The sequence below is a fragment of the Homarus americanus genome, unplaced genomic scaffold (genome assembly GCF_018991925.1).
Source record: "Homarus americanus isolate GMGI-L3 unplaced genomic scaffold, GMGI_Hamer_2.0 scaffold4060, whole genome shotgun sequence".
Classification (NCBI taxonomy): Eukaryota; Metazoa; Arthropoda; class Malacostraca; order Decapoda; family Nephropidae; genus Homarus; species Homarus americanus.
The window spans coordinates 9,476,793-9,548,881 of NW_024746161.1; the positions used below are offsets into that span (position 1 = coordinate 9,476,793).

A 72,089-nucleotide genomic window follows, 5' to 3' on the forward strand; every position below is an offset into this window, starting at 1 on the left:
CGAGGGGGCTAGTTTATTGGGCACCCCCTTACATCCTGTGCAAGGTGAAGCGCAGAAACGTTTACAGCGCCCATCTGGGAAGTATGCAAAGTTCATACTTGCCTTTATGACTCGTACATTAAGGGCGTAAAAGCCTGAAGGGTCATAGGTTTTGTCAAGTTACATAAAGTGAGAGAATGATGAGTGTGTGGGGGTAAAGTTCCCGGTACATTTCATCTGTTTATAGCAAAGTGTGGCAGGTCCCTAATAATGTCAAGTGCCAGGCCTGTGACTAGGAGGAGGGATAACTAACACAAGAAAACCCTTCGGACGTTCATCCCCTGTAACGTAACAGCCACCTCTCTAGACGGCGTAATTTACACTATGTACATATGCATTATACACAGGTTATTAATATAAAAGAAATCCTGCAACACGTTCACAATGCAGCCCCACCCACTTTTTCCCTTAGCCGACAGTTGGCGTGCGTGTCAATATAATTACAGCACAGTATATAGCTTTAAGGCGGGGGCAGGGGGGGGGGGTTGCGGCTTTGAATGTCTTGAGAGTATAGAGCCTAACTGTATCAGTGAGACTAGTCTGGATTTTCTAGCTAATGGCATTTAATAACAATAAACTTCAATGTCATTTATTTCTGGCAAAAATTCCCATTGACCGGTTGAATTTTTGGGTGGAAATAATTTTAATTGGTCAACGTGAAGAGAAGTATGGGGGGGCTTTTTGGATAATTTACTGAGGTGGATGAAAGTAAACCATCACAGAACTATGATTTTAGCAGGAACGGGAAAGATTTTGCAACTTGTGATGGTTTTTGATTCACTGAACTTGCCTGGACCATGAGGCAAGCTGACGATAGTGAAGTAAACATGTGCCTTCGGTGATGATTTTGTTGAACTGGACGAGAAGCACAACATTTCCTCTAAAAGGTTAACAGAAGAATAGTTAGTTTGAAAATATATGCATCCGTGCCTCTTGTAAGGCATTGCAAAAAATAATAGTGACCAAAACCCAATAACAGGGTTTTACTGAAATTTCTTTATTTTACAATGTCTAAAATATTAATTAATCACACTGGGAAAAGTTCTGTGATAACGGATGATTATGGTGCCCTACTAAACGTCATAATTATACTGATAGCTGTTTTTATGCTCACATTTATTTAATATAATGGAGAGAGAGCTACTCCACATGATCATAGAGAGAGTGTATGTATCTAACAGTACACAGGACTATTCCCAAGAAACATAACCCGATACTTGAACACACGAACTTTGAAACTGACTGACAGTCGTTCATAAAATGGTAACATCAATATTGCCCTCTCTGCATTTGCCTCACTAACCAACCCTGAAATTTATTAATTATATAAAACAATAAGTAATTAGTTTTCGTTACTTACCCCAGATGAAATGATTCGCATTCTGCACAGGTACTTGCTAGGCTAGTTTCTGTGGCTACCTGGGTTTTGTCAACTGTGTCATCGGTACTATTTCTTGTTTTCACCCGCATTATTGATAGCTGTCGACATCTGTATAAAATCCGAATTCTTCAGATCCTGCACTATTAAAGTAACCAAATATGGTATGTAAATTAATCATAACTGTTTAGCACGAACAGTTTTTAAGCATCAGCACATTAACAACGCTCACATGCAAGTCCAATGTTTACCTCGAAGATGTCTTGGTTGCGTTCGTCAGCTGTTTGCTAAAGACATCTTGCAACTCTCAACTGAATTACGAATTTTTTTTTTTATACATCCGTCTGTATGCGTGCGTGTGTGTAAACTAAATATGCTGAACAACGCATGAGTCAATTTACATGCATTTATTTTAATGAATATATCGAGACTGCTGTAGCGACCATCGTTTAGATAGATGAAACTACATAATCAAGTTATTTAAGCTATTATTCTGACTACCATCTTTGTCTCGAATATTTAATAAATTACCTAAACGAGTTTTTCGCTTCTAGATAACAGAAATTTTTATAGAACGAATCTTTTCAGACTTCATCTTAGTATCGAAGCTTAAACGACCAAGGGGTAGATGCATTGTCAACATCTCTTCGGAGGAAAAGTTACCATACGCTCTTTGGAGAACTGGGACTGAGTTCTCCAGCACAAAAGACAAAGACCAATTAGGTGTCTGATATGAGGAAACTTGGCGACCATAAAAAGGATTTCCCGTGGTAGAGATAGTGGCGCTGGGTGACTATCATAACAAGGTCTTGATAACGCGGTACTGTAACAGATAAGATGAAAATACAACGGACAGAATAGACAAGAATAATAAAGAGAAACATAAGTAAACACAAAAACAAGAACAAAGGTAGAGAGAGATAAAGACATAAACAATGAAGCAAACAGAAACAAGAATAAACAAAAACACAAGAGAATATATCAAAGAAACAGGAATACAGTAGTAATTATTGGACAACTAATTCGTTTCATAAGCAAGGAAAATGAGAATATAATCACGGATCACCTGAAGATTAGACACCCATACTTATTTCACCTATAACAAATTAACCACACTAATGCTAACTTAACTTGACCAAACCTAATGTTACGTTAATAAACATAACCAAACCTAACCTATACCTAACTTAACCAAACCTAATCTAATGTTAACCAAACTTTTCCTAACCTCACCAAACTTAACCCGACCTAGTCACAGATCCCCATCGAAATTATTTATGAACTCCCAAACTCCTGTGCGTTAGACGATTGAAAAGGTGTGTGTGTGAGTGTATCTGTATGTGTGTGTGTGTGTGTGTGTGTGTGTTGAAAAAACGCAAAGTTGACTCCTGGATCTCCTTGCCCCCCTCCCCTCTCACCTCTACGCCAAGGGGGGGGGGGAGGGGTGAATGGGCGGCTTGATTGTATCGTGGGCGTGCTCTTAAGGCTGATGATGAATGAAAAAAGTGGGAGGGTTATATTATCTAGTGGGAGTGGCAGGGTACAGGTGTAGTAGTGGGCGTGGCAGGGTGCAGGTGTAGTAGTGGGCGTGGCAGGGTACAGGTGTAGTAGTGGGCGTGGCAGGGTACAGGTGTAGTAGTGGGCGTGGCAGGGTACAGGTGTAGTAGTGGGCGTGGCAGGGTGCAGGTGTAGTAGTGGGCGTGGCAGGGTACAGGCGTAGTAGTGGGCGTGGTATGGTACAAGCGTAGTAGTGGGCGTGGTAACATAGAATGGGCGTGGCTGGAACAAAACAGACTTGTTGGCGTGGTCATACCTTATAAGCCTACACATGACTCTCTTTCCTATGTACACACACACACACACACACACATGACACTCATACCTCGGCTGCTCTGTCACACCCACAACACAACGCTGGCCATCCTCACCAACCTGTGACACACCCACTACCTCTCGCACCCTTCCACACACACACACACACCCACACCACTTCCCCCGCGTGCATCCCCATTCTTTCACCCTCCCTCACTTCACTCTCTCCCACATTCCCCCTCCTTCCCACCTTTCCTCTCTCATACGCCCTTACACCCACCATCCACACATCCTCTTTCACATGCCTAAACTTACACACACCCTCGCTCTCCCACACGCTCTTACACCCACCCTATCTCCCTCGTAATCACCTACCTCCTTGTTCTCCCACACTAACCTCCCACATTCTGTCGCCCTCCATCACCCTCCCACACTGCCTCGCCCTCCATTACCCTCCCACACTGCCTCGCCCTCCCACATACACCCACATCCATCCTTCCCAGAGTTAGTCTTCAGTGTACCTTGTTTAATCCCTCCGGGGTTTTTATTTTTAAACTGAAAAAAAATATGACCACCACCACCACCACCACTACTACCACTACTACCACCACTACCACCACCACCACTACCACCAGTACCACCACCACCACCACCACCACCACTACCACCACCACCACCACCACCACCACCACCACCACCACTACCACCAAAAATATTTCTTTTCCCGTCATAATCCGCTCCTGGACAAAATTCTACTAGACAATTTCCTACTGGACAAAATCATCACCACGTAAGTAATTAACTGGACAAAATACTACTAACAAGTGACAGAATCCCGTCATATAAGATCCCAGTCGACAAGCAGCAGATAAGATAAGAACAGTCACGAAAATCGTAAAAAAAAAAAATCATCATTGATATGTGAGCTACAGTGACCTCGACCTCTGACCTTTAACATACAGGTAATCTACAAAGCACATCTCCGCGTGGTAATAAGGACACCTCAATATATTTGGGCCAATCCATTCAAAACTGTAATTTAGACAGACAGACAGACAGACAGACAATACAGTACCGAAACTATACAAGGGAGGGTTAAGAGGAGCTACCTGTAGGGGGAGGGTTAAGAGGAGCTACCTGTAGGGGGAGGGTTAAGAGGAGCTACCTGGGAGGGTTAAGAGGAGCTACCTGTAGGGGGAGGGTTAAGAGGAGCTACCTGTAGGGGGAGGGTTAAGAGGAGCTACCTATTGGGATGGGTTAAGAGGAGCTACCTGTAGGGGGAGGGTTAAGAGGAGCTACCTATTGGGATGGGTTAAGAGTAGCCCTGGATCCACAAGCTCTCAGATACGACAGTCATAAAGACACAAGAGTTAAGTAAAGGTAGGTTAAGTTAGGCCAGGCTACGTTAGGTTAAGTTAAGGTAGGTTAAGTTAGGCCAGGCTACGTTAGGTTAAGTTAAGGTAGGTTAAATTAAGGTTAGGATGTAGGGTGGCTAATCTTCACGTGAGACAAGCTGGGAAGGGGGGGTTCTAATCATCAAGTGATCCGAGCTGTCTACTGGTCAAGGACAATCATTTATTTACAACAAACATTGAACCCAAATCCATATTCTGGCCTCAATTAAATCTGTCAGTACTAACAACACCAGACAGACAGACACGTAGCAGAGAAAAAAAATCACCTCATGAGGGTTTTATTCAGCTTCAGAAACACACCCTAATCAGAGCTCTTTATTTCCTAGCAGCAATTATATATACAATAGAGACACGTACACAAACAGAGCCATCTATTGGACAGAGTAGGCAGTTAGGAGGTAACTTGTGGTAGAGAAAGAAAACAACATCGCCTTCACTCCATACAACCATTGGTAGGACCTGGTGATGGTTATACTGTATATTAGTGTTGTCAAGTCACCCTTAGTCACCACTACTAAACGCACCGGCCAGCAGACGGGGGAGAGGTTACTGATAAGGCCGCTACTTACACCAAAAGTTATCGGTGAATAGGTCAAACACGGAGAATCACTACAGCGTTACCAGATTTGTCAGTAATTACAACATCAAGGTAGGTTGATGAAATATTATACCATAAATGAATTACGTGAAGATTAGGCACCCTAGTTTATTTCACCTGATGATTAAATATCTTAATGCTATTATCTAAGATGGTTATGTTATGTTATGTTATGTTAGGATAAGGGTGGTTAATCTTAAGGTGAAATAAGCTAGGGGTGGCTAATTTTCAGGTGATCCGAGGTTTATAGGTAATGATTTATGAGGTGTGTTTCGACTTGCGACCTTTTAGTGTTTGGCAGAGAGAGAATCATAACAGGAAAAACAAAGAGTAAGTGGAATATTCTGAGACTTAAGCAGGAAATTTGCCCTAAATTAGAATATGATGAACATTATGACTCGAGAATCAGGGTTGACACGCGCACTTGAGTCAAAAGTTCGGTATTGTGAGAATTGGAAGTTCAATCAAATTTTATTGTCATACGTATTAGGAATAAAAAAAAAATAGTGTTCATGTGAATTTCGAATCAAAACGAATCACGTGATTATTATAGGCTCCCAGCTGATTACATTTGATGCTGAAACACCTAACACTAACCTAACCCAGGTAGAGTAAGGAAGTTTAATCATCAGGTGAAATAAGCTGGGGTGTCTAATATTCACGTGGTTAGCCAAAATTTCGAGTTTAATATGCATACAAGTCAAGTCTTAAGGTTCAAAAGCATCACGAGTCGTAGGAACAGATGACTCGATTTTAAGGTTCAGGGAAACGAGTGTTGAGGGTGGGGTGGGGAGGAGGGGGCTGTGACTAATGAGGTGTTGTCGTAAAGTTTATACTGCCAGCAAGTCATTCAGCCTCACTAACTACTCATCCCATTAACTAAACACTGAAACCACTGTACTAATGAATAATTGGATAAATATGCATCATAACTCCTAAAATCAATGACAGAAAACACTGATTAATTTCTCTGGTCACCTGTAAGATGTTGTTGTGTTCTGTCCTTATGTTCGAATCCTCGCGTTCATACTCCCACCACGCACACACACACACACACACAGTACCAGTATATTTAGATCCTCTTAATCATAGCCAAACCGCATAAACTACCTTAAAGTCTTATTAGGTTAGGTTAGATGACAACGTTAAAGTACCTGATAATTCGAGATCACTCTTTGCGTTCACGTAAAGTCAAACACCCGATATAATCCCGTACAGTCACCCATAAAAACTATTTCTACTTGGGAAGGGTGGTGGTGGTGGTGGGGTGGGGTGGGGGGGGGTCGATGAATTTCAGAATGAGCCCTGCTGCGACTCCTGTTGTATCGGCATAGATTGCTAAAATCATTCGTCCGTTGGCATATTTTTTCAACATAATTTTGTGTATAGTTTATTAAATGACTGTGCATTTTAGTCCATCTCGTTAGACGAATCGGATTGGGATAATAATTATCCATATCTACCGAGCTCTTGGGTGTAGCCGAATCGCCGTGACAAGTTTAAAAAAAAATTCGTGTGACTCCGCAAGAGTTCTGGTATTAACAAGAACGTGGATACTGACTTGCTATTCTGTGATACTTCATTGAACACATTCAGGGAGATTATTAAGGATTGCATTATTTTTGTGGGATAACCTGAAGATTAGACACCCCAGATTATTTTGCCTTTTGATTAAATATTCTATTGCTAAACTAACCTTAGGTTTACCTAACCTACCGCTAACCAAATGCTAACCCTAACTCTAATCTAATCTAGAACTAATCTAACCTAACTCTAATCTAACCTAACTTATCGCTAATCTAACCTAACTTATCGCTAATCTAACCTAAGTCAAACCGAGGTGAGTAATTCTTTAGGTGAAATATGCTGGGGTGTCTATTCTTCAGGTGAACCCATTTGTGTTCGACATTTTCACCATCATCAGTTATTAAATTATAACATCACCAGTCATTAATAGTTATAATATCACTAGTCACTTCCGTATAACAACACCAGTCATTACCAAACATCACCAGTCACTATTAACAATCATAACACTACCAGTCACCAACATTATACACAGACTAATCTAGCAATTAGTGGATATGAAATATTTATTAGTGAAAAAGTACCTAATATCTGACGATCAATTAAAATTCTTGTAACTACAGTGAATAATATTGAAGGAAATTACTGTAAGTTCCTTTGTGCATTTGTCTAAAAGTTCACTGATTCAAAGGCTCATTGGTTTGAGGGTTCATTTGGTTTGTAGGTTCATTAGTTTGAAGGTTTATCAGTTTGAGGGTTCATTGTTTCGAGGATTAATTGATTGAAAAGATTAGTGTTTCGGGTTCGGGGGTTCATTGGTGTGATGGCTTATTGGTTCGAAGGTTCATTGATCCAAAGGTTCACTGGTGTCATGGTTCATTGATTTGAAGGTTCATTGGATCGAATGGTCTTTATTTCATTGTTCATTAGAGCGAAGGTTCATTGGTTCGATGGTTCATTAGATGGGAGGTTTATTGGAACGATGGTTCATTAGATCGAAAGAAATTTAGTTCGATGGTTTATTGATTCGAAGGTTCACTAATATAATGGTTTATTGGTTCATTGGTTCGAAGGTTCACTAATCTAATAGTTTATTGATTCAATGGTTCACTGATTCGAAGTTTCATTAATATAATGGTTCATTGGTTCGAAGGTTCATTAACCATCCGAGCTTAGAGCCATAACTAAAATTCATTGACTTAGCATTATAGCATATTAATATTTCTGGACTATTAACATCATTTGACTATTGTGGTGAATCACACATATTGAAATGACAGATAAAATTATGTTTATAAACTTACGGCTTTTCCCAGTGGTGAATCTGTAATATCAATTCAGAAACCGAGTACGTAGAGAGGTGCTTCTTAATGACACTTAGTGGATAGAGACAGATATAGTTCAATAATATTTTCATTTAAGTTCCACATTGATTCAACATACATAATAATAGACAATGTAAGTATACAATGTGCATAGTGTGTGTGTATACATTCGAGGTTCATAGATACTTAGACAATATGAATATACAGTGAGTCGATTCAAAGTAAAGGTTAACCACGCGCTTAGAAACAATTATTGATTTATAAAAACAAAAAGATTTCTTGAATATGAGGCACAAATCATATTTTTTTATCTTTCAATCTACGTTATTTCTTAGTCATGCATAATTCACGACTCCAGAGAGAGAGAGACGGAAAAATCTCATCCCGACACACACAGACAACCTTGGTGATCTCGGTATCGTATTTTCTACGGGTAACTCAAATTTTTGGAAATGGAGTAGTGGTACACAGATCGCTTAGTTGGGTTTTCTTTGATGACTGACCTTCTACCCCGGGAGGAGATGAGGGCGAGGCTGTCTTATTCCCAGTCATCGCTTGAGGCCGCCACCCCACCACCCGACGCTGGGGAGGCCGCGGCTTGGCTGACAAAACCCCTTCTAACTTAACCTAGCTTTAAAAGAGTATTGTGACTTAAGAAAACTTGAACTGGTGGGATTTTGCTGACTTTATTATTTTAAGGGTGGGATTTTATTTTACTGAGAAACTTGTCATGGGGGATTTTGTCCTTGTAGTGCGTGTACTACTTTAAGGTAGTACACAAACAAAACTATTACTGTTGTATCATATAAATTATAGTTTCCGCGTTAGTTAAATTTTAATTGTTTCCTGGCTCACTCGAAAAATTCTTACTAGGAAGTGGAATTCGATTAGATTGATTATCGCTTAAAGTGTTTTAACCCTTTCTGTGTCGTGAGGATAAACAAAAAACAATTAAACAAGAAATAGTTTAGGTTTAAGTTCCAGCGTTATTTTGGTGTTTTGCCGTTAGTTAATCAGTTCGAGGAACGTTTGTGAACCCTACCCCATAAGGTTGTGATGCGCTCACTGTCGAGTTAAGTCATCTACGGGAGCTTGGGAACAAAATCCGATCTTACAGTCTGATGTTATAATAAAAGTTTGAAGTTGTTACAAATAGCTTACAATCATTCTTCGTCGCAAATTCTCCAGTTAAGCCCTTTAAAGAGTCCGAATTCTCTTCATTTAATAACTTTGATAGACTTCTGTTTTCTCCTAACAATATACATATTGCATACACGGAGATATTGTTCCACTCTTCTTATCACTTGTAATCTGTGCCTTATCATCCTAAATATTTTATACACTTATCTTTTTAAGACAAAATTCAAAATGAGTAATGACACTTCATATTTAGAATCCCGGATACAGTGCAAGTGATGAAATGTTCATATTTCTTCATTCTTACCTCACTGTTTGCCTTCTAACTGAATTATCTCTTTCCCGGGACTCGACATCCGTTGCTGGTCTACAAATGTGAGTTTTCAGCTTGTGACAGCGAGTAAAGCACACATGTCAACGACTATGGCAACGTGAGCTACCACTGAGATAAGCAGCTGGGTAGATAATGTTGTCTGTTCTGCATATTTGAAAGAGAAACAGCATCAGATCTTTTACTAATATACCGTCAGAACTAATGCTGGGTGAGGCCGTACACACTTCATCACTTTGAATAACCTTTAAAACTTGTCACATATAACTTGTAAACAATGAATAACAGTTTTCAGTACAATTCACCGGATCTCGTCAAGAGCGTAAGTGTGTGTGGTGGTCATGATATCTTAACCTCGGTAGGAGGAGGGAGCACTGAGTAGAGACCATAATTACATTGTAATCATTATCATTCACGTAGTCACACCTCTTTTAATCAATCAGTTTTACTATTTTCTATAATTATTGTGAAAAATATGACCAATTTTTAAATTGAAGAACAACTATACTCATACGTTTTGTCTTTTCTTAATAGAGATCCACACCGTGTTAAGATATGTTATGGAAATCGTACACAATTTTCTCCACACTTACCTATATCACTACTTAGATTGTTGTCCAAGCTTGTTGTCAGCACTAAGATGTTCATTTCATTTGTTCACTCTGATTGTTGACAATGACAACTGCTGGTATTGTTTATATTAATTCTGAATGTCTTCAGTCTTACGGTATTTGAACAGCCACTAACGTGTCACCCATGGGACTTGATTTGTCCGCGGCCACTGATCACTGAACAGCGCTTTATTTATCATTTTTGGAAACTTCTTAGCGTACAGAAACCAAAATAAACGGCAACATGATAAAAATAATACGACCAAGTAATGCGGGCGTATAAAAGTTCACCAGGGACATTAACACTAATACTTTTAGCGTTATTTCTCGGCTTGTGCTGACGCTCACTTGCCCATGTGACGACATAGCACAGCTGATCGTATCCGCACCTCACAGCTGTTTACGTTTCATTATAAAATATCTTGTACTAACTGGCCCCGTTTTAAATGTCAGATTACAGGGCAAAATTATCGGTCATCACTTACTGTACATTTCCACGTTCTTATTGAATTGCGCAGTTGCATAATTGTTTTCCGTGCCAGATGAAATACGATGGCACAATATACCCAACCTTGGTGGGAGAGACATCCAGGATGTGTCAGGTAATTTCGATAAAGCTGATTGTTTAACATGCTATTTTCAGAAACCTTAATTTTAATTCAATTTAAATTAAGAAATACTGAGTAACAAATAAAGACTACGGGTATTTACAGTTTAAACAACCTATAGATAGCTAATGCATAATTATATCAGTGTTAGTGTTACCATGCTAGTGAGATAGAAAAAACTACGAATATCTTGTGTTAGGTCACCTCCAACACCTATACCAGTTTTGAAACCTGGCACAATCTTAACCCTGAGTCCTAACAAATGTGTTATGAAACGCTCAAGGACCTCGTCCACCTTCTCACGAATATAACTTAGAACAAAAGTTGGTCAGTTCTCAAGGTGAACAGGCCACAGGTGGCATAATATTCTATAGCAGTGTTTGTTTTACCAGCCCTTATCTTAAAGCGAAAAGGGAATTATGTATGCGTAATAATGTAAACGTCTAAAGTAACTTACACCACCAACAGGTTCGTCACAGTCAGAAACTATATTATAATTTATGTAAAAAGCTGTTCATTTGCTAGAGTTACCCCTTGAAATGGTAACAAAGGGCGCTCTATGTTTTCAAATACGCTGGTTCTCCTTTAATCAGTAAAGCTGTCCACCCATCGCTCCAGCAGTACTTTTCTAGTATATTACTCCATTGTTATTTTACAGAATATTGAATGATTTTTGCATGGGTGGGATGGAAAAAAATCCTAAGTATTCTTTTGACTCATTACGTATATCACTTCCCACGGTGAAGAAATTCACTCGAGATTATGTACTCTACAAATTAAGAAATTCATTTATTATAAAAAAGAAAACCAATGAAAGTATATAACAGTACACTGGGTCAAATATCTGCGCAAACAGTTTTAAACTGCGCAGACCTGCTAGCTCTTTTGTTGCGACCCGTTAAGACCCTCTGCTCTCGCCCTCTCTCTTTTCGTCCACTTCCCAGGCTTAGCTGGTAGGAGGGCCTGCATGACCTTGGCTCTCTAAATATCTTTGTGTATTAATGAATATTCAGATTTATAATATCTGATTTCCAGTAAAAAATTGTATGCGCTTTGAAATATTGCTTAAGTAAGCATAAATGATTTCTTTCATTATAGTCCAAATTTGTGAGCAAATTTTCAATTGACAAATCAAGTTCTTATCCGTTATGAAACATTTATAAATATAAAGCAATTCAGTCAACTTCATCTGTTAATTGTACCGGGCGATGACTCCCAGCTAGTTGTGTCCACGTGACAACAGTCTGAGCTTCGTCAAAGAATGCCCGTTTTCTCTCATGGCCATCCAACACTTCCTATTCTCTTTTGTATGCCAATTCTCCTTTTATCTGTGCAATTAATGTTTCTAAAATTGTCATAGTAAGTAACCTCCAATAAAAACGTTTCTGCGGAGCGAACCCCAAAGTTTGAACGAATATACTCGATCCCGTGACGGTGTTGCCAGTTCTCCCAATCTTGACAAACTTTTAAGTGAAGTGCGTACTACTGTGGCATTTTGAGTTTTAATTTATTAATATAATTGCACCGTAGGTATGACTATCAGCAACATATCTGGCCAAATGTTAAGTACAAATTTCACCAGTCACATGGCGACAGACTGGACCGCAGGGCCTCACTCAACCCACGTAATGCCAGACTTCCACCTCACCATGGTAGCATCTAGAAAGAGGATCTTTTTGCTAGTCTTTAAATTATATACTTTATGCCAGGAGAATGATATAGTTTGAATGACTATTTCCTTTTTATTTTTAAATAAATTATACCGTAGTAATGCCAGGTACTGCTTTCCATCCTTTGGTTGGTAAAGAAACTCATGTCAATAAAACTATTTTCAGTTTTATTATAAACGTGTGTGGTGACATTCACGAGGGTGGGTCTCGTCTGGTACGTGAGCACGATAGACACGCCTAGTCGCGCTTACTTGGCGGATGAGAACACAAAATGAGACAGCACATATACAGACAACTTAAGCTTTATTGACTTTCACACAAAATGAGACACTTGTCACTCCTATGAAATTAAAGAATGAAAATTATCTTGTACTGCCCAAAAAACACATCAGTTCAGAAGAGATGCATTGTAGAAAAATAAAATAGGGAGCCCTGCTTGCTTTTGGTATCAATGGAAAATAGACACTACACGAGGTGTATTGGCGACTCGTGCGCTGGTACCGCACCCTGGTAACTCCTGCTTCTCTGCTGCCTGGTCGCGCCGGGGTCCCACGACCCCACCACCCGCGCGGGCGTGCGAGCGGAGGTCTTGTGGGCGGCAGGTGGGCGCGGGCGTCGCCGTTGCTGGGTTGAGGACGCTTGAGCTCCATAGAGCCGGGGGGGCAGGGCGAGGGGCGCTTCTATCATTCACACTCACGCGCTACTTCTCTCACACTGACTGTACAGGTACGTGAAATATAATACAATACAATAATAAAAACTGGAGCAGAGCCCATCGCCCACAGCCCCCCGGCCGGGCATCCTCAGGTGGTCCCCGGCTTAGGGATGCATCGCCGGTCTTCATCAGCAGCTGTCGTCTTACGCATCCTCTGCATCCTCATCCTCTTCATCCTCCTCTCCTTCTCCCTCTTCGCCCTCGCCTTCCTCCTCTTCTGTCAAAAGGGCCATAATTAGTTAAATGAATATGAAATGCCAAAGCTCCTACTCTTGTCAACACATTCATAATTAGTTATATGAACATAAAAATGTTTATCTTCGTATCATGGAGAACAAGTTCCCAAGTCTTCAGAATGAATGAACAAATCATTATAGAAAGAACCTCACCTTCTGCTTCCTCATCAAGTTCCTCCTCAGCATCTGCCAGGTCCTCTTCCTCCTCTCCCTCCAAGTCCTCCTCCTCTTCTAGTTCCTCCTCACCATTCTCCTCCCCCTTCAGCTTCTTCGCATCCTCTGCCTCCTCCTGCAAACAATGAAAAACTTAATAAAGGATACTAAAATAAGACAATTATAGCTTGAAAGACCAACTTCCGGCAATGTTCAAATAACACAGGATACAAACTTAAAAACTGATCCAGTACAACCAGCAACCGCTATATTTATGGACATGCAGGGTTAACAAAAACGTTGGGCAAGACGTTTACTAATAATACCTGCCAAGCTCATTACTACGCATTTCATACGATACCGCTAATACCATTTTTTATCTCCCACCCGGTCCCCTTCTTTACCCTCCTGCGGCGTAAGCTCCTCAGCCACCCCTGTGGACAAGCTCCTTGCCCCCGCCGCCGTCAGCCGCTCGCGAAGTATTTTCGTCTCGGGGAGCGGCGGCGGCGGCAGCGTTACCCACGCCGCGTCCCTGGCATAAGGATGAAAATCCCCCGCGCCTGCACCGGCGCCTCAAGAGCGAGAATCCCTTGCCACACCACGGGGACACCGTAAGGGCGAAAATCTCCCGCCTACCTCACTTCCAAGGCCTTGTCGGGGTGTTGAAAGATCGTCCCTGAGGCGCCCCCTGTAAGGGCAATAGTACTTTGGCAACCCCCAACAAGCCGATATAAGGACTAAATTTGCTAGCAAAAGCACATGACTTACCAGACGTCTAAAAAAATCAATATATATGGAGCTTTTATATGCAAAGCTGAAAATATCAAAACTAACATTTAAATAAAAATCGAGTAACATCCTGTATCAGAAATCTAACAATATCCCATAAATATCATTCACTATGAGCCGACAACTTTGAACTTAAATTTGAAAAATAAAACAAATAGAAATAAAAATATATTAAAGTACTTTCCAATTTACTGACTGGAACTGAAAGGTTCTCGCTCACATCAGTAATCTAGTTGCGAATCAATCCACATTTTCGGTTTTAACCAGTATACGTTGATAAAAAAAACAATCTTCAACGTGTTTGTAACCAGTGTCCGACTTCACAAATGCCAACTATAAATGAAACCAGCAAATAGATGAAACACAGTAACATCTATTCCACTAATGGATTTGATAGTGTAGGTAACTTAATAAATCAAAAGGGCAAAGGTTTTCTCGGTGCGTGAGCGAGAAGTGTCAGCAGGTCTAGAGAACTGTCATGGGAAAGCCCCCACCACTACCCGCCTCCCACACAACTGCCCAAGATACCAAAGTAATTTTAATATATCCTTGGGTCAACAAAATTAACCCTTACCATCTAATCTGATCACATTTACTTACTGTGTTCGCATGCCTAATTCCGCGATAAGGTTATTTGTCATCTGTAACAAAACTCCATTTACTCTTGTATTCGTGTAAATTAAATGTTGACAAATCGTATCACTTGAAACACGTCTATCAAATGTTGACAAACCGTATCACTTGAAACAGCTAAGTTTTACTGTGAGAACCTACATTGCTGGAAGTTTCTTCAGTCGACACAGGATTACGTTACATCAACTAACATTATTTCTTTACATTTCACAAGAATATTCAAAACGAAATAAATAAATAAATAAATCGAGTATATCGTATGAATTAACGAGTTCAGCCTTACTATAACCCCGTAAGTGAACTGTCAAATTCAGGGTACTAACCAATGGTAAACATGAATTTTTTTTTACAAAAGGTACACTAACCTGGCACTTGTCAACACGTAAGACCTATACAGGAGTAAAGTTTATAAAGTGTACTAACTGGTCAAGCATGACAAAATTAACAATTATGTTGAAAAAGATTAGAAAGTAAGTATACTATAAGCAAGTTGGGTTGCGCGCCAAAAAGAGCGCGGGAGCAGCCTCTAGCTAGCCTCGCACAGGGCCACCACCGCAGCTCCCGCCAACTTTGAATTTCTAGCCTCGCACAGCCATCCACCCACTAACACCTTATAAAACAAACTTTCCTCTGATAATACCCAATAACACTCCTTCACTCTATCCTATTATGGCAAATGATAGAATACTTCAAGCTTTTACCATGTAGTTCGGGGTCAGTGCCAGTCACTACCACACTCAAACTCGCATCTAAGGACTTATGAATTTTTACCACGCGTGACATGAAAACTAGTTAACACTTAAACACTACTAAAACACACAAACGCTTCACTAGTTTCCACACAGTTCACTTAAATCTAGTGTTCACTATCTACTCTGCCATCCAGCACTTGTACTCACTCCACCAGGGACTCAGACTATCACAGTGGCACGAAACATAAGTCTTTGAGGCGGCCCGGTGTGCAACTTCCAAGACGACGACAAAAAATAAAACCCACTTTAATTAACACACACTACTGAGTTATTCTTGGCTGACACGTACCTCAGCTGCCCTTTTGGTTCCCTTTGTGACTTGTTCGTCAGCGTTTGCAACAGACTTCTCCGTGGTGGACATATTGGTTGTGTCGAGACGTACACACGAGACCGATTTCAAACGAACTGATGGCCGCGGTTCACGCCGCCACCTCCCCTCTGATTGGCTGGCCGCCCGGCTCTTACTCTGACGTCACTCCAGCCTATCATATCCCTTTATTCCTATTTAAACATATATTTATAATAAAATTAATATCAATTAAATCAGTAAAAAATATATAAGAGTAATTGAATCTATATTTTAATTATAAATATAAGTAATAGAGATATAGTTGACTCGGGTCGTTAGCCAGGTTTTGGTGACGAGACTCACCCTCATCCGGTCCTTCTAGGCTCCTTACCCTTGGATCGACCTGTCAGCCTCTGGTCCTCAGTTTTTAATCGCGATATATCCACCTCTGGCAATATGGTACGTGAGTGAAATTCAATCTGGAAAGTTAAATGGACATTGGAGGTGATATATGTGTATAAATATTTTCTGGAAATGGCTTACTAACAAGGTGATTGGTGAAAATACGTAGCCATGTCTAATCCCCATTAGGTCGAAAATCCTGTGTTCTGTGTTTGTTTACATGCAGTCAACGTGGGCACTGGAGACTGAAAAATTACAATTCTGAAGATTATTACAGGATACTAGTGGCTAGAAACTGATAATTCTTGGCAGAACAATGGTAGGATGTCTCTTGCATATTTCTGTTGCCTTGATATAAGATAATTTACACTGAGCCTAGTAGAAGGTGTCTATCAAATGTAGGCCACCATCAGCTGATTAACACCATGTCTCGTGTTAAATATCTTGTGCATGAATATATGGAATTTGACTTGATATTTTAGTGTTCTGAGTTTATTGAACTCCTTTATCACAATGTAATAACTCCAGGACAGCTCCAGCATTTATTAATATATAATTAAGTGTAATGGTCCCTAGGCCTAATGGTCCATAGGGTTATGTTATACCCAGTGATCCTAAAGATGAGGCGAGCACTGTCTTGATTTTTTTTAAAGTGCTCTAAAATATTTAGTATTGTTTAAAGTTCACTAATGATGGTAAAATATAGAAAACATGGGTGTCTCGACCCTTCAACGAGGCATGATTTTCCCGGTTTACTTAGGCTCTATTCACTGGTGATGACGGTTGCTTGTGCAAATACTTCATTATTGAGTTGAATGGGATTGCTATTTTATATATTTTTTTAGGTGAGGGGTTTGTAACTGCTGCAGTTGTTCATTGAGAAGTTTGACGAAGCATTTGCACTAAAAAAAAAATCAATGTCTCTTTGATACTCCTTCCTTCCTTAGGCTTTAGTAAGCCCCTTTATAATATTTATACAGTACTGTATATACTTGTGACACTTGCCAGATGCTTCTGGTGTTATTGTACAGGGGTACCTAGTGACCACTAGGATCCTGCTTCCTCTATCAAGGAATAAACAATTGAAATTGAATGTCTCGTTGGGGGGTCCGACTAATTACCCAAATGTAGCCGCAGTGAAGTCAAATAATGGTCTTACATGAATAAATCGGACTGCCAATCACTTCTCGACTGGTATTTGGTGTCACGAAGTCACAAAAACTGGGTAAACTTAATTTAATCTGAGTTAATAGATCGAGTGCTTGTACCTAACCTAACCTAACACAACTCAGATTAAATTAAGTTTATCAATTTCTTGTGACTTTGACACCAAATAATAATCGAGAAGTGATTGGCAGTCCGATTTATTCATGTAGGACCATTATGTGACTTAACTGTGGCTACATTTGGGTAATTAGTCGGACCGCTCGTTGGGTCGTGGAACCGATATTTTCTATATATTAGCTACTAATGACAATACCTTTTATTTGGAAGAAAATTAGTAAGTTACTTTCCATGAATTGGTATCTAGTCAGATGTACGGGGAAGACTGTCAACGTTCAACTTGTAGCGGATGGTCTTGGATCGGGAGTGAGAGTTTTGTGACTTCCAGAAGCTTCCGTTAAAGATGGAAAGTGGCCTAACACATTTATATTCCACACTGCAGTCTAGAATATTAATTTAAATCTCCCAGTTAACAGGGCTGTGAAGAAAGGGAAAGTAAAGTTATAAATTGTAATTGGAAACAAATCTGGTGTATTTTTATGCGATTGGCTCAAATCTGACATTCGTTTTATCGGAAATCACTCCTTTTGGATTTATCTTCCTCCCCCCCCCCACCCCCATAATAGTTCTATTGCTTGCGTGTTCTGAATTCCTGGTACTCTGTGCTTGCTAACTTATATAAACTAAACCTTACCTAACCCCCTAGCCGGACCCCAAACACTATGTGTCACGTGGTCAGCCTCCACGAAAATATAAGTAGCCATTACAATATTTCTTACCTTACTCCGAGTCAGGGACTACAATGCATCGTGGGTTCCTCTGTTCTCTAAAGTTTCCTTATTTTTAGAATGAAATAATACAATAAACTTCCAATAATTGAAATCGCACCCAGCGCATAATGGCTTCATGTTGTAACAGATTCAAAATGTCCCGCATCCTACCACCCATGCAGAATATCGAATGCTAATTGGTTGAATCTAATGTTTTTATTTTTTATTGGATTTGATTGGCTGCCCCCCTCCCGCACATGCGCGGGAGGTAAGCAAATGTACGAACACACACAATTTGAGCAACAGGCGGTCTGATTTTATTCTTTTAAAAATTCAAGAACTTACTTCCTTATCAATTTGCAGCTGAAGTGTATTGTAAGAAAATGTCATAGAAAAAAGTTCTGTTGATTGAGCGTATTGAATTTCCGGAATTCTGTGGTTGCTGTATACTGCAATATTACCGGTTTTGTTGTTTAATCTTATCTATGGAATAACTTTAGCTGCATTTATTTTATTTTTTTGATCAATGGAAAGGACAATGATGCTGGGAAGTGTGTGCATCACCATACTAGGAAAATTCAGATCCTATTTTGGAATGTTACTAATGTGAGAAAGTAATAATAGAAGATCAATTGCTTGCCTTAACTAGTTATCTACTGTATGACATTTCACCGTAGAACGTATACAGTACTTTATCGTGAAATTGACAAAGTGCAGGAGCAATACAGTACAATATATACGTTTTGCATAAAACACTTAATTTTCATTTTTGTTAATTTTATAATTTTTGCCTCAATTAAAGGCCATCAGTCTATAGTACTGTATTGTAATCTCCATGTTAGACGGAACAATTGGTGCAGAGCGCTTCTGGATTTGAGATTTTTGAGTATTGTGATGGATTCTTTTATTCCCGTAAAAAATTGCACATCGACAGAATGTTTACTGTCTAAACACCACATCTGGCACGGAACACCATTGCTATGTAGGCTTAGCTGTAATTGTACAGACTGCTGTACTGTATTTATTTGTGCAAACACTACTGTACACGTACTGTCCAGTATATTGTAAATACACAAAATATACTACAGATAGTCCACTGTTTTTCCGACCCCTGAGAATCTGAGCCAGGCCGGACCAGCGGTTTTTCCTAACCATCGGAAGTTTGTATACAGTACCCCTGTATAGGTAAAATCCTAGACAAAATTTATAGCAACACACCAGATTTACACCATGTCTTGGCTGTGATCACCACCACAACAGTTGATGTTATGAGCGGTGTTACCAATTCTGAAACTGGATTATTCTTATTATTATTGTTTTGTTTGTTTATGATTTTTGCCACTTATCCGCTTTCTAGCAGTTTGGGTGCTCTATCCAGTGTTAGTACAGAGGGAAACTGGGGACCGGGAAACCTGTGGTGTTCGGTAGTGAGGGTCACACTGTATAACGCCATTCTCACGTGTGTCTGGGCTGAGGCTCGAACCCTTGACATATTGGTGAGAGTTATGCGAGTTACCGCTGTACCTCCAACACCACTTACCAACTTCTATGAGGAATATGATATGATAAATACCACTAAATGTAAGGAATTAATAAACAAAATTACTTTTTGTGCCCATTTGACTGTTGGTTGACAAAATTTGTCAGGAGACAACTCTGGTCTCTCAAACCCCCCTACTCTGGAGAGTGCGTGGTATATTTGAAATTCCGCCACTGTAAAACTGTACGGACCAGTCATTGCCAGGAATTCGGTGTCGTCTTGAGCTTGTGATGCATAGGCCCTTGATGCAATCTCTCGGAAGTTCATTCAAATGTTCAGAACGGAGAAATTTTTCTCTGAATGCTCTTTTTTCGGGTAATGTAAAGTTCCTGGGATTGAAGAAACTGGCAAACGGGGATATTGCTACAGTCCAGGCAGTCCCCTAAGCAAAACGGTAAATGAAATCCAAAATACCACAGGCTCAGGTGTGCTTCAATTTACGAAAAGTGTACATTCCTGAAAACTTTCGTAGATTGAAGCCTTTTTTTCCATTGACTACCATTATATAGAGAGGTATTTTCCTACCCCCAAAAATACTCCAATTGTAAAAAAAAAATTCTTTTCGCAATTTTTTGTAGGAAACAATACTGTACTTACAACCATACCTTATGTATTAATCATACTAACATTAATGAAGTACTAGTACAGTACAGGGCATGCAGTTTATTTTTATTCCTATTAGATTATATTCTACTTACGTTGTGTGGGGCCTGAGTTGTCATTGGGATGTTCTTGTTGGTATGCGTGTGACAGGCAACTTCTTCCTTCATATCAACATATTGAAATAATCAGTTAGAAATTTCTACCTCTAAATTTGGTGTTTGGTTAGCCATACTTTTAGAGCAACATACAGTAGCACCATCATGGCATTATCTGTATAGGCACAGAGACGTTGCCACCCATTAGCCTGTACTACAGTGCTGCATGCTACTTACTGTGTGTTCAGCGCGGGATGCTCTCGGATGCCTGTGTCAGCAATTCGGCATCTTCTGGTCCTTCAAAAAAAATGGTGTAAAATATATTATTCTTGTCTAATTATTGGTTTATAATTTTTCTGTACACCAAAACTTATAGTTAAATAGGGTACAGGTTTTTTTTAGCATTTATTGGTGTTTTTTGGGAATTTTGGTTTCTGTAGGAACGAATCTCTGCCCTTATAATGTCTTGGAAAATTTGCATGGCTTTACTAAAGGGTTTTCATGAATGGAAATTTTTAGCAAAGTAATTACTGTACAGGGGGAAGTATTGAGGTATAGTATGCAGTTTTGTCCATTATAAATCTCGCACAGCCTTATTGAAAGTTCTTACAAATTGTTGTTGTTATTATTATTATTATTATTCGTGTTTTAAATCTATTGTTTCATAAGCATGTACAGTACCCGGGAGCTTAGATATTTGTAAGTCAAGATTTTTTGTAAACAAAATTATTGAATGGAGACTGATATTACTCTCTGTTTACAGGTGAACATTCCAAAGACCAGGAACACTTTTTGCTGGAAGTGTAAGAAACATCAGCCACACAAAGTTTCCCAGTACAAGAAGTCCAAGGTGAGTCTTCCAATTCCTTTAAAAATTTTAGACGTAAGTGATAATTTGCAGTAGAGATACTGTACTGTATTACGTAGTTGGGATGTTTGGAGTCTTAATTTAATGCTAAAAATTTTTACATTAAATATTTGTAAGATGTATTGTAGTATTTGTTATAAAAAAAATTTGCTTTTTATTTTAATAGTTTACAAATAGGATGAAAATTGTCACAAACTTAACACTGGTGATGTGCAATAACAATGACCTAAACATATAAGATTGATAGTCAGCTCCAAATATATTGACTACTGTATTGTTAATATGTTTATGTTGTCTTGGTTAGTTTTGTTAACTATACAGAACAGTACAGGTATACAGTACAGGGTACTTGTTTCCTGAAAGGTATTTGTACTGTTATGGATTGCTCACATGACATAACTTTACCAAATGTGTGTACAGTACAGTATATATATTGGCGAATTGGACGGTGAGTCTTTTATAGACTTGCAAAGGTCTGCATTTTGGAACTTTATGGTTAAAAAAATCTTGCCAGCATTCAGGAATAGAAGTACGGTACGACTGTAGCATGTGATGTACAAAATACTTACGTTAAGTTAGACTAAATATATCTTTGTTGATCGGACCCTATAGTAACACTAGAAATACTGTATGTTTGTTTCTTAGAATTGGAACTTTTTGTTATTTAATGACAGGTTGTAGTCAACTTGTAACACAACCCTAAAACTGCTGAATTAAAAATTTATTCAACGATCACCAGTATAAGAAATCGATGGCAATGAACTATTGTTAAATTCCTTGCTGCCATCATTAGAATATTGTATTAAGATCACTGTAAAACTCTTCCTCTGCTTTTGACTGTTTAGTATAGTAGTATTCAGTTATAGCCGTGATAGGACTGTGTTGTGTAGTGCTTGAGCTTAACATTGAAAAAAAATGCATTAAAATGTTTCCACTGAAGGTTTCCTCCATTGTTGAAAATAGTAATGGTAGTAGGACATGTACAATAGATATAATTCACAAGATTGTGAGAAAATACCCAGAATAGCCAAGTCAGGCGTGATGAAATAACAACCGTTTTGTGGCGACTTATATTTTACTGAAACTTGACTTTTCACTTGATATAGTAATGGCTCCATGCCAGTGACAACATTGAATGCAATTGTAAACATTTTAAAACTGCAATGTTATTTAAAAGTAACGAGAGAATCCAAGAGACCTTGCAGCATGGAGAGCTGCAATCAGGTAATTGCCGCTAACCTACGCAGGTGTGGAAAATTACCATAAAATGATATTAACCTAAAATACTTTTAAATTTGGTTAGTGATAAATACTAGTGTATCATTTATCTACCCCATAGTGTCACTGGTTGTGGAGCTGCTTTGTAAATCGGTGAATTTACTGTATGTGTCTTGTACTGATAAAGTTATCATTCCTGCACTTGCTACCTATCTGACTTGGTGTTTGATGGGAAAACTTTGCCAGGAAGAGAAAATCCCACTCATTTCGATCTTTGGTTTTTTATGTAAAACCAAGGCACCAACAGGGTGGAACATACAAGTGAAGTTTTGACAAAAACTTAATTTTCCCATTAATTTATAATATAAAGAACAGGTTACTTTTTTATATGTGTACATTGTAATACATATTCTTTAATTCTTGGTAAAACAAAATTGTTGACCCTTCTTGCAGGAGCGAACATTTGCCCAAGGTCGCAGACGTTACGACAGGAAACAATCTGGATACGGTGGTCAGTCCAAGCCTATCTTCAGGAAGAAGGTACAGTAATCATAAATGAGTTACAAACATTTTCCACTTCATAATTGTGTTAGTTCATAATGTGAATGTTATAAACCTCCCAACATTCTGACAAGTTCATACTCTACGTCATCTTTCCCGGGGACAACAATAAGAGGGTTAAGGTCACCTATAAGAGAGCTTAAGGGTACCTTCTCCCTCCCTGCACTACCTTGGTTTGATTGCAGTAAAGAGGAAAAACGCACGTTTCCACTCACCTTCGTCTGTTCTCAATTTACTACTGTAGTGGCTCCGTAAACTGCTCGGTGCCACGCTGTCATTTTCTTGGTCTCCTACTTTCTGGGTATCTGTCCAATTATAGTATTTGATCCTCAAAAGACACACACACACACACACGTTAAAACTTCCATAATTCGGAATTATGTTAAGTTCTCTCTGGTTTAAAGGTGACAGCCGTTAGACTGACATCAAGCCATTGTTAAAGGCAATGTAGTTTACTTCTCAACACAAGTAAGAAATTTAGGTCAAAGTGATTTATAGATTTATAATGTAAACATGAGAATCTCACATTTGTGGTGAACTACTGTATTGTATAAGGGGGTCCCTGGGTTACGAACGGGTTCCATTCTTGAGGATGTTCTAAAGTCACATTTGTACGTAAGTCGGAACACATGCTACGCGCATGCCATACTTGCAGAACAATGTTTAAGTCCCACTATATCATAACCTAAGTCCTTATATACATCTAAAATCACTTAATTTAAGACAAAAGAAGAACTAGAATGACAAACACAGTAAATGAAAGTAAAAAAAATACGTCGTCAGGTGAATAAAATAATGTAAATTTCAAGTTTAGTCTCGTTTGTATCGTCGGGCCTTCGTAAGGCTGACGTTCTTTAAGTCGGAGATCCCCCCCCTGCACCTTTGACAATTTTCGCGTGCAAAGGTGCTGGAATGCTGCTCTGGTGCGTTCCGGCACAAATTAAGCACTGCCTACTATCTTACACCATTGTCATCATCCCTTTGTTCTCTTCCTTCCCTGTTCCTGCTTGAATGTTTCCTGGACTCCTCTTCTACTGGTACAGCTATTTGTCTGTGAAAGGGTACATTCCTATTAAAAAAAAACATATTGAAGTCTAATAAAAAAAACATACTGAAGTCTCATAAATTGGGAAGGCCTTTCCTAATAATTTAAAGGGAAAAAATTTGTACGCTTATAAGTACACAAAGAATTAAGAGTGTGTACCAGAGCTACATGATCTCTGTAGGCTTCATTCCTGCACGGGATTTTATAAATGTGAAAATTGTTAATGTACTTAGAAAAATGGCCTCTGTTTACATTTTGTGGACATGAAATTTGAGCTACCAGAAGTATTTAAATAGGAACAGTGATGCTTGCCTCTGAATGGTTTTGCTGAATGCTTCTCTTTCAGGCTTCCACCATGTGCCTTCTTTTCTTTTATATTTCTTAACTAATTTCTCCCCATAAGTAGCCAGCTGCTGCTTCATTTATTCTTAATGCCATTGTCCCACAGCATACTTCCTTATCTTTTATAGCCTCCCTGAACCAGTTTTTGTATATATACTTATAAAATCTCTAATGCTGACGCCTTCTCTCGGTTCTCCTATCAATACCCTCACCTAATGATTATATTTGCTCTCGTTCTCTTTAAGTTTGGCAAACACCGGGTAATGATCTGGTAGATTTGTCATTCCTATTACTACTTTAGCATCTTTTGCATGATGTGAATTATACTTGGATGTACGAGTGTGGGAGGAGCTGATTTTTATGTGTGAACACTACATTGTTTCTACCTGACCAATTAGCCATTATTATTTCAACTCTGACAGGCTGGTAATCTCGGGGAGTAGAGACTATTTTGTTAGCGGAGGGTGTGATTGGAAGTTCCCACAGTAAAAATGGGTTGGAGATGGGAAGGACATACACCCATAAAAATTGCTGCAAATTTGCCTGATGGCAACTGGGACACCCAGCCATCAGGTAAACAAAGCTATCTCACATTGTGGGAATTTTCCATAAAACAGGGATGAGGAATACAAGTCGTGGCAATATTTTTAAAGTATTTCCTGTGAAATAATCCCAACCAAACATCATAGAATTATGGTTGTGGTAAAAAGAAGTATATAACCACAAGTAGTGCTTACCTATTTTAGAGGATAAATTACATGCTAGTCAAACCAACAAGCTTTTCCAATGGAGAAGAACCATTGGGTTTGTATCTCCCTAGACATGGAGCGGGTAATATTGTGCAGTAGTTACCATTGTTTGTTTGACACTTTATGGATCTCCTTTGTAATCAGTTTTAGAACTGGTATTTAGTTGATCTTTAGTCTTTTGTAGGAAATATTTTGTGATGGTTGTGTGCACACCAGCAGCCTTTAATTTATTATTTATTCTTTTTTTTTTCAGGCTAAGACCACAAAGAAGATAGTGCTGAAGATGGAATGTAACAAATGCAGAATCAAGACCCAGCTGCCCCTCAAGAGATGCAAGCACTTTGAATTGGGAGGTGACAAGAAGAGGAAGGGAATGATGATCCAGTTCTAAACTGTCTCTTGAAGTAAAGAAAAAAATCAGTTCTTAGTTTCATTGAACCATACGTCAATAATTTATGTTGTAGTGAAAGTCACTCTTTAATGATTGGCATTTTACATTTATCATTGCTTGTCGTACAGCTGACAGCATTGGAATTCAGGCACTACATAAGCTTATGTAAGGGGATAAACAGTAGTAGAGGGTAACTGGTTAAATCAGCCCCAATCCCAATAGGCATCAAACGTAATGGACCCTGTTATACTATACAGCTCCTCCCCGTCTTACGACCTACTACCACCCACACTTAGGACCTGCCTCAGTCGTACCAAAATTTGGTCAAATTGCGTATTTTCGAGTCCCAAAGTCAGTACACAGACAAAATTTTTGTTTGTAATTCACTTTAAAATGGCTGGCAAGCTTAAAAGTGAGTGTTTTGTGGTGCTGAGAAGAAAAAGACACCCATTTTAGATTTTCTATGTATTATTAAGCATTTCCGACTTACGACCTGGATTTCGGTCCCTAACCCCGTCGTATGTCGGGGAGGAGGTGTAGTTAAATTTGGGGATCATTTGCCTTGAAACTTGTTGGGGAAATGTACAGTATTAAGTATGATGGAAAGAAATTTAAAGATAAATAGATTGAAAATGCAATGAAATGAGGATATGCTGAGCAACTAGTGAGCTAGATGATTCGTGGGAATATGTTCAGTCAGGAGAATGGACCAGGTTAGCTTGTATCCCCCATGCTGGGTACATCGAGAAAAATAAACCTCCAAAAATGATAAAACCTATATAGACCATCTAGAAACTTCCCAGTGGCGAGGGAGATAAGGGGGACTGCTTGTTTTGACGGCGAATGCTAGTGGTCACTTACGCACTTGGTGGCTATTTTCTGCTTGCCTTTGTGTCTGGGATGGCCAATAATGCATATATTTACTGATCAATACTTATTTCCTATAAATAATTCATTTAAATTATTTTATTTGCATTATTTTTCATAAAAAGTGCTCAGCGACACGCAGTCTGTCACCAGGCTGTCTTCGTGTTTGGGAGAGCAAATAATGCATAGAAATAATTATCGTAATAATAATTCCACAAATAAATACTATCATGGCATTATTTTCCAGTAATACAATACAACTACACTACTTTTAGCAATATTACTTTGATACAACATGATAAAATGGACAAACAACTCTCCATGGCAACAGGCTAATGAGTACGAACCCACTGAGCCTAACCTGCGTGTGATGTAACCACCAAATAGTCATGCAGGAACCTGATGACCCTCTCTGGGCATACAAACAATGACGCAAAAAGGCAAGTGTTCCTGGGCCCATGAGATGAAAGTCAACTGGGGTTAAGGGAGGCTGTTAACCCTAAGGGAGAGTTCCCTGACCTGCCTATATGTAGATCAACAAATTTTAATTTTTAAGTTCCCAAGACGTCTGAAATTAATCTACCGGTAGTTAAAACATGACAATTGGCAACTTCTTACTATACTGTAGTTTTAACGATGACGAAGTGCCTTCCTTACAAAAGAATTCACCAGATTCATAAAATTTTCCTTCAACCAATATCTCCCCAAATTTGTGATGAATACATGTATAATGATAGTGACCAATATCATGAGCCAAATTATGTTGTGAGCAGTGCTAGTGAGTGGGTGCAACCAGACAGTATGACCATCACCCACACCAACCTTCCATGTCTGGTTGTCTGGATGCTGGTTCCTCTTGGGTGTTTACCCCAAAAGCAACTAGTCACTGGCAAAGTCTGTTTATGAAAAGAGAGGATATTTAAAGGAAATAACCAGCGCAAGTGTGTGGGTGAGAGAGATGTGGTTTCTCTGTCCTAACCAGGCCCCAACCACACTACCACGTGACCTTGATGATTCGTAGGAATCAGACCAGATGACAAAGATATTTCTCTATGCTTCAACCTGCTTCAGCAACCTTTGTCCCTCTGAAACACTCTTTTAAATCAGGATGAAGAATGTGCAGTTCATCTTCGATTACCTGAGGCAGTGGTTCAAGGAAGTACTGTACAGTACTGTATTTTCGCCCTTCAAGAACAGTGTGACTGACAAGAGTTTTGTGCTCTGCCGAGGGAATTTATTGTTTCGCCAGTACAATTCATCCAATCACCACAGTTTGGAATGAAACTCTTCGTTATGTGTGACTGGTGCCGACAATGACATCTCCCAAGATGAAACACTGGGGCTGTCTGGTGCCATTGTAAAGAACCTGTTGCAGCCAAACCTGGGCAAATGCCACACCCTGTTTGTGGATAACTGGTACACCAGCCTTGCACTATTCCTCTTCCTTCATGAAAACCAGACATGGGTCTGTGGAACTGTGCAAAAGAACAGGAAGAATGTCCCCAACTTTAAAAAAAAATTAAGAAGGTGATATCATCCACCTGCAAAGTAAAAATTTCCTTGCAATGAGGTAGCAAGATAAATGCAATGTCACATTGCTCTCCACTGTCCATGAGCCCAAGGTAGAAGTCAGCCAGAACATTAACCCCTTCACAGTGGCGTAGCTAGTGTGTGCTGCCCGGGGCGGCCTCTTGTAGTTTGCCGGGGGGCTTTTGTCTGTACCCCAGTGAGGATAGTGTCTTAGTATAAAATCGCAATGCTGTGAAACAAAATCTTAATATTTAATCTCAGTACCGCAGCAAAAGTCACATCAATATTTTTTAACCAATACTTTAATATTTCTTACCTTATAGTATTATGTCTTCCAACGAAGTAAATAACTGGATCGAAAACACAAGAGAACTTAAAAGTCGTCTAGCCTCCCCTCGTCTTGTCACGATGGAGACTTGTGCAGAACTGAAGTGAATTGCTTGTAACTGGTGGATTGGTCGGCTGTACATGAACTGATATGACCCGAGACTGCATGGTTTTGCAGCTACTGGAGACGTTAATTCTTCCCTTTGTATCGGCGGCAAGTTAATCCTCGTCGTGTCTGACCTAACACCTGACCCACACCACATGAGCTCACTGGCGTACTTGTTTGAAGTTGTTTCCTTAATCCTCAACAGGTTACAGGTTGTGTGTGTGGCGGGGGGCCTCATAGCAAGGGTGTAGCTCATGACGTGGCCGTGATGATGTGGGTCAGGTGTTAGGTCAGACACGACAAGGATTAACTTGCCGCCGATACAAAGGGATGGATTAACGTCTCCAGTAGCTGCAGATATGGGTGATGAGCAGACCCAAAAGTGCCGCCCCCCCAAAAGTGCCGCCCGGGGCGGACCGCCCCCCCCCTAGCTACGCTAGTGCCCCTTCAACAAGCCTGAGTGTGTGATTGACTACAATATCAACATGCCTGGGCTACTCAATTAATTTATTTTATATATATCCATTACTTTTCCCTTCCCATCACACCATCTGCCTCAAGTAAGGTGCAGCTACCCTCTGGTTGCTACCTGTAAAAAGACAGACCATCACTAGAAAAGGTGCAACATATGGCAACTAGAATTATTCCTGAAATTAATCATCTCAATTATCTAAACAGGTTGAGGGCCTTGGGAGTGACAACTCTTCATACAAGACAGAGTGGACCTCAGAAATTCAAAACCCAGAAAGGGATGGAAGACTTAAATCCAAATCACTTCTTCAAGATGTTAATCACAACAAACACAAGAGATTATAGTTTCAAGCTCACCAAGTTATGCTGAGTGAATATAAGAAAGTACTTTACACACAGTGGCAGACTTATGGAACAGTCTACCAACTGAATCTGTGGAAGTGAAAACAGTATTGGGCTTCAAAATAGTCCTAGACAAGACATCAACAAACATTGGAGGGTTCCTACACAAGGTCACTGACCTCCATGAGCCACCTCTAGTTGTGGTATCTGTTAAACTTAGTTAATGTTTATATTACTAATTGACAAATTAAACAATCACATATTCAAATTAATGTAACTGAACCTTTAAATATACTGTACTGTATTTAAGTTAGGCACAGATTTTAAAACTACAATATCAACTATACAGTAAACCCTCACAAATATGTAATCTCTGGCACAATTCACATTAATGCAGCAAATGAATTTAGGACTTTTCCCCCTAACACCCAACACCTTTTCCTCCACACACACATTACCCTTTCCTCCATACACACAACACTCTCACTCCTCTACCGATTACACACCTCCCTCACTTACTACACCCCCCTAACACACACTTCACTCCCTCCTTCACATACCTCTATGGTCATCACCACCAGGCCACCTCACCATGCTAACCACTGCCAGACAACTTGTGGGGACTGCAGACAATTCTTCCTCATCCTTTCTAATGTACACACTGCCTCAGCCTACCTGATCATATTTCATGCTGTGTTACTCTTGAGTGACTGAGAAACATTACTGTAGTTCTGCCAGTGCTTCTGTGATGAAGCTGTCTTAATAAACTGTAAAGATTGTACACCAGTTACAGTATATGTACAGGTAATATATAAACAGGCAGTAAAAAAAAGTCACAATGGAAAGTCTTGTCCTTGCTTAAAACATATCCTGATTTTTTGTATCTGCAGATACACAATTTTGTTTTTAAACCCTTTTGGAATGTAACCTTGTGAATAAACAGGGTGATTTTATTTACAGTAGAACCTTGATATCTCAAACTAATTGGGGCAGACCCCAGTCGAAAAATGTGAATAGTCTCCTCGACTTACGACAACCCGGACTTAAGACTGTCATTGTCGTTATATTATATTAAAATATTTTACATTATTTTTTAGTCTAGATATTTGATGGTAATATTTAACGATGCCTTACGACAACTTCAGCTGGCATGTGTACAGCATCCACGTCATATCCCGCTCTGTTTACAATTATTACCTGTACTATGTATTATTTTCGTTGGTTCAACTTGCGACTCAATCAACTCATGGCCTGGTCGTCGGAAAGGAACCCCGTCGTAAATGGAGGAGAGACTGTGTATAGGGGGGGGGGGGGGGTAACACTGCTTATCTAAACTGTTAAAAGAAAATCAGCTGTTATTTTATTACTGCACTTCAACAACTAAGGTCTTTAAGTGCATAACAAGGTAATTAAAAAAATATTACATCAATAATAAAAAATAAGAATTAACTCTCTAGGTTGAAAATCAGACATATAAGTTTGGTTGTTAACAACTGTTGTCACCGAGATGATTGTTATTTACTAAAAAGTGTTACCCGGTATATGTGTGTTTTATGAATAAAGATAACACTGTATACTGTACAGTACTATAAAGATAAAAATAAGAACAAATATGTGTAAGAGTACAGTATATTGTATGTGGAAGACGACTTCATCTGCAGCTGGGAGGGGGGTTGCACGGGTGGGCGGCTCCCTCCCCCAAGATTCCTTTGACACTTCTTCATGCAATTTCACCACAATTCTCATATAATTTAGGATCATTTGGTGCCAGGTTGATAAAATATTATCCTAAAAGAATCGGCTTTCCTGAAAAAAGAATCCCACACTGAACACCATGAGTCATTTCATACTCATTTGTTTACAAAGGACACTCAGCTGATTGGCTTACCACAATGTCTAAGTGTACAAGTAGCCAAACTGAGTCATCATATAACACTCAAAGGTAGTAAATAACGTTTTTACGAAGGTATCTTCATATCAAATGTTATGCAGTGTGATATTGTGACCCCTGTTGTAAGCTGGTTTGCTGAAAGCTTTCACACAAATTCATCTTGAGTAAATAAACTTCTGATACAGCTTATCCTTTTATTTTCAAGTCGTATTACAAATTACATACAGTATTGTATTTTTTCTCTATTACTGAAGATTTTATAATAATCATGATGAACCATAAACCATAAGAGACCAATCAAATGAGAATATAATGCTGAATCAATAAATAAATAAACCCGAAGAATGCAGCAACAACTGATCAGCTCCAGCCTACTTACACACTCAAGTGTCTTAGTTCTCAGTAGGCCTACAGCAAATCTGATTAGACCACTGTACAGTATTCAGTAAGTGCTATTCATTACATAATATTTTTTTATTGATTTTCCCAAATTTCTTTTCTTTTTTGTTTTTCTGGTGACGATCATTTCAGAGTCTGATTTATCGAGGTTTTACTGTACTTGTTCCTTTAACCATAATTTATTTAAGCTACCACTCATACCTGAATGCAGGTAGCAGACATAAAATTAGGTTTCAGATTCAGGAATTTTAAATAATCATATGCACTTTCTTTTCAATATTTATCTTCAAAATTTACGACTCATTTGATTTGGTTTATCCTAAGCAATACAGGCAGTCCTTAGTTACAAACACCCGCACTTATGAATGGGATCCCAATACATTCATCACAAAAACCTGTTATTAAAATCTCTTTTACAGTACTTAATATTGTTTAACATCACTTTATTTACAGTATTTACATTATTTGTTATGTATGGGATATTATCATTGTTTTGTATGGGCAGGGTTGTGCTATGAAATTAACACTGTTCTGACTTACGAACAGGGTCTAAGAACGTAACCCCTTTGTAACTCGGAGACTGCTTATTTCAAATTTTTTAGCCTTTGAGTCTTCTTTTTTAATACAACATAAACAAAATATATTTTAAGTTCCACTATCAGTGTTGAAGAGAGGGAGAGAAAAGAAGGTTACTCACTCCAGGATGAGACAGACCTGGAATCATCATCATCATCAGGTCCTGCTTCATTGCTGTCATCAGGAGGTGGAGCAGGGGCATCTGGATCACTGCAAAAGAAAGAAGTTATTGAAGTAATCTTATACTTTGATACATAAAGAAGTCAACCACATATAATACTAATCTACTAATCTAAACAATAAGTCTACTTCACTGCTGTAGCCATTACCCTGATGATGAAAGTAGAAGCAAAGGTTTAACTCACATATCATGGAGAGTATGAGATTGAAGGAGCATGTGATGTTACTAGCCAGTGTGCAACTCAGCCTTTCATTTGGGTCAGCCATATTAGTTCTCTATGCATCAATCCCCATTCAGTTCTGGCAGACCTTCACATTAACTCATGGGCAGTGAGAGGGTTTCTTAGTCATTTAACTCTGGCCTCAGCCATAAAATGGGTCAAGTATCTGAAGCCAGGCAGGAAAAGGGAGGATGTTTTAATGATCCAGTTGCTAATGTTACACAGAACCTTACTGGAAAATTCACCCTAATTTTACAAAGCACAGTAGTACAAACTTCTTAACACCACAGTCCATCAAGGCTGTCTTCTTCCCTAGGTAGTGGCTCAAGAATGTAAGTGTTAAGGAGTAGAAGCCTATTTGTAGGATAGATTGAATTAACACACCCTTCAGGAGCCCCTTGGGAGATGCTGGGCTCCCTAATGGCAACCAAGTAGATACAATGTTTGTCTCTTGTCCTAAGAGTTACTGGTTAATATCCAGGGCACCCTCAATTTAGTCACCTATGATTGGGAACCTAACTTCACAGTTAGGAAAAATGAAGGTGATTAAGTGCATTGCTGTTTCCTTGTGAAACAAATAAAGGTGCAGTCTATTGTGTGCTATACTTTCACGACTGCTAACAGTCCGTCAGGAATTTTGAACATACTGTCACACGAAGGCAAAATTTGTAGATGCCTATTATGAAGATTAATTTTTGAGGTTGTCAACAGAACACTTTCCAAGAAGCTATCTTACAACTTAGAAGTTCCTGAAATACTCAGATTGTTGTTTTATTAAGGCTGAGAGAATATGCAATGTCCATTAAATGTTTGTCCTTTTCAAGTCTTTTATTAACTTTTAATTTCACTTCCAATGAAGTAGATTTTCTTATTCTTTTGGGTGCAGAGGCACTGGTCTCACTAGCTATACATTTTTCACCCCTCATAAAGGGATGACATAATTCTTGGGATAAATAGGAGAGATCACTCAGATACACAATCAAGATGGCAACTGAACTGTCTGAGTGAAGGGATGCTGTTCACAGAATATACCATGTGAGAGGTGTTTTTGCTAGCTACTCAAGGACTAGTATACCCTTTCCACGCTAAGCTGGCCCATAAGCCCCGTCCCTCGTCTATAGCTACAAATAGCTGATTGGTTCCCCTGAGCGTTTTACCTCCTCCCAGACTGCACTTGTATAAGCGCATATTTATATCGACCTTAGATGATAAATATTAACAATTTTCTAACATCCTCTTTGAAGTGCTAATGCTTCGAAATCATTTTCATTTTGATAGTTCAGATATTTAACATTATTTTAGATAATAACAGGTCTGCTTACCAATTGTGAACACATTTAGTTTGAATTTTCTATGAACCAATCAGCTATTAGTATAGAAGAGGGGCATGGCTTATGGGCCAGGATAGCATAAAAATACTGTAGTTCACAACCATGTTTGTTCATGTTAAAATGAAATTTTGTTCTGTGAAGTGAAATTGTGTAAATCGAAGAGTTAGGCTATGTCCCATGTGCGAGCCTCCTGCGGCATCGAGCGACCAGGATGCAGATGTGCAACCTACTTTCCAAAGCGACCTGTGTTCCACCTACCAGCGTCTTGCCAGCGAACATGGTGTTTACGCATCGCAGACGTTTGCAGAAAATGTTAGAAAATAATGGTTTTCAACGTGCGGTACCTGCAGTGATACCCAGGAAAAATTATCCCATATATCAGAGGAGGAAGGAAGACTGTAGACAAATTTCACCATCTCTACAAGGAACTTCACCTAGATTCAAAGAAGTTTCACGAGAACACCAGACTGTACTCTGATTGGGGACGAGGCCTACCCATTCTGTGTATATTTCTTGAAATCCTATCCTAGAAATGCTCTGAACAAAGAAAATAAAATTTTTAATCACAGATTGTCACGTGCCTGGCATGTTGAATTTTTACAAGTAAACGGAGAATTTTAAATAAAGTTATTGAAACAAGGGTAGATACTGCTGTTAACATTGTAAAGTGTGCTGCACTTTTCCATAATATCATCACTGACACAGAGGGTCTGGATGCAAAGTCATATGCAATTCAAGAATGTACAGTTGAGAATAAAACAGAACCCTCTAGAATAAACAATGCTTCACTTTCCTTTGCAAAGAATGTGAGAGAAAAACTTTGCAGCTACAGTACTTTAATAGTCCATAAGGATCTATTTCTTGGCAAGATCAAGCTGTTAACAGTGAAAAATGAAAGTATAGCTTTCTTTAGTTTTGGCGTAGAATATGAGGAGTCGCGCGACTGAGGACGCGACGATCAAAACATTTGATCGCTGCTTCCAGGTCGGCGTCTAGTTCCCGCTTCCTGGTCGCTCGCAAACGCTTTACACGTCTACACAGAACACATAAAAGAAAACACATATGTGTGTCTGCTACACTAAGGCAGCGCATTTACTCGTGTGGTCGCTCGATGCCACAGTACGCTCACACATGGGACATAGCCTTACTGTATAGGTTCAGTACAGTGCCCAGGTAGCATAGGAATGAGTTGTTTATTTTAATGTGTGTAAAGCTGGTCTCTGTTACAAAAGGTTCTGAAGTAAGTCATCCTCTCCCACCTGAACTTCCTGCACTATCAACTTTGATCTATGCTTTAAAGTTGAAGATACAGTATTCTAAGCTATGTTTGTTGAGCTTTGTTGATGCCAACCAATTTATTATAAGTAAAACCCCAAAAATATCAGTGAGAAAATAATATGAAATACTCACTCCAACAAAGAGGGGTTAACACCCTCACTTGACATCTTCAATCGGACAGCTGGATCTGGTACACCCATTTTCAACATCCTGAAATACTGTGCATATCGAGAGTCTTGACTGACAGGTGTGGCTGAGGGAGCAGGTGCTGAGGCTTCTGCATCTACTTCATCTCTTCCCTCCACATCCACTGCAGAGTTACCAGCTGAAGACTCCACAGTGGACGATGGAGGGGCCTCTGGATTAGTTGTACTTGGGGTTGGCGTGGTTTCAGAATTTGTGGTTGTAGAAGTTGTTGCTACTGGGGTATCATCAGGGGTTGGTGCCACTACACCCTCCAGGCCAGGCACTGAATTTAGCTGAAACATAACAGTTTAATCAGAAAAAAAAACCTTTATATTACTGTGTTCTTATACAAAGGAATCCAATAGTTGTGGAATAAAACAAAAATCCTCGAACAGTACAGTATGTGGTAATTGTTTCAATAAGTAACTTAAATGTACTTACTCAAATATTTTTTAACATGTCTTATAGGTACAGTAGCTAAAAAAAGTATCTGACAGGGTGGGTCCAATGACTTCCAAAATTATAAGTAAAACTCCTCGACTCCTCCCTCCTCTGTTTCAAGCCCTTAAGTTTTTTGTGCAGTTCCCTCTGCATTACCGTGCGATCTGGGCGAATGAATATATACAGTACTGTACTCCGAAATTCATCGCTCCTTGCGAAGTTTTTTGCCTGCCGAATAAATTCCCATTTCTTATCCTCACTCACTGGTGTGAACTTGTTGTCTTCCTGCTTTTGTCCTAGCCTCCTCACATCCTGAGGGGGTACTGACGTATTCATAGCCTCTGTACAAATAATCTCAAACTTCAACTTATCGTGTGTTTCCCTACTCTCAGCTTCCTCTGACTGGCTCTCAGGGACTCCAAAAATTATTACGTTGTTCTTGCGCTCGAAACGTTCCCATTGTTCCTCCTCTCCCCTGACAACAAGTCTGTTAGTTACCAACTTTTCAACACACTTCTTCAGAGTCCCTAGCTGCTGTAGAACCTGTTCGGATCCTGCATTACTCTCCGCCACCTTCTGTGCCCCTGCTAAAACCTAACTCTTCTTCACTACTCCTTCCATTCTATCAGCTACTTCCTCAGTCTTAGCGAGTAACTCTTTCCCAGCTTCATTTATTTCCGTCCCTAGGAATCTCATTCCCCTATGGTTTGCAATCGCTTCGTTTACTTTGGCTTTACAGTCTGGGCAATACCAGCTACAGCCTTAACTGCATTATATATGGTGCTGAACGCTGTATAGCCCAAACCTGCACACTGTACATCAGACGTCACCCTGCAGTAATTGCATGTCAACAAACTTCCTGGTGAAGCTGGGGTTTTAGCCCCTGATTCCCTACACCTCATGGCTATAATGGCTGTCGCTCTTGGGGAAGAGGTGAGGCGTGTGCAGACTGTACGTATCTTCTCAGCCGTAAGCTCAGTTTACAATGTGATATAATTCTTATCGCCGGCTTAATAATAATAATATTAATCTTTATTAATACTGTGATAATCGCTTCTACTCTGTGTCTTGGTGGCAGGGCTTTAGCGTCAAGGTCCCTTTAAAGCCCCCTGCCCTCGTACATAGGCCTCTTGTCAGGTGCGGACCACCAGACTCTCACACTTAAATTTCTGCTGACGAGGAAATTTACCCCTCACCGGGAAGACTTCCTTTATAATCACAACTACTAATTGTAATCTAAGTGAACTGATATGTGCGAGAGATCATGTCCTTGTGGCAAACTAAAGGTATTTAAAAAAAAATCAGATTTTTTTTAGATTGCCCACGAGGGGGCTAGTTTATTGGGCACCCCCTTACATCCTGTGCAAGGTGAAGCGAAGAAGCGTTTACAGCGCCCATCTGGGAAGCATGCAGAGTTCATGCTTGCCTTTATGACTCGTGCATTAAGGGTGTAAAAGCCTGAAGGGTCATGGGTTTTGTCAGCAAGTTACATAAAGTGACAGAATGATGAGTGTGTGGGGGTAAAGTTCCCGGTACAATTTATCTGTTTATGGCAAAGTGTGGCAGGTCCCTAATAATGTCAAGTGCCAGGCCTGTGACTAGGAGGAGGGATATCTGGGAGGGAAGAGGTGTTTTTTTTATTTTTTTATTGGGCACACCCCTACATCCTGTGTAAGGTGAAGCGCAGAAGCGTTTACAGCGCCCAACAGGGAAGCATGCTAAGTTCATGCTTGCCTTTATGTCTCATGAGTTAAGGGCGTAGAAGCCTGAAGAGTCAAGGGCGTAGAAGCCTGAAGAGTCAATGGTTTATGTCATCAAGTTATTGGAAGCTCCAACAACTTTCCCTGAATACGAATTCGCAACTTTCGACATACATCAGGTACCTACATTACTGCTAGGTGAACAGGGACCAAGGGGGCTAGGAAGTACAGGTATGTCCAAACAAATTTTCCACTGGCCCGGGAATCGAACCCGTGACATCTCGCTGTGAGGCAAGAGCGGTACCATTCTACCATCGGCGCCCCTGGAAGAGGTGTTGGTAACGGCTGCTTAGCTGCCCTGCTGCTGGCCTTGACCTGCTGGCACCCTCGTTTGTCCAGTGTTGCCGTCCGAGACAGTTTGACTCGTTTTCTTTTTTTCCAGGTCTCCTCAACGAGTTATTGGCATCTCTTTGTGCTATCCCTATGTACACCATATTGTGCTATGAATGGTGGATCATATGAACAATCAGTCCTTTAGAAAATACAGAGAAAAAAAGAAGAAAAACTTTCTTTGTGTCGCCCAGCTCTTTTTTTCTTTTTAATTATTATTTACTTATGGTCTCATTTCCAGTTCTCATCAACGAACTCATATCTATGTGCTATCACTGTATCTCCCTATGAACGGTGGATCGTAAGCACAATTTCAGTACCTGAGAAAACAAACACACACAAAAGAAAAACTTTCTTTGTGGCACCAATATTACTTGGTTTGCTAATGGCAGTGGTGTCTGATTGCTTGTCCTAATTTGTTTTTATACTTTAATTTATTTTCAACCTTCACCACGGTCACTGTTATCACTATGGACTGTCTTAGCTGAAGGCACACTACTACACTCTCTGATTAGCCTTTGCATAGTCAATCAACCATGCTCGCATCTCATTTAAAATTTTCTGAATAGCTCCTGTCACATGGCAATGATTTTGTGGTTATGTACCTCCCGGCATATTCCTCTGGTCAAGAGAGTGTTTTTCAATATACAATCGCGAATAACGTTAAAAATCCTCCGTTGATTTACTGTACACATTAACATCACTATGACGATCTTGATGCTCTTATGTAATCACTGTCCAATTTCTGCCGCTCAACAACGAAGGCCCGAGTGCCAACACGCTTTGTTACGGATATGCAACACGACACAGCCTGCCCGACCCTAACTTCTATAGTATGCGGTAGTTTAAATTCTGAAGCATAGAATGAAGTATCAAGGGCGGGGGGTCCTGGGTCCGGACCTCCCTTTTCACCAGAAAATTTCAATACCTTTTCTTTAATGCAGTATTATACTCAGGCATTTTTGTATCGTAAAAAGTATTTACTATTGACTTAAAAATATCTCCTAATATCAAGTGCGCAGGGCTTCAAAATGCTAATGGTATTGGTCAGATTTCAAACCCCCCAGCTGGGTCGGCTCGCCATGTTCCCCCACCCACAACTTCTTGGACTCCCCCTTTTGATATCCCTGGATTCGCCCCTGAGTATGTTATATTTTATTGTCAATATTGTTCCCTCATTGCAGTGCGCATGATTTATATGGAATGCTTTTTTAAAATAAATCTAAATCGCCTTTTTCGGTGAGAGTTGTGAACTCTTGGAACAATCTGTCAGAGAGCGTTGTGAAGGCACCGAGTGTGAGCTCTTTCAGGATCAGGCTTGATAAGCACTGGAGCAGGTTCAGATACATTGAGGAGTCAGTACATGCTCAGTACCTGCCAACAGTGTGTAACAGAGACATTGTAGTGGATATCTCCCCTACAACTACAACTGACGTCTGTCGCTGACTAGCCGACCCCTTTTCGAATTCCCCAGCCAACACCTCGTGGTTTAAGGCCAGCTACCAGCGCCGCCTAACAAAGCGGAGATCAACTATCAAGCCATGCCTACCTCCGCTATATAAGACCTCACCTCGCCGTGACCTGCCCCTTCTTCTACCTACAGCCACATAGCAAGCTACACCTCCTCTGAGCACGGTCCTCACCAACCAGCTCTCTCTACTCCACGCTTGTAACCACGCTGCCACTCCCCAGCATCAAGCTGCACTGTACATGTACATCCAATACAAGATATACATAGAGAGCGCATTATGAGTTTCCTTTCTCCAACCCATCCTGAGTGTGAACTAACATCACGAAACCCCACAAATGGTGACCCCCGGAGAACTGCACTCACACAGGATGGAGGAGAAACGGATCACTCTCCCAGTCTTCAATCACAACATTGAAGACTGGCTTATCCACACGGAGGCAGCTCTCATCGGCTCTACAGCTACAGTCCCTACACCGCAGGTTAGACACCCTAGAGCAGCTCTGCTCCTCTTCCTGCCCCAAACACCACGTCCTACCGACCCCAACGCACCCGTCCTGCCTCAGACGCCGCCCCCAGCCCCCAGCACAGTGTATCTACCACAACATTAAGCGAGGACTTACTGTACGTATTTCAATACTTACTCCAGTAATGTTATTAAGTCCACTTAGTCTCACCCCATGATCACTGCAAAAGTATTACAAAAGTAACATTTACCAATACATTCTGAAATGAGCTCAGTACAGTATACAGTATGCTGTACAATTATAAATAAATACGTTACGTACATAACAAGAACATGAGTGTGGTTGTATGGAGTACAATAAGGCGAGGTCTCTTCTTGTCTTTATAAGAAGTTCAGTTAACAATACGCTCTGTGTATTGACAAAATGCTTCCTCTAACCTAATCCTAGCTAGTTAAAAATCTACAGGACAGTCCTTGATGCCCAGCAGGGCATTAAAAATATTATCTTTCTTTGATCGTGTGAATAATGTATCCTATCATCCTATCATTAATGTCAAGACCTTTTGAAATCCAAGGGTGAGAGAATTTCAGCATTAAGCATCTTACAGGTCACTTGTTTCTTCCCTTGGTTATAAAATGGGATTCCATGCTTCAGTTACTAATATTCAGTGAAACATTACTGTATGCTGAGACTATTTCAACTATTCTGTATATTGTATTCATATCTCAAAACACAGTTGACAACTCTATGGATATACTGTACCAGTAAAAAATAAATTAAATATAAATGAACTTTACCTTAGCCTCGAGTATGGCCAGTGTATGATCAGCTCTGCGAAGTTTTGTATCAAGGATCAAGAGTCGTTCTTCACATACTGCTGAGAATTGGTTAAGGAAGGCCACAGTGTGTAGTGCCCAGTGGTTGATGAAGGCAAGAGTTCTTTTCTGATTGATTGCCTCAACCTGACGGAGAAGACGCCATTAAGTGAATTACTGTATTTCAAATCTACTATAAAACAAATAACAAGTTTTTATACCACATAAAAGGTTGGCAGCTGTCACTTAAAAATATTGTAATTAATCATGCTGGCTCACTTAATGCTAATTCAGTTTTTATAGGTTAGAAAACAATATATTAACTTCAATGTAAAAAATAAATGCAATGTTTATTTCCTTTAGGAACTTTGAGAACTACTTGAAAAAAGCTCACAATTGTTTCTTCTACCATTCCTCACTACTTTCTTTTATAAGAACATTGATCAAGTAATTCTAAGGAAATGTTGTATAAAATCACTATTAAGATGAGTAACTACAGTAAAGCTTTTCCATTACAGTATTCCAAAAATCCTGCATTGTATTCTTTCAAATCAGCTCAAAGTACAATACTGTACAGTACAGTATGCTAAACATGAAAGTTTTATCTAAAAGTAACACGTACCAACATGGGTCCAGGTTAAACATTTACCTAACGAAAAGTATATCTATAGAAGAAAAATTGGTTCTTATCTTAAGAATAAACAAATTGGGTGGAGGAATTGCACTTTTCATAGTTATTTTCCCCCAAAATGAAAGGAAAAAAGACGCACTGTACCCATCCTCCACCCTGATGATGCCATCGTTGTGTTTCTTGTTGACAAATACTTCCCAGTGACCGACCAAATTCTTAAGTGAAGGAGCGGTTTCCACACAAACTGAAATATTAACACCCTAATCTACCTAACCAAACCTAACATAACCTGGAAAAGGCATTGTGTATGAAAAAGACGATGCTGGAAGTATTTGTCTGTAGCAGCAAACTAACACTGTACAGTATTAAGAAAATTCTAAATCTTTGTCCGTTTTCTGATATCCTTAATCCCTTCACTTTTATGATTTTATCTGGCCAACACCAGACGATTTTGTTCAGCTCAGAGGGGACCCCGTACACAATGGGTTAGTGTAAACAGTTGAAGCGGAGAGAATGATGGTCTCTTCAGAAGGCACGAAGGAGTATCTTTACACAGTATATGGCAAGAAAAACTAGGGAATAAAATAATATACCAATTGTGTTATTCCTCCAACCCAAACAATTCATTCTTGAAGTAAGAAATAAGTTTTTTCAATGGATACTTTTTGTTAGGTAGCTGACTAACCTGGACCCCTTTCATTAGTGATACCTTGATGCCTTCCAGAATACAGTACACACAAGTAATATCAGTTAACACATAAATGAAGCCTATTTTAGCAATTTAAGAAATTGACTTTGTAAAAGGTTTACTGTACTTGAAAAATACAACATATGCATAAAAATTTGTGCATAGGGATATTAACTAATATGGTTAGGTTTCAGTAGAGCACAACCACGGAAGTCTAAATTGATTTTTATATTTTTTTCACAAATTTTTAGTTTTCTAAGTTATTTTGATCTTTCGATTTTACTTACAAAATTAAAATTTGGAGGGTTTTCAGTTCACACTAACTAGTTCATGGGATATGTTGTTGAAGTTTTGGTGTAACATGATACTACTGTGCACGCCCATATTTATAAGTTGCAATTTATCAGAAGTAAGAAGTGTTCTCTGAGTGAAGGGTGCCCTACCTTAGAACTGCAAACCTTTCAACGTGTCTTAGTAAGTAACGCCACTGCAACTGACATTTTCAAGATCTATGGTGTTCAACAAACTTCAATATTGTGTGCAAAGTGTGGTGCGGACTGCCATTACTGTATTGTAAAGAAAAACACGTTTGTTTTTACATGAAACAACCCAAAATTGCTAAGACAAAGGTAAGGTTAAGTGAGGTAAAGTTAGGTTAGATAAAGTAAGGTTAGGTCAGGTTTTTTTAAGTTTGGTTTGGTCCCAAAGATGCAAAATCTTGGAGGATTGGTAAAAACAGCTCAAAAACGTATAGAATGGAGGACTGTAGTCGCCAACCCTCACATACAAGAATGGTGCATACTTTTTTCTCTATCTCCTTATATCAAAATCATATTGATTTCTGCGGCTGTACTCTACTGAATCTTTACCACTACTTTGAAGCAAATTCAAATTTAAAAAATGCATTATTTTTCTCAGCCCCATTGCACCATGTTGAAGTCATCACAAGTGATCAACCAATGAGCATCAAGGAGGTTCTAAAGTTTAATTATTTTAGCCAATAAGCAGTGAATAGCAATACTGTATTCATCATCTTTCCTGCCAAGTTGTTCAACAGTTGTATGTGTTGAGCCTTTCCTGAACATCTTTTTTTTTTTTTTTACGAGAATTAGCCCACCTGGGCACAGGTCACTGACCCACATCGGGGCCTAGGGGGCAAAAATGTAATAATAATAATTATAATAATAATACAGGTAATAATAAAAATAATAATAATAATAAAGAACCATAAAGAAATACAAAAATGAAAAAAAAATCAAGAGTGAGAAACAATACAGTATATGTATGTTGTGTTGTCAAAGTAAGAGAAACAATTGAGACCCTGCAATTGTGTGTAAATGAGGCAGAAAGTCAGATCAGCAACCTGGGACTTGGTCACAATTTTCGTGATGCCATATGGCAGCAGGGTCTACCATTAGACAACACATTATGCTTCCAATATCTTCCCAGGCGGTAGTACCTCCCTGTTTGGTAGCTGCCTACTACCTATAAACCTGTGGCCAATGTAATAATCCGTGTCTACATTTAAGAGAGATGTAGTTAAAATACTGGAAGATATATAAGATTAGATTAAGTTTTGTTATGTTAGGTTAAGTTTTCCTTTTTGAACAATTTCAATATAAGATAATTAAGGTGAGGTTAAATTTTGTTTTGTCAGGTTAGTTTTCCTCTTTGAATAAGGATAGGTTAGGTTAATTTAACAAATAACCATAAAAATCGATACAAGCTTTGATAATATATGTAGTAATACAAGACATACCGTGGGCAGTTAGGAAGAGAAATGTGAAGGTAGAGGGAAGGGCAAGTATGTTAAGATAAATCATGGTGGCAATTACAAGAAAACAATTTGGTTTATAGGAAATATATTGAGAACATTTGGTAATCATATAGGACTAACCCGCGGGCGAAAATTTTTGAAAGCAATTATAAAAATGCCGGATTTTCATTGTTATATTATAGTGGACACTGTCGTAGTTTGGGTATGAACAACAGACCTAACCAACCTAACCATACCTAACTTCCCCGGTATATTAAACAGAAAGAACTTACTACGATATGGTGAAATTTGAGGCATTTTCTGGATGTGAGATGATACAGCTGCAACAGCGCTATGCAGCCCGGCGGGTTAGTCCTATATATTAACCGAACATTTATAAGGGAAGGTATAATTATTGTTTCAGTCATCCACCGATTTGGAAGTTCAAATTAATATTTCAAAACACATCAAAAATCATCGGAAATAATAATTTTAACCTAACCTGCTGGATGACCAAAACGATAATAATACAGAATGGAATATTTAAGCTTGTTAGAGAAAATAAGAGAAAAGAACAGGTTACTGGACACGACTAATGGTAAATATTTATCACACTTCAAATTCTCCTTATATTGTATAACTTTGGGTTCATTCCGCCTACAGAGTTCATCTTGGTATCAAACAGAAGCTTATAAAACGAAAAACAACTTTATAACAAGAATAACCCACCCCCAAAGTCGTTTTATATATATTTACTGGTCTGAAAAATTCTGTCAACCAAGTACGAAAGTAAAAATTGTCTTATAGGTAAAATTTCTGGGTTTTCTCTCTATTCCACAACAACTTATATATTTAATAAACTCCTACTAGTACCAGAGACGTCGACTAACCTTAGTAAAGTCTACATTTGGTGAAACTACAGGACTTCTCTCCATGTTGACTAGTTGAACGAGGGGCGTCACTCAGCTGTTGCCTCTGATTGTCAAATGAGAACTGAGTCTAAGATAAACTTTCATGTTGTAAATTAATGCAATCATAAATATATATAAAACCATCTCTATATATTAGATCTATTCCCAGTAAAATATAATAAAGAACAAGAGGTGAGGTAATAATGAACAGGAGGTGAGGTAAAGTACAAATACGTCTTATGGTAATGAACCCTATAACATTAACTGTTTCATTAATTTACTATTTCATAAGCTTATTGTCTATAAAATAAATATAACATAATGTATAGGTCATATGTTCACTAGACATTTTGGACCCGCGGAAATTGCAGGAGGTAAATTCTCTCAAGCTTTATCTTATCATTTGATTGTCCCTTCTCCAATATCAAAAGCTCTCTTGACAACACTTAATAAGCCAGAAATAACTCAAAATCACAACCATTTCAGAAATAACTCAAAATCACAACCATTTCAGAAATAACTCAAAATCACAACCATTTCAGAAATAACTCAAAATCACAACCATTTCAGAAATAACTCAAAATCACAACCATTTCAGAAATAACTCAAAATCACAACCATTTCAGAAATAACTCAAAATCACAACCATTTCACAAATAACTCAAAATCACAACCGTTTCAGAAATCAATAGGTGTGGGTTTACAGGAGAGTGCGCGAGGAAAGTAATATATATGTTTCGAGTGTTTGTAACTTTATATAACTCATCTGGTGCCTAGATTAATGATGAACTATTAAATGGAGTATACTTGGCTTACCAGGGATAAAAATATCACGTGAATAATTAATACTGAAACGAATAAGTGTAGTAACTGCGAGGAAGACTAGGTGCCATCATTGACAACAAGCATTTAGTACTTGACAGGTAAGTTGACGGACACTGAAGGTGATTTTTATTTTATATATTGTCATGTAATTGCAAGCTTTAGGCCTGAGATATCAGATTTTGCGTATGGTGTCTGGGGGTAATATTAGTCCATTGGCTGTCCTCAGGTTCCCGCCATATTTATCTGAGGGTTTACTCTTCACTTAAGATTCAATTGTCTCTTCCTTAACTCCTCTTCCTTGTAGGTTAGGTGTAAAGTCAAATTTGAGTAAAATATCAAAAAACGTCAAAAATACCTTATTCTCGTTCTAAAATCTGAGAACAGCCAACGGACGAATATTTACCCATAATATTAATAGACGTATCTTGTGGTAGCGTCAATGTTGTTTGTTAGATAATTCGACTATTAGCTACTGATAACAGTGACCAATAAGATTTTTCAGCATACAGTATGTATATTTTGCTCTGTAGCTTAGTGTCTGTACTTTAGCTTCCCGGCATATCTTCAGCGAGTGAGAACAAGCTGTCACTTAATGTTGTCTGATTATGGTAGGAATAAGGTGATTACAAGACCAGTGGTGGGGTAAACATTCTTAAGGTGCAAATTTTACGAATTTAACACTTGAAAATAGAAAAATGGATGACAGTTTTCACATGGAACTGGGCGAGTAGAACACCAATAATATACTTCCCAATATTTAAATTAAAATGAAGTCTGCTTTGAAGACATAGAATCCGAGCTATAAGTAACGCCACTGTATTATTATTATTATTATTATTATTATTATTATTATTATTATTATTATTATTATTATTATTATTATTATTATTATTATTATTATTATTATGGTAAAATTTAAATAGGTTTTTTCGATGTGAAATACACTAAAACGTTTGGAACTTCGTGTTTTCTTTTTTCTTTGTGGTTATCAGCATTATACAATACATGGATCACGTGTTCCTACAGTGATCTATTTGTATGTATGTATGGATAGTGATAGGGAGATGGTCAGTTGTGGTGAGAAGAATATACGGTAGCTGTGGTTACGGATTAATGAATGATGCTAAACTGATGACAAGAGATGATTACTGATGTCTCTCGTAAGAAATCATCTCTCTCGCTCTCTCTCTCTCGTCAGTAAATACTTTCGCTCCCTCCGCCATATCGACCAAGTTTCGCTCGAACTTTAGCATATACCTGATGGTTGTCTCAGGGTTTTCCTTTTCCTCTCCCTTTAAGGTAAATATTAGGTGTTGAGGCATAATTATGAGGGGGTAAAAAAAGAAGTGTGAAGTAGGGCGGTGGTGAGTAGGCTGACCCTCCCATGGCCCAGGAAAAACAATATCCGCCCGTATGACAACCCACTCACCCCCCACCCCCTGTCGTTTCTCTTACAGGAGGTGGAAAATAAAATGTTACTAAAACGCAGAATTAAAATGAACCACAGATGTGACATACGTACTTATCGTATGGCAGCCCTTGAATAATGCAGTCACTACAAAGTTAAGGGCGTCGAATAGTTTTGGCCCGCACCGCCTGTATTTTTCAAGTAGGCCTCTTTAGACTTGGCTTTAATACCTTGGGAGTTAATTTTACTTTAAACAAATAAGTTATGGGTATGTGGCTTTCTTACGAATATATTGAGTTCAGAATAAATAAAAATATATAATGTAGAAATTAATTAAGAAATATATGGATAGTCAAAGACTGGCAATCTGAAGTAACGTTAAGGAGAAAATATAAAATGGTGGTGCTACTGAAGCTGTTTTAACTTAAAAAGATCCTGGGACGCGTTCATTTGGACAACGTTCGCTACGTAGAGCGAGCATATGATCATGACTCAGAATTTGTAGATTGAGGCAACTTCTGTAGAAACATAACTAATTAGTAGTGGGTGTTTGCACCCGACCGAAATAACAACGTCAAGCAAGTCTACGGACCTGGCGCGCCCACATTCAACCACAACAACTATAATAAGGAAGCTGAACTGACACACATTTCCATTATTTTCAAAAAGGTCCCCCAAATTTAGTACAGCGCCACCTGCTACTGAGTGAGTGTACTACTCAGAGAGAACGTATAGAGAACGAATTGGGTGAACTAAAAATGTTACTCGAAAGCAATTATATATATACCTTTTACTTTTATCCTCTTCGCCACCGATCGGTTCGTTAGCCGAATTGGTATTGTTATCTTATACGAGTATGGAGATTCTAAGCAGTCTACTGGAACTCGCATAACATCGTCTCTACTAAGAAAATATCAACGATAGGATGGATAGAAGGCCTCACGTGACTGGAGAGTTGAAAGAGGGTTGATTGACTCCCAAATTCTATTATTACTGCCAACGGTCCTCTGTGATTGTTGCTCCTTCAACCATCAACGTCAAGTGAGTCGTTGTTATGCGTCACTTTTTTACTTTTACTTATTTTTCACTTCCGTGTATATTTTTACTTTCTGGTAAATTGAGTTTCAAGGGAGAGAGGGAGATAAGGAGGGAGGGATTAGTTTGAGATATAAATAAATCAGTATTTTGTGTTCGTTAGGGAGGAACGTTTATTGGTGGCAGTTATACAGGAAGTGAATAAAATATGACTGGAGGTGAGGAGATATTTACCCTCTTACCTGACACATGTGGTTTACAGGTAAGCAGTAATCCCACCCCGCCCTCTTAGTTCATGGTTTATCAGTTCCCCTTACTTTACGCCTCTCTCAGAAACTTTGTAAGAGGGAATTTCCTGCGGCGTCAGCGACTTTGAGGCCCCGAGGTGGATCACAGTCATTACGTCAACCCTCAAGTTTGTCTAATTTTTCGTCTTTTTCTGGAACTTGGTTGAGATGGTGGTGACGGTGGTGGTGGTGGTGGTGGTGGTGGTGACGAGGATGATGGTGACGATGATGGTGATGTTAATCCTGTCAGGCTTATGGATTACTAATACTCCGGTGGTGGGGGAGGGGTACACACACACACACACACACACACACACACACACACACACACACACACACACACACACAGTGCTCCTTGAACACGCCATACCTACACTTCAATAAATGTTGAACTTGGAGGTGAAACTCCCGTCAGCTGAGAGCGATGGACAGACTGACATTCAGACATGCCGAGACGTGTTTCAGGCCTGTGACGTCACCACCTGACCTGACCTGTATTCTGGGTCTCTCGGGTATGACAGGAAGGGGGGGGGGTAAAGGTGGGTGTTGGGGGAGGTTTGTTTTGAAGATTGTGACAGAGGAAAATATATTGCAAAGAGAGAGAGAGAGAGAGAGAGAGAGAGAGAGAGAGAGAGAGAGAGTTTTCCTTTCATTCTTTTTCACTCGCTAGGATGGATGTGAGGCCGACACTGCACTAAACCACCTTCATTTTCCTCAACCGCAAAGTTAGGTACCCATTGACAGCGGCGGAGGTGAACTAAGCTGCTTCCTGGGGGCCAACTGTATTGTATTATAAGCGACTGACCATAAAAACAAGAAGCGAGAGTTGTACAGTATTACCCATCGCCGTTTATGCTCCACTTTTTAATACTATAAATATATGTACAGTGCTGTGTTATTCCTATGGCAGAATAACGCTCCTCCCCCCTCCCTCCCCCTCCCTCCCTTACGAATTATGTTAACCCTTGTTGCTTCTGACGAGTCAACACCAGTTCATCTCCCTTCCTCCCCCAGCGAAACAAAACAATATTAGACTCTATCCTTTCCACTCATTCACGCACACTGTTGCTTCCTGGATGTATGTCTGTCTTCCCCCTTTAATTTTAGTATGTCCTTTATTCTATCCTTTCTTCTTCTTCTTCTTGGTCTCTCCTTCTCCCCTTTCTACCTATCACCTCTGATTAATATTCTATTTAACTGTGTCTCTCTTCTCTTTCTTCCCACTTTCTCTCTACATCCACGACACCTAAACAGACCCTGATCTTCTCTCTACATCCACGACGCCTAAACAGACCCTGATCTCTCTACATCCACGACGCCTAAACAGACCCTGATCTTCTCTACATCCATGATCACGACATCCACGACCTAAACAGACCCTGATCTTCTCCATCCACGACACCCAAACAGACCCTGATCTTCTTACATCCACGACACCTAAACAGACCCTGATCTTCTCTCACATCCACGACACCCAAACAGACCCTGATCTCTCTCTACATCCACGACGCCTAAACAGACCCTGATCTTCTCTCTACATCCACGACACCTAAACAGACCCTGATCTTCTCTCTACATCCACGACGCCTAAACAGACCCTGATCTTCTCTCTACATCCACGACACCTAAACAGACCCTGATCTTCTCTCTACATCCACGACGCCTAAACAGACCCTGATCTTCTCTCTACATCCACGACGCCTAAACAGACCCAGATCTTCTCTCTACATCCACGACGCCTAAACAGACCCTGATCTTCTCTCTACATGTTTCACGCGCCCCCCCCAAAAAATTATCTTTACGGAGGTGCTCGATGAATTTCAAAATGAACACTGCGACTACTGTTGTCACTGTAGGGTTTGTCAAAATCCTTCGTTCGGTGTGTCATATTGTCTGTCTCACACGAAACAGTGGTAAGATACTTTTTTGGGTGGCCGTGTGTGTACAGTCACTCAAAAAAATTACCCTTACAAAAATTATGTTAGAAAATATGACACAACGGACGAAGGATTTTGACAAACCTTACCAAGACAATAGGAATCCCAGTGAATATAACGTACATTCCATTTACTCAATTTTATCACCGTTCATTTACTCTCTCTCTCCTCTCTCTTCCACTAAATATCATAACTTAACTTTTTATTTTATATCTTGTTTTTTTTGCTCCACATTCAACTTGCTTCCTTAGTACACCTCCAGGCCACAGATGACGCGAGGACCTAGGGTGGATTATTACTCTCCAGGTGGTGGCATTTGGGGGAGCCTTAGTGTGTGTGTGTGTGAAGCTGTTGATGATGCCTCTCGTTAAGGTTATTGTGGTGCTGGGTTGAGGAGGCTGAAGGCGCTACAGGAGTTATAAAACACTATAGATCTTTTTTTTTGCTAAGATGAGCGATGGAGATGCTTATATATATACAGTATATATCTCTCTCGCTCTTATTTTTTCTCTCCCTTATTTTCTCTCTTTCTCTGACTACTCTCTCTGTCTCTCTCTTTGTCTCTCTCTTTCTGTCTGTCTGTCAGTCTATTTCTCTCTCTCAATCCCCTTTCCTGGGTAGTGTGAAATAACTAAATTTACTTTACTTTATTTTATTCCCCTTGACCATACATATTACCCCCCATACCCAAGATCCTCAGTTTGAGAGAAGAGAGAGAGTGGAGTAACCCTGATAATGTCTTGGTTATATATATCAGGTGGCATAGTATAAGAGGGGGGCAGTCCTCAAGGTGTACTCCTAGGACCTACACTGTTTTGTCCCTCACCGATTGAGATGATGAATGTGATGTTATAGCATTGGGAGTTATGATAATGATATTGATGGTGTTATGGGTGTTATGTGATGGTGTTATGAGATCGTATGAGTGTTAGGTGACCGTGTTATGTGATCATATGAGTGTTATGTGATGGTGTTATGAGAGTTTTGTGATCGTGTTATGAGTGATATGTGATGGTTTTATGTGTGTTATGTGATGGTGTTATAATAATAATAATAATAATAATAATAATAATAATAATAAACGGTTTATTAATAGAGTTGCAGCCGGTGGCTGAAAATATACAAACTTACATGTGATTTAGACATAATGATATACATTCAATACATTTCCAGGGCTGTACAGTACATAAATCAGGAGCTGTTTATTATTGTAGCAATAGATGGGATGGTGCTATTCTTATATCTATCAGTGCGGGCTCTTATGGGCTGAATTTTGTTGTAGTGGCGGACTGCTCGAGGTGGGCGGGGGACTGCCGGTGGCAGGATGGTGCAAGAGTCCACTGCTAACCCTGCTAGTGCGTGGTGGTGGAAGTCACTGAAGTATGGCATTTCCAGGGTGGAGAGAGCGTTGTTGTAGCCGGAGTAGTCTGCGCCGAGCATGATTCTGCAGGGCCTCTTCTGTACCTTCTCTAGCTGACGTTGTTGGGTAGAGTTGAGAGAAGACGACCAGGCTGGTGACGCATACGTTAATTTGGGGAGAATAAAGGCGTTGTAGATAGTCCTCAGCTCTGGCGTGGGTGCCCCAAGTGACCTGAGTCGTCGTAGCATGCAGAGTCGGTACGAGGCTGCCTTGGTTGTGTTGTTTACATGGGCCTTCCAGTCCAGTTTGTGGTCTATAGTAACCCACAGGAGTTTATGTGATCGTATGAGTATTATGTGACCGTGTTATGAGTGTTATGTGACCGTGTTATGAGTGTTATGTGACCGTGTTATGAGTGTTATGTTACCGTGTTATGAGTGTTATGTGACCGTGTTATGAGTGTTATGTGACCGTGTTATGAGTGTTATGTGACCGTGTTATGAGTGTTATGTGACCGTGTTATGAGTGTTATGTGACCGTGTTATGAGTGTTATGTGACCACTTCATGAATTATATCTCCAATGGGTGTTTTTCCTTTCAAAATTTTCCATAATTTATCATCAGTATTATTATAGACTTCAAAAAAATAAGAATACTGTGTACATTTGGCTGTCATGGACGGGTTACCATAACAGCGGTTGGTGCGGTTGTAAACAGGTCATTATGGGCTGCACCACTGTCCAATATCCGCTATCAATGTTTTTATGCATTGTATAATCTTTCTAAAGACTGGGATGATCGCTATTTTAAAACAACAGAGATTATCCTCATTTGAAACAGCAGATAATATTGTGATTTAAAATAACAGAGATTATCGTCATTTAAAACAGCCGAAATTAACGTTATTTAAAATAGCTCTAATTACTATAAACCAATAGATCTACTGAGTTATTAAAATACATTACAGATAAACAGACAGACACACTGACTGTAAGATACCACACATTTCACTAGGTTATATATGTACAGTAAACAGTATCGTGTTTGATTGTAACCGAAAATAAACTGTTACTGCACATAATAATAATAATAATAATAGTAATAATGAAATAATTGAGTTACTTTTTTGAGTGCTTATAAAATGCTAACTACTGTATTGAGCATTTTAACGTCGCTTGCAATCTCGTCTGTCCACAAGCCGCCCCACGGAAGCCTAGTAGTCAGCATTAAATGAGGTTAAGTTTCCTCCTTTGCGAAAGCTCTTGAACTTATCCCATTATTTCTGTATTTATTATTCCATCTATACTGTTTCTCTCTTCTGAATAGGTGTTATTTTGATCGTGTTTCTGTGTATGTTAGTCTCTTTACACTATGTTCCTTAAAAGTGCGAAAAATATTTATAAACTTCCATAGAAAAACACCCGAGAAATTTTCGGGACTGTAATATAACTCTTGGGTGATTACTATCCATGTTATATTAAGTTTTATATTGTATTTGTGATTTCTTAGCTATTTTTTTTATGATGAATGTTACTGTTTAGTTTACCAGTATGTATAAAGGACAGTGTGTGTGTGTGTGTGTGTGTGTGTGTGTGTGTGTGTGTGTGGTATCCGACTTTAGTTTTTAAGTTGGGCGTGAAATTTGACATAGTGTTAGAAATGCCATAAAAGATTAACGTCTAAATTTTATATTACACAAGCGAGGGGAAATATATTTTATCAAGACAATTGAAGGGAAAAGAAGACATATTTATTAAAGCAGTGTTAGTTGTCATTGTAAAATATACACTATTGAGGCCTTTGTTTTTTATTAAAGTAACGAAACAGTTTTTTGAGATGTTTTTTTTTTCTCTTTTTTTTTCAACACACACATACCTTGTTAAGCCTGGAGGTGATAGTCTCTTGAAATTTCCTCAGAATTTTTGGTAATTTTTTTGTTTTTGTTTTTAAATATCGAAAGACGTTGAAATATGGTGACGGGGAGTTCAACATTCAAAGAGATTTTTTTTTTTTTTTAGATTTTCAGATTTCGATTATTTTCGTAAATGAACAATATTTTATGTAATCCCTTGTAGTCGAGAGTTAATGTAGTGGAAGACCTGCCTGTAGAAGAACGGTCATGTGTTGTGGACGTTCACTACTGGCACCTTCTACTGGTAACTTTATTTGTGTTATATAATCATGTTTATTTACCTTTTTACACCTTTCCCCCCCGCCCCTCCCCCGCCCTCCCCCCCACATTACCTCCTTGCACCCTGCACACGAAACTCGGGACCCCAGAAAAAACTCTCAGACCCCCTGAAAATCATTCCATGGGCCTCAGCTTCTGACTAAGCTCATGTTTCACCCAGTTAAGAAGCTACCTAATTTACGTTAGTTAATTGAAGAAGCTGAGGCAGTGCAGCATAAAACTTAATTACCAACCCCGCTTGTTTGTGTGTGTGTGTGTGTGTGTGTGTGTGTGTGTGTGTGTGTGTGTGTGTGTGTGTGTGTGTGTGTGTGTGTGACTTAAATGTTTGTTTCCCCTGAGGTATTTATTTTTCTGTATCTCTGTCTCTTTATTTCTCCATCTGTCTTTATCTTCTGTCTCTTATTTAACTCCATTTCTGTCTCATTTCTTCATTTATGTCTTTTTTCTCCTGTCTCATTTTTATCTTCTGTCTCTTTTATCTCTATTTCTGTCTCTTTTTTATTTCCTTCTCTGTCTCTTTTTATCTCCTTCATTCTGACCAATTTTTCATTCTTCTCTTATTCTTGTTTTCTCTTTATTCTAATTTGTATATCTGTCTCTTCTTCTTTATTATCTCTTTTTTGTCTTGTTGCCATTTATATCTTTTTGACTTCCTCTTCTTCTTAATTTAATCTAATCTCTCTCTCTCTTTTTCTTCTATTCCTTCTTTCTCTTCTTCCGTTTATCATTATTGTCATTATTTTACGTGTTATTCACCTTCCTTGTTTAATCTTCCCCCTCTAACGCACGCACACACACACGCACACACACACACACACACACACACACACACACACACACACACACACACACACACACACACACACATTTGCACATCATTTGTCTTTTCCTCTGGACCAAGAAGAGTGGAAGAGATGTCACGTGAAGATTAGTCACCCTGCCAGCTCTTATTTCACCTGATGACGTCACCTGGGTTTGGTTAGATTTGGTTGGGTTAGGTTAGGGCTTTGGTTTGGTTTGGTTTGATTAGTTAAGATTATGTTAGGTTAGGTTAGGTTAGGATAGGTTTGGTTTGATTATGTTAGATTAGGTTATCAGCGCCTTGGTTAGGTTAGGTTAGATTAGGTTATCAGCGCCTTGGTTAGGTTGGAAGTTTAGATGAAAGTATCGTTTTGGTTGTGTTGAAGAAGTTATGTTAGGGATTAGTTATGAGCGCCCTACAGGTTAGAATAGATTAATATCAGCGCGCCTTGGTTAGGTTAGGTTAGATTAGGTTATCAGCGCCTTGGTTAGGTTAGGTTAGGTTATGAGCGCCTTGGTTAGGTTAGGTTAGATTAGGTTATCAGCGCCTTGGTTAGGTTAGGTTAGGTTATGAGCGCCTTGGTTAGGTTAGGTTAGGTTATGAGCGCCTTGGTGTGGCGCACAGGAGGGAATTAAAATAAAATTCAATGCTGTACCACATTTAATACACAACGTGCATTTGTTTATTTTCTCGAATGCCATAACTACAGAGGTATCAAGAAGAACATGTGGAGAACACCGCCGGTAGATGGCGCGCCTGCTGGTCCAAAGGGGCTGGATCTCTCTGTCTATTGGTCGAAATTATTTCTTAGCTGGAACCTCCAACCAGCTGACGCGTCACTCTTGGGGAGGGGGGGTGGGGGGGGAGGGGCTGCCGGGTAGGGTATTAAAACGGCGTCCTGTGAAGGGGGTCTTGGGAAGTCGGCGGTTCTTGGTGAGAAACGAGTAGTGAAGAGTAAGCCAGCTGAACTAGTAGAGTGGTGTGGACGGCAAGTGGTTGAAAGTTACAGTGGGTTTGATTGAAGATTTGAGATTAGAGGTTGAGAAAATTAAGTTTTATTAATGATTTATCTGTAGGTAATTAAGGTGAAAGATGGAAGTCAGAGTTAGGGACCAGACGATGATGAAGGTGAAGAGTAGCCAGGAAGCTTAAATCTGAGTCTCAGGGAAGCTTAGTGAGAAGGAAGGCTCAGGTGAGGAGTGAAAAGGAAACCTGAGAGAGAGAAAGAGTAGGGCCGACGGTGATAGGGAAGAGGGAGGGAGGGGTGACGTCAGTAGGGGGGGTGGGGTGGTGGTAGTGGTAGGAGGGAATCATATTATGTTCACCTCTTACGAGCCAGCGTCTCCAGGAGTCTCTCACTCGCTTCCGTCTGCAGGGAGAGACAAGACAAAACGGGGATGAGTCTCGCGTGTAGAAACATCTCGCTGAGGTAGTTTGATACAATTCGTGCACAAAATATTACCTGAAAAGTTTCTCAATTGAGGGTGAGATGTAGCCATAGTGTAACTACCATAGCTACCATCATCATTTTTATATAGCTTATTATTCCTTCCTCACTAACCACCATACCATCATTATAACAACCATTCCTTCCTCTATAACCACCATACCATCATTATAACTACCATTCCTTCCTCTACAACCACCATACCATCATTATAACTACCATTCCTTCCTCTATAACCACCATACCATCATTATAACAACCATTCCTTCCTCACTAACCACCATACCATCATTATAACTACCATTCCTTCCTCTATAACCACCATACCATCATTATAACAACCATTCCTTCCTCTATAACCACCAAACCATCATTATAACAACCATTCCTTCCTCTATAACCACCAAACCATCATTATAACAACCATTCCTTCCTCTATAACCACCATACCATCATTATAACAACCATTCCTTCCTCACTAACCACCATACCATCATTATAACAACCATTCCTTCCTCTATAACCATCATACCATCATTATAACTACCATTCCTTCCTCTACAACCACCATACCATTATTCCTTCCTCTGTAACCACCATACCATCATTATAACTACCATTCCTTCCTCACTAACCACCATCGCAGCTACCATCAAAACGTCTTAACTACTGTACCATCTTCACTGTAACTACCATAATAATACATAACAAACACTACCATAATTACCGTAACTCACCAAAGCATCACCAGGAACCATGGCATACTCGCTACGCTTTCCGAATCTGAAAAGAAAAAAGAAAAAATGATAAAATTGAAGTTAACTGAATGAAAACAACTCTTTTGTTATTATTATTAGTACATTAAAAGCTCTATTTAGCGTACTATATGGAGTGGAATGTCCGTTATATCGAGGTTCCTTCCGTTAGATGTGAAATTCCCTCCCTTATCTAACGGATTCTAGAGATGAAAGTCCGTTATGTAAAGGTTTCACTGTACGGTAGTGTTTAGAATGTTTATTTATTTATTAGTGTATTTGTTATAATAAAGTTTTGTTCTGCTTCTAGTCTAGCCATGGTAGATGTACAGTACAGTTTTGTGTACTGTATTTAGTACAAGGTTAATACACCAACTATATACATATCTTGCGAGAGAGAAAAACACTAATGTCGTTAAATTAATAGTGATAGAGTGAATAAAATCTCTTTCCAGTTGGGACATGAAAAAAAAAACTTTAATCCTTTTTAAATGTGGATTTCGGTGTAAATAACGTGAGTTTAGCAGACGAGGCTACACTGAGGTGGCGGGACAGACTAGTAGTACTGTCAAGTGCTGTGTGGTAAAAGTGACCGTAACTATTATTAGCTAGGAACTATACCCCCTTCTTCTCAGCGTGTAGGCGTAATATGATTAGATTTATCACATTGTAAAGTTTACATTATCGTTTCCTCTTTGTAGTTAGTGAATACATGGTGGCCTGGCCTCGGTATGTAAGAGTTGCTGAGGTTATAGAATGGACAGTTTCCCTAACCTGTGTGAGGTGATGTGGTGAGTTACATGTCCTGTTAGGTTAGGTGAGGTTAGGTTAGGTTAGCTACACTGAGTCAGGAAAACACGAGTATATTTTCGTACAAGGGATGAAATATGATGTAGCACCAGCGCAACGCTCGCACCGTCATTAGCCAATTAGAGTTAAGATGCTGGCTCAGCCTCGTCCAATCAGCTTGTAGCATGGATCTACTGTACACGTTGATACCAATGCATTCCTTAAAGTCATTTAACGCTTCACCCGGTGTTGAGCTACTCAGTATGCCAACAACTAGTGGAATCTTAATGTACTCGTGCCAGAGATCATCTTAAAAGTAAACATTAAACTTCTCAACGCCATTGATTATTTCAAAACTTTTGCTAATTAATTAATGGATCGAATTATGGCTATCCAGGGGAGCTACGTCACTGTCGATATTAAGTAAATGTTGAAGCTATTGATTTCCTTAATGCCGTAATATTTACCTCACACTTTACACAAAGCGTTAACACATGATACTCACCTCGCGCGCTCTTGTCACCACGTTCTCTTCCATGACTAGATTTCGGCTTAGGGCGCGTGATATACTGCGTAACTTTAGTTGTTCTAAACAAATAAATTTACACTTGTTGAGGTTGTAAACTGAGAAATATTATACTGCACGAGACAGGGTCATATATGATAACTTATATATTTTGTTATGACTTGTTTTTTATTAGGAAGTGACAGATTATTTGATATATCTTTTACGTTGTTACCCACACACACACACACACACACACACACACACACACACACACACACACACACACACACACACACACACACACACACACACACACACACACACACACACAGTATTAATTCAGTGTTGTTATTCTGGTTAATGAAAAATACCTTGTGTGAACTTCCGTAAACTTAGAGGCGGATGTGTGTTGCAGCTTCCAGCATTTGTAAATATGAATTCCAACAATTGTAATGTATATTAACTTTGCTCTAACTAATTGTTGGTATATTGTCTCTATGTTCTCTTTCAGTTAACTCAAAATTGGTGTGTGCGTGTGTGTGTGTGTGTGTGTGTGTGTGTGTGTGTGTGTGTGTATTGGTAAGGTTAGGTTAGTTACAGTCTTAAGTTGGGTTAGATCGGCACGGGGCATTTGGGAGGGACACGGAGAAGACTTGTCGACGGTGAAGGCCAATCAGCGTTAACAATGATGTTCGAGATCCAATCAGCGCAAAGTATGATGGCCGAGGAGTACCAATCAGCTCTCGTCATAACAATATACACAATATATGTATAGTTAAATTCCACGTGTATTTTCTACCCAGTAATTATGATCATTCCCACGCAGACATACTCACTTCCAAACCATTTATATTATGATGGAATATTAACGGAATTATCATTTCAATTTCACGCCAGGTGGACAGGTTGTGTACAGGTAACCGTGCCAGACCCCTGAAATGTTTAGTAAAGTTATCCTCATTTTCTTTTATTTTATATATATACTGTACTGTATACTGTATATATATCTAGCCTAGGGTACCACCTCTGGTTGAGTGAGTTTAGTAGACCCTCAGAGAAAAAAATGAGACTCATTCATAGAAAATTAAGTTAGTTATTGTCTTCTATCATCCTATTTTTTTTAAGTTCTTTTACAATAAATATTTTTGTCATTTTACATAGAGGTAAAAAAACCTTTATATCATCAAAATTTAAAACAAAATATCTAGGTGTTCATCAAATTCTCCTCTGCATCAGCGTGTTGAGGTGTTGGAACGAGTCACTTCATACAGTCCCCAGTGGTGTATCAAGTAACTCATGGTGTTGGAAGTCCCCAGTGGTGTATCAAGTAACTCATGGTGTTGGAACAGAGTCACTTCGCCACAGTCCCCCAGTGGTGTATCAAGTAACTCATGGTGTTGGAACGAGTCACTTCCTTACCAGTCCCCAGTGGTGTATCAAGTAACTCATGGTGTTGGAACGAGTCACTTCATGCAGTCCCCAGTGGTGTATCAAGTAACTCATGGTGTTGGAACGAGTCACTTCATACAGTCCCCAGTGGTGTATCAAGTAACTCATGGTGTTGGAACAAGTCACTTCATACAGTCCCCAGTGGTGTATCAAGTAACTCATGGTGTTGGAACAAGTCACTTCATACAGTCCCCAGTGGTGTATCAAGTAACTCATGGTGTTGGAACGAGTCACTTCATACAGTCCCCAGTGGTGTATCAAGTAACTCATGGTGTTGGAACAAGTCACTTCATACAGTCCCCAGTGGTGTATCAAGTAACTCATGGTGTTGGAACAGAGTCACTTCATACAGTCCCCAGTGGTGTATCAAGTAACTCATGGTGTTGGAACGAGTCACTTCATACAGTCCCCAGTGGTGTATCAAGTAACTCATGGTGTTGGAACGAGTCACCCCATACAGTCCCCAGTGGTGTATCAAGTAACTCATGGTGTTGGAACAAGTCACCCCATACAGTCCCCAGTGGTGTATCAAGTAACTCATGGTGTTGGAACGAGTCACTTCATACAGTCCCCAGTGGTGTATCAAGTAACTCATGGTGTTGGAACGAGTCACTTCATACAGTCCCCAGTGGTGTATCAAGTAACTCATCTCCTTCAGGACCTTGGTGGCTCAGGTTCCTTAACACTCCATCCTTCTGGCTGTCCCCTTGAGCTAGTGGGTCCTTCTCCCTCTAGCTACGGCGTTTTAATTGGACTTTTATGAATATTTTGTAATAACCTTTGTGTATAATATTTATCGTATTATTATTATTATTATCATTATCATTATTTTATCTTCCTTTTTATTTCAATATTATGTATTTCGTGGAGGCTTGAGTCCTTTGTTGTATTAAGTACGAGTGTGACTGGAGTGAAACTACTCTCTCTCTCTCTCTCTCTCTCTCTCTCTCTCTCTCTCTCTCTCTCTCTCTCTCTCTCTCTCTCTCTCTCTCTCTCTCTCTCTCTCTCTCTCTCTCTCTCTCTCTCTCTCTCTCTCTCTCTCTCTCTCTCTCTCTCTCTCTCTCTCTCTCTCTCTCTCTCTCTCTCTCTCTCTCTCTCTCTCTCTCTCTCTCTCTCTGTATCGTAGAGTGATTAACTAATTCATAGGTGCGTGTAGGTTGGTGTGTGTGTGTGTGTGTCATGAAAAACGCTAGAATAAATAAATATATACATCGCTATGTTTACGTTTTTGACACACAGGTTTTCCATCATCAGAACAATATATGTAATAAAACAAAAATGCACATATGTGTGTGTGTGTGTGTGTGTGTGTGTGTGTGTGTGTGTGTGTGTGTGTGTGTGTGTGTGTTACTCTATCCACCTCGTTTATCCTGTGAATGGAGGGTCTATCTGTATGAGTTGTATTGACTTTCTGTTGAATATAATCTCTAATCGTCACTAATTGCCTGTTGTTATAGATTTATTTATTTATTATGATCTGTCATTTATTGTATATACCAACGTTGTGGTTAGGTTAGGTTAGGTTGTGGTTAGGTTAGGTTAGGTTGTGGTTAGGTTGGTTAGGTTAGGTTAGGTTGTGGTTAGGTTAGGTTGTGGTTAGGTTGTGGTTAGGTTAGGTTGTGGTTAGGTTGTGGCTAGGTTAGGTTGTGGTTAGGTTGTGGTTAGGTTAGGTTGTGGTTAGGTTAGGTTAGGTTGTGGTTAGGTTAGGTTTGGATAAATATGATAACTTTATCCTTCACCTCGGGGCTATAATCCGCCACTACTTAATATCGTCAATGTTTTTTTTTGTATCCTTAGTTATGATACAAAGACGACGACAAACGCTGAAATATACGAGAATTAGTGAGTAAATGAGGCGATAGAAAGATGAAGAGGAGAAGGAGGGGGAGAAAGATGAGAGGGAAGGAGGAATAGGAGATGAGAGGGAAGGAGGAGTAGGAGATGAGAGGGAAGGAGGAGTAGGAGAAGGAGGAGGGAAGGAGGAGTAGGAGATGAGAGAGAAGGAGGAAGAGGAGGAAGGAGAATGAGAGGAATGAGGAAAAGGAGGAAGAGGAGAGGAATGGGGAATAGGAGAAGAAGGAGGAGGAAGACGGAGGGGTAACAGCAAAAAGAAGAATAGGAGGAAGAGGGATTATGATAACAAGTAAGATGGAAAGACTCGAATATAATACCCATAAACTATATTGAACTTGGTTATATTGTACACATATAGTAATGAAGTAAAGCTTAGGTCATGCCGTTATAGGAGATTATAATATGTGTTTTATGAAGGTTTGTGCCATGCAGGGTTCACATGTATGCTATATTATATACAGTGAAACCTCTATATATATATTCCGTTAGTTAGTTTTTTTTTATATAACGGACACCTCGATATAACGGCCTTTCATCTCTATATAGTTCGTTAAATAGAGGCTTCACTGTATGTTGTATATATTTAGTGTTTGTGAACGTTTGTGCCATGCAGTGTACCAAGTGACTGTATACTGTGTGTGTGTGTGTGTGTGTGTGTGTATGTGTGCGTGTGTGTGTGTGTGTGTGTGTGTGTGTGGTGTGTGTGTGTGTGTGTGTGTGTGTGTGTGTGTGTGTGTGTGTGTGTGTGTGTGTGTGGTGTGAGTGTGTGTGTGAGTGTGAGTGTGTGTGTGTGTGTTGTGTGTGTGAGTGTGTGTGTGTGTGTGATAATGAACATGGTAACATAACTATAGTCTACGAAACAATAAACAAACAAACATGGCATCTAGCAGTATCATTAAATAGAGAAAAAAAACATTACATGGCAACTTACACTGTCCCCAGAAGTATATAAATCAAGAAACATTGGCAAGCAAGACTAAAGAGCAGTGTGTGTGTGTGTGCGGAGGCGTGGCGGGCGTGGCGGGCGTGGCGGGCGTGGCGGGCGTGGCGGGCTGTGTCGGGCGGGTGGGAACTATGAACCTCTAAAGGCAGATTAAGTAGAGTACTGTGTTGCCTGACTCACCGCGGCCTGGCCCTAAGGGAATACATTTTGCCCAACTCTTGTAACTGAAGGAATTTTAGGGCTTTTTCCAGGGCCTGTATCTGGGAGGCGGGACCTGGCGACGAACGAAGGCTAGGGGCAAAAGCAATAGGTGATGAGCTAGGGTAGAGAGAGAGAGCGAGAGAGAGAGAGAGAGAGAGAGAGAGAGAGAGAGAGAGAGAGAGAGAGAGAGAGAGACAAAAAATGCACTCAGGAAGGTAGAGTGAGAAAGAGATAAAGAAAGTGAAAGAAAATTAAATATAATAAAAGAGATAGATAAATAAACAGATAAAGAGAGGGAACACAAGAGAGACAGAGAGAAGAAGATGATGAAAGTCATTTTATATTATCATTATTATTATTATTATTAACAATGTCATTATATTTGTCTTCACTATTTAAACATTAGGAAGTGGATCATTGTCCCCTTGAACCACCCATTAGCAGTACTGTAGGGGTTCAATTGGTCCAGTTCAAGGTTAGGGGTTCAATTGGTCCAGTTCAAGGTTAGGGGTTCAATTGGTGGTGTTTTGGAGTCACTGTGAACCACGAATTTTGTACGGTCATAATAAAAGATTCTTTGTTGATGTGATTTATGAACCAATGAAAACCCTCCTTTAAGTTAACTTATTTTTTATGTCGTGAGCTTCGTCCAATCAGCAGCTTTCTACTGTATAACTGTTCGTCCAATCAGCTTTCAGGGGTCAAAATCCACTTCCTTTCTTCCTATTTAAGACGATTTCATAATTATTCAGCACAAAACTGTATACATACTGTAGATGAATAATGTAACATATGTATAATTATTTATGTTCATGCAGATTATTATTATTATTATTATTATTATTATTATTATTATTATTATTATTATTATTATTATTATTATTATTATTATTATTATTATTATTATTATTATTATTATTATTATTATTATTATTATTATTATTATTATTATCATTATTATTATTTAGTACTATGAGGTAAAGGCATTTTTTATTATTTAATGCATAAAATTTGCTTTAGGCCCGCTGCCCGCTTGTAAACAAACCACTCAGCGAGGATGATTCCCGTGTCTATGACGTCATATACTGCTTTGAGAGAGGTGATGATGTTTTAGCGTTCAACTCAAAACCCCCCTCGGGCGTCCTGTACAATTTCCATTATTGGTTAACTTGAGACCGAATCACCTGAAGATTAGCCACCCCTCCCTCCTTCCCTCCTTCCTCGTTCTCTACTTCCCTCCCTCCTGTCCCTCCCTTCCTCTCCCAGTTTATTTCACCTAATGATTAAACACCATAACGCTAAAGTAACATAACCTAACCTAATCACACCCGACCTAACCTAACCTAACTTAACTTAACCTACAATTAACGTAAGAACCCACACGGCTGAGTTAAAGGGCGTGGAGAATTGTTATTATTATTATTATTATTATTATTATTATTATTATTATTATTATTATTATTATTTCTTGTTGTTGACGGAAATGCAAAACTTATTGGATGGTTATGGGAGACAGGGAGGAAGGAGGTTGTTGTGTTGATGGGCCCATACACACAAACACACACATAAACACACATAAACACACAGACATACACACACACACACACAGACACACACAAACACACACACACACACACACACACACACACACACACACACACACACACACACACACACACACACACACACACACACACATCAACAATTCCGTAAGTTGCATTGGTAAGGTGTTGCTTCACTCTGTTGCATCTTTGTTGATAATCGAGTTTTACACTGCATCTCTTTCCTTCAGAACACGTCTTGTACATGTTTCATACCTGCAGGAAGAGAGGAGAGAAGAAGAAAGGGAGGAGGAGGGAAAAGGAGAAGAGGAAAGGGAGGAGGTTGAGGAAGGGAGAGAAAGGGGAATAGGAGGAGGAAGAAGATGAAATAGGAGGAAGAAAATGAGAAGTTAAAAGGCAGAAGGAGGAAGAAGGAGAGATCGAATATGATAGAGAGGGGAGGAGGAGGAGGAGGAGGAGGACGAAATTGAGGAAGAACGGTCGTATGATGGTTAAGTAGCTTGACAGACAGACAGACAGACAGACAGACAGAAAGACAGGCAGACAGATTCGTGGATACTGTCCTAAGAAACAACAACAACAACAACAACAACAACAGGCACCTGACCTGTGTGTGTGTGTGACTTACGTTCATACAAGGGCGGGCGAGGGTAAAACATTCAGGTGTTTGTGTCTGTGTGAATGTTTATCGTTCGTGTTGAATATTTAGTAGTAAATAAACAAACTGCCGGAATGTAAAGGAGTGGAAGAGGAGAAGGGAAGGAAGAGTTAATGCAGAGGGAAGGTTAGGAATGTTAGCGCCGTTAAAACATCGCTAACATTCTTCATTCAGATATTTAGCTCCGTTAAAACATCGCTAACATTCTCCATTCAGATATTTAGCGCCATTAAAACAAGAGTTATTATAGTAAACATCGGAATAATGTTTATACAGACAACAATACCGGCCACGTCACCTCACCAGCTGATCTGTTTACATGATGCGACAGCCTTCATTACTGACAAGGAAAAAAAAAAGCAAAATAGTTTATCATAATGAATATAATTACAGAGAAACCGCTATATAACGCATTCCTCTCTCCATATAACCCATGAGATAGTTCCATATATAACGGACATTCATCTCTATATGGTTCGTTAACTAGAGGTTTTACTGTATAGCGAAGTCAAATTATGTAGTGAGGTTGTAGTGTGGTTGTAGTGTGTTGTAGTGTGTTGTAGTGTGTTGTAGTGTGTTGTAGTGTGTTGTAGTGTGTTGTAGTGAGGTTGTAGTGTGTTGTAGTGTGTTGTAGTGTGTTGTAGTGTGTTGTAGTGTGTTGTAGTGTGTTGTAGTGAGGTTGTAGTGTGTTGGAGTGTGTTGTAGTGTGTTGTAGTGTGTTGTAGTGTGTTGTAGTGAGGTTGTAGTGTGTTGTAGTGTGGTTGTAGTGTGTTGTAGTGTGTTGTAGTGTGTTGTAGTGAGGTTGTAGTGTGTTGAAACTGTCTATCTGTTCTTTAAAATTAGATCCCTGTACCTGCTTGGTTAACTGAGCCGGCGAGGGGGCAGAAAGGGGAGAGGGGCTTCATGGGGAGGGAGGAGGAGGGGGCTGGGGGGGGTGGAGAGGGGGAGCTTCAGAGAGGGAGGAGGAGGGGTGGCTGGGGGGTGGAGAGGGGCTTCATTAGGGAAGGGGGAGGAGGAGGGAGGAGGGGGCTGGGGGGTGGACATTAGAGGGAGGGAGGGAGGAGGAGGAGGCTGGGGGGTGGAGGGGCTTCACAGAGAGGGAGGAGGGAGGAGGAGGAGTGGCTGGGGGGGGTGGGAAGGGGCTTCATTAGAGAGAGAGGGAGGGGAAAGAGGTAAATGGTAGGATCTCATCTTGGGAAGGATTTAATTGCTAAGTTTAAATACCCTGTGATCTAGTATTGACGGTGGATTAAAGTTATTCCCCAGGGTCTTGTCTGATGATATTTTGGTCAGGTCAGGTCAGGTCAGGTTAGGTTAGGTTAGGTTAGGTTAGGTTAGGTTAGGTTAGGTTAGGTTAGGTTAGGTTAGGTTAGGTAAGTCTAGTTATGAGGAGGAATAACCACATACAGTACCTCGGTGTTGCGTGCCAAGGTTAACGGGAATCAGTACCAATCCTATCAAAACTACGACTCTCTTAACCATGTAATTGACAAAGGTGGTCTGTGGTGAGACTCTCGGCAATATTGTCCGTTTGTCTGTCTGTAGAATCATAATGGGGAAGGGGTGGAAGTAGGGGGGGGTGGTGAAGAAGGGTATAGCCGATAAATGGACGTTATAATGGAAGGGTGGGGGGTAGAAGAAGGGGTATAGCCGATAAATGGACGTTAAGTAATCAGCCACATTAATCGATTTTTGTATTATCATTTTAAGTTCCTCGGTGATTTATACAGGAATACAAAAAATGAATAAAATTTTCATTAACTCATAATTATATTCCTTAATTATTATTATTTTTTAATGGTGGCAGTCTGAAAAAAAACCCAAAACAAAACACGACTTTAACTTAAATGGGTTTAATAAATTCTTTTAACTAACACTGGTTTATGTTTTTTTCTACAGGTTCCGACTTCAGTACAAGGTAAAGTACACAGTGTGCCAGTTATACCTTTGTAAGATATCATTATAATAGGGTACACAGTTTTATAATAGACACACCTAACGTTATAAATAGTTCCAGGGAGTGAAAGACCTATCAATATACTCTTCAATCTTACTTATTTTTTCTTTTCAATCTTTTACTTAGAAACAACAACATCGGAAATTTGATTAAAAAACACGATATTATTCCAAATCTCAAATCGTGAAAAAGAGGGATTTGTTTTTTTTTCAGATAATAATAATATACTGTTATATTTTTGTCTGTTTAACTTAAAATTAGTAAAGATTATTTCAGATGAAGGTACGTTAGCCATGTATATATTGTCATCCAACCTGGCTAGCTATCACAACAGCTCGCTATATTACCCTCTATTCCCACATATTGTCAGGGTAGTGTCGGGTGTACCGCCTCCTCTAACTTGATCTCGTTGTATATTTAAATGGCGGGTAAAATCACTCTGTTTACACGCTTCCAGAATTAATTCAGAGCTCCGCCTGTAGGATTATCATTTATTACGCTGATGTGAGTTTGATGTTCATTTTGGTGCACACATACACAGACAGACAGACACACAGACACACACACACACAGACAGACAGACGCACACACACACACACACACACACACACACACACACACACATACACAAAACTGTTAGGAAGTAGTATTATATAGTATATTATCAAGGACCATAACACAATACTGTATTAACGTTGAGTGTGACCGAGAGTCGAGTTGAGTGGTGGCGGGAGGGGAGGAGGGAACAGCTGGCGGGCGACACGTGGCTTTGTTTACATCAGAAGCAAACCCCGTTAGAGTGTAAAAAAATGTTAACGGGGTGATTTTCAGGTAAAAAGTGAGTGAAAAACGGGATTTGGGATGAGGTTGGTTAGTGTGTGTGTGTGTGTGTGTGTGTGTGTGTGTGTGTGTGTGGATGAGTTGCGGTGGATGAATGGGTGTGTGGTAGAGGTAGGCTTGATGGGTGTCATGGGTGGGTGGGCATGGTGGGTGTCATGGGCGTGTGTGTAATGGGTAATGGGGTGAGAGGTATACATGCCTATTTCCATAAACCATCAAGTATATGTATAAATGATGACTTAGTGTCTGGTGTATGTATGTATGTATGTATGCATGTATATATGTATGTATGTATGTATGTATTTATGTATGTATGTATGTATGTATGTATGTATGTATGTATGTATGTATGTATGTATGTATGTATGTATGTATGTATGTAAAGAATCCTCAATATAAACATCTATATCTGTGTGTGTGTGTGTGTGTGTAACAGTACTCTCAGGACAGCACATAGTCTTCAAGTCTTCGTGTGGGACAATTGATTAGTGTCCGGGGACGCTTTAACTGGAAGGCTCCAGAGAGAGAGAGAGAGAGAGAGAGAGAGAGAGAGAGAGAGAGAGAGAGGGAGAGAGAGAGAGAGAGAGAGAGAGAGAGAGAGAGAGAGAGAGAGAGAGAGAGAGAGAGAGAGAGTATATATTAATCCCAAACTTTGCACTATCACTCACAGTTCATTCTCCTCTCCTGCCTACTCTCCTCTCCTCTCCTCTCTTCTCCTCTCCTTACTCACCGTCCTCGCCTCATTCATCCCCCAAGACTCACTCAGCACTCAAACAAGACAGTCTTCTTTGAGCCCCTCACCTCCTGACGGTGTAGCTGACGGCTGAAAGACGACGAGAAGGGCTTCATCTAGGGGGAGGAGGAGGTTTACTTTTGTTGATAAAATACAGGATCTAATTTCGGCTTGACCCTACGTGTCCACTACCACCAACACTACTACCACTACCACAACTACCACCACTACCACCAACACTACTACCACTACCACAACTACCACCGCTACCACCAACACTACTACCACTACCACCATCATTAACACTACCACAACTACCACCACTACCACCAACACTACAACCACTACCACCATCATTAACACTACCACAACTACCACCACTACCACCAACACTACTACCACTACCACCATCATTAACACTACCACAACTACCACCACTACCACCAACACTACTACCATTACCACCATCATTAACACTACCACCACCACTACCACCACCACCACTACTATCTTGAAAGAGCGATACCAGGAGGTTTCACAGTTAGTAGAATATTTATTTTAATGTATATATGCATGTATGTATGTATGTATGTATGTATGTATGTATGTATGTATGTATGTATGTATGTATGTATGTATGTATAACGTAGCACCAGCTGGTATATACAGATCTGCCTCAATTATAGTATTATGCGCGACACGTAGGTCTGATTGTCAGCCATCCGTCTCAGCTCTCTCCACCTGTGCTTAATTAACCCTGAACAAAACAGCAGGTATTAATTCCCACTAGTCCATCTGTGACGCTCCTTGGTAATGACTCTCGATCGTTCTGTTACCTTATGGATTTGTAGATGAAGTTACAGGTAGTAGGTGGAAGTTACAGGTAGTAGGAAAGGCAGTAGGTGAAATATAGCAGGTAGCCATATACAGGCAGTAGTGAAGCTACAGGCACATGTAGTAGCAGTCACAGGCAGGTGGGAAGCTACAGGGGTAGTAGGGGTGACACATAGCAGTAGGTAGTCACAGGTAGTAGGTAGCAGGCAGTAGGTAGTTGCTAAGGGGTAGTAGGCAGGTTACAGGCAGTAGGTAGCTACAGTGTAGTAGGTGGGCTACAGGGTAGTAGGGTACAGGCAGTAGGTAGCTACAGGTAGCAGGTGGAAGCCATATAGGCAGGTGGAAGCTACAGGCAGTGAGTGGGAAGCATATAGCAGGTGGTACAGGTAGCAGGTGGAAGTTACAGGTAGCAGGTGGAAGTTACAGGTAGTAGGTGGAAGTTACAGGTAGTAGGTGGAAGTTACAGGTAGTAGGTGGAAGTTACAGGTAGTAGGTGGAAGTTACAGGTAATAGGTGGAAGTTACAGATAGTAGGTGGAAGTTACAGGTAATAGGTGGAAGTTACAGGTAGCAGGTGGAAGTTACAGATGTAGTTAGTTACAGTTAGTGGTACAGTTAGTTACAGGTACAAACAGTTATAAGTACAGGTAAAGTTACAATTCCAGGTACAGATAGAGGTATAGTTACAGGTACAGGTGCAGGTACAGTTGTAGTTAGTTAGTTAGTTACAGGTACAATGACACGTCTATGTGGTGTTTCGTTACCGACAGTGAACCTAGTGATGTGGGAAGAAAGATGAAAAGAAAGAAGAAAGGAAAAAGAAAAGAAAAAAAGGGAAGAAAGCGAAGAAGGAAGAAGAGAACAAGAAAAAAAGGGAAGAAAGAGAAGAAAGAATAATAAGAAAAAATAAAATAAAAGAGAGAAGACATAAAAAAAGGAAATACCCCTAAGACTCAAGACAATGGAGTATATAGATCTAAGACAAAATGGTACATACGTCAGCAGCTTATTACCAGAAATGTGGTTTTTGACGGGGAAGGCGCGACTGATTCCTTCGTTTCAATGCATAGAATGGTAATGTTCCCGTCGGGTGAAAGACAGCCAGGGTTAAAAAAATTTTTTGAGGGGGTGGCAACATGTGGAAAAAACCAGCCAAATTTTACTCCCTTAAAAAAAAAAAAACTAAGCTAACTTCAACGTAACGTAACTTAACCTAAACTGGAGGGAGAAGGAAGGAGGAAGCAGGAGAGAGAGGGAGAGAGAGAGAGAGAAAGTGAAGAAGGATGGAGAGAGAGGGAGAGAGATAGAGGGAGGGAGGTGTTTCAGTAATATCCTGGATGATGGCGTGATATCTGTCTCGTGTCCATGTACAGATATTGACGTATAATGAAGATGATGTTGATATTAATGGTAGTAATAACGGTAATGGTGTTAATGGTAGTGGTAACGATAATGGTGTTAATGGTGGTGATAATAGGATGGATGATAATGGTGATAATGGTAGTAGATAAACAAGAAGAGACTTATTGGTTAATATTTTCCAATAGACCGAACTAACTTTGCCAGTCTCGGTTTTCTTTATTTTTAGTACAAGGGTGAGTAAATCTCTCTCTCTCTCTATCTCTCTCATGTATTTGTAACAAGTAAAACAAAAGCAAAAGGCCTTTCCCTCCAATGTTAATACAATAAAAGTTTGCTTGAAAAATTATCCCGCGCAAATCTGATGTTTACGCCTGGACGTTCCTATAAACACCATGGTATTGTCGGCGCTCTTCTGTTGTCTCATTCACTTGAGTGGAGTCGGATCCTCTTTTTAACGAGAGTGATTTTTGTATGCTAAGTGTATTGTGGCGTTTATTGGCGTGTCAGATCCCGAAATGGTTTCAGAATGTTCTAGAGACTCGGGTTGAAGGTTGTTACTAGGTTAAAAATGAATGCTAGAGTGATTGAAATTACGTGATATGAATACTGGTTGTGATTTTTTTGTTTGTGTGTTGGCTGTGTTAATATAATTGTAATTTTAGAATAATTCGTAGTTGATGTTATTGAATTATTTCAGTATTTTTTATTTTTTTATGGATAGGATGTATAGTTATATGAATGACAGAGGGGGGGGGAGGTCATGTGTCCAGTAATTAAAAACAACAATAATAATAAATAAATACACAAAAATATTTAATTGAAGCTACATTAAAAGAAAAAGTAAAAATAGAAAAAAATAAAGATTTCTCCACTCTAGGGTAAACGATTAATGGTTACGATACTATAAGAAGCTTATTTTTTTCAGGGCGTCTACTGACCACAAATTGGTTAATAGTCCAGTAATTGGCTCTAGGTAACTGAACTCTTCCCACCGACGCCCCTACCGTTACAATTGGCTTCGTTTTGTGAACCCTGGTGACGGTAATGGTCTACCCTAACCTACCAAAGTTTCCCAAAACATGGTGTAATTTTGTTGAGGGCTAATGCGGAGAGATAGCGAGGATAATGGTGCAATATTGCCACACCTATTAGAGTAATGATGGGGATGATTTATCGCCCCATTGCGGAACGAAGTCACGCGGCTTAAGTTTGGGATGCGGCGTCAGGGAGGGAGGGAGGGTGATGGTGGATGATGGTACCAGATGTGGGGCTAATATTAAAAAAAAAATTGTCTGGAGTAAATAAAATTGTTTATATCGTCTAGAAAAATATTACATCTGTACACATGCTTTCGGTTTATAGTTTATATAAGTATAAAAGGATATACGTATCTTCATAACAGGCAAACATTATTATATAAAATAAGCACAATACGGAATATTTTACACAAGCGAATTTAATATTATACAAATGATTTTCTGCTGTTAAATAAGTAAAGGAAGTGCCGCTTGGTTTATGTATTAAGATCGGTGGGTATGATGAAATAATGGTCTTG

The 72,089-nt window shown here is 39.6% G+C and overlaps 4 protein-coding genes across 8 annotated transcripts in view; 1 reads left to right on the plus strand and 3 right to left on the minus strand.

Moving 5' to 3' along the window:
• Positions 1 to 12,737: 12,737 nt before the first annotated feature.
• LOC121878938 (acidic leucine-rich nuclear phosphoprotein 32 family member B-like) lies at positions 12,738 to 16,175 on the minus strand. 2 transcript variants are annotated; one of them, XM_042385375.1, is made up of 3 exons: positions 16,019 to 16,175; positions 13,556 to 13,691; positions 12,738 to 13,380 (listed from the first exon to the last, which is right to left on the minus strand). In XM_042385375.1, the coding sequence occupies exons 1-3, from the start codon at positions 16,088 to 16,090 to the stop codon at positions 13,310 to 13,312; spliced, it is 279 nt and encodes a 92-aa protein (XP_042241309.1). In that variant the 5' UTR covers positions 16,091 to 16,175; the 3' UTR covers positions 12,738 to 13,309. The 2 variants fall into 2 exon arrangements, with proteins under 2 accessions (XP_042241309.1, XP_042241308.1); XM_042385374.1 differs by having other exon boundaries at positions 12,738 to 13,383.
• Positions 16,176 to 16,325: 150 nt separating this feature from the next.
• On the plus strand, positions 16,326 to 25,855 carry LOC121878937 (60S ribosomal protein L44-like). 2 transcript variants are annotated; one of them, XM_042385372.1, is made up of 4 exons: positions 16,326 to 16,477; positions 21,416 to 21,502; positions 23,192 to 23,278; positions 25,689 to 25,855. In XM_042385372.1, the coding sequence occupies exons 1-4, from the start codon at positions 16,475 to 16,477 to the stop codon at positions 25,824 to 25,826; spliced, it is 315 nt and encodes a 104-aa protein (XP_042241306.1). In that variant the 5' UTR covers positions 16,326 to 16,474; the 3' UTR covers positions 25,827 to 25,855. The 2 variants fall into 2 exon arrangements, with proteins under 2 accessions (XP_042241306.1, XP_042241307.1); XM_042385373.1 differs by having other exon boundaries at positions 16,427 to 16,739.
• A 5,982-nt stretch (positions 25,856 to 31,837) lies between these two features.
• On the minus strand, positions 31,838 to 44,891 carry LOC121878936 (WASH complex subunit 3-like). The gene is made up of 4 exons (XM_042385371.1): positions 44,778 to 44,891; positions 40,795 to 40,959; positions 35,478 to 35,824; positions 31,838 to 32,545 (listed from the first exon to the last, which is right to left on the minus strand). The coding sequence occupies exons 1-4, from the start codon at positions 44,820 to 44,822 to the stop codon at positions 32,449 to 32,451; spliced, it is 654 nt and encodes a 217-aa protein (XP_042241305.1). The 5' UTR covers positions 44,823 to 44,891; the 3' UTR covers positions 31,838 to 32,448.
• Positions 44,892 to 55,293: 10,402 nt separating this feature from the next.
• Positions 55,294 to 72,089, minus strand: part of LOC121879107 (neuropeptide F-like) — a 30,523-nt gene continuing 13,727 nt past the window's right edge. The window contains exons 2-4 of one of the 3 annotated variants that reach the window (XM_042385627.1): positions 62,569 to 62,679; positions 56,828 to 56,873; positions 55,294 to 56,012 (exon numbers count right to left, since the gene is read on the minus strand). In XM_042385627.1, coding sequence (XP_042241561.1) covers positions 55,965 to 56,012; positions 56,828 to 56,873; positions 62,569 to 62,679 — 205 coding nt within the window. In that variant the 3' untranslated portion in view covers positions 55,294 to 55,964. Of the gene's footprint in view, positions 56,013 to 56,817; positions 56,874 to 62,568; positions 62,680 to 72,089 lie in introns of all 3 variants that reach the window. The other 2 variants (XM_042385628.1, XM_042385629.1) reach the window with 2 other exon arrangements.

Coding starts and splice junctions, on each gene's coding strand:
- LOC121878938 (XM_042385374.1), bottom strand. CDS start 16,090: ATGTCCACCACGGAGAAGTCTGTTGCAAACGCTGACGAACAAGTCACA. Junction 13,692..16,018: donor GAACCAAAAGGGCAGCTGAG/GTACGTGTCAGC, acceptor CATTGTTTGCAG/GAGGAGGCAGAGGATGCGAA. Junction 13,384..13,555: donor ACTTGATGAGGAAGCAGAAG/GTGAGGTTCTTT, acceptor CCCTTTTGACAG/AAGAGGAGGAAGGCGAGGGC.
- LOC121878937 (XM_042385372.1), top strand. Junction 21,503..23,191: donor CCCAGTACAAGAAGTCCAAG/GTGAGTCTTCCA, acceptor CCCTTCTTGCAG/GAGCGAACATTTGCCCAAGG. Junction 23,279..25,688: donor AGCCTATCTTCAGGAAGAAG/GTACAGTAATCA, acceptor TTTTTTTTTCAG/GCTAAGACCACAAAGAAGAT.
- LOC121878936 (XM_042385371.1), bottom strand. CDS start 44,822: ATGGAGAGAAGTCCTGTAGTTTCACCAAATGTAGACTTTACTAAG. Junction 40,960..44,777: donor CAAATGTAGACTTTACTAAG/GTTAGTCGACGT, acceptor CTTCTCCGTCAG/GTTGAGGCAATCAATCAGAA. Junction 32,546..35,477: donor GTTAACCCCTCTTTGTTGGA/GTGAGTATTTCA, acceptor TTTCTTTTGCAG/TGATCCAGATGCCCCTGCTC.